Genomic DNA, 72,089 nt, shown 5'->3' on the forward strand with positions numbered 1-72,089 from the left:
CACACAGACAAAAAAAAAAGCTGACAGGGGTTTTAACCTTTTTTTCTACACTACAATAAAGAAAAATCAGTTTTATTGATGTGTTGCAATTGGAGAGTTCTAATCACTTCCTGTCTGATAAAATGTCCAATGGACAGGAAGTGAGGGTAAGGCCCTTTTCACACGGACGTTCTGATTGGTCCACCTGTCAGTTTTTCAGGTGAACCCCGTCGGAACCTACATTCTTCTCTATGGTGAAGTGGTTGTAAGTGGACATGTGTATGCTGACACCTGATCTGGTCTGCTAAAAACAGATGGAGGGGAATGGCGTTCCCCATAGAGAACAGCAGGTTGTGTCTGTGTCTGCTCTGCATCAGTGGAGCGGACACAGACCTATTATCTCTATTATCTGCCTGCTCAGAGGGGAATCAGTGGCGCGACCCCCTGCTAAACAAGAGGATCCGCTGCCAGCGTCCACCCCCTGTGATAGGGGTATAACATTTCTAAAGGAGCCCCAGATAACAGAAAAAACTGACAGGAGCTCTAACCCTCCCCCTCTCTATGCACAACAAATCAATACTCTGTGTGGACATACACTGCAGTACTGTAGGATATACACAGACTTATTGCTGCCCAACAGAAATGTGTGTCCTCAATTTTTGTTAGATACACTCCATCATATTTACACATCTTTCATTACACTGAACAGCACAGGCCTGACACTGAGGGGGGAGCATGCTGAGACAGTCATGTGACGCACAGCTGCGCTTTACGGCCGCCAGCGCCGCAAAACACCGGAAGTGAGTGTGCAGGTTGCTGAGGACGTTTCCGGTGGTGGCAATCCGGTGTTTCTTTCACATTTTCTGGGTAGCAGGTTTTGGACTCTCGGCAGACATGAGGGACGTGACCGCATTTCTACAGCAGCAGCAAAGCCAGAGCTCGTCACCCGAGGTGGCCGGAGTGTGGCACCGAATGGAGGAACTCTACAATAAGAAGTGAGAGGGGACACCGACATACATTGTGTATTATAGACTGTATACTACATAGACACTGCCATATACATACTGTACATTGATATACACTGCCATACATTGTGTACTATAGACTGTATACTACATGGACACTACCAAATACATACACCGTCATACATTGTGTATTATAGACACTGACATACATAGACTGTATACTACACAGACACTACCATATACATACTGCACAGTGATATACACTGCCATACAATACATACACTGTATACATGACTACACGTTCATATACTGCCCAATTTTATACACACACACACTATATTGCCAAAAGTATTGGGACGCCTGCCTTTATACACAAACTTGCATCCCAGTCTTAATCTGTAGGGTTCAATATTGAGTTAGCCCACCCTTTGCAGCTATAACAGCATCAACTCTTCTGGGAAGGCCGTCCACAAGGTTTAGGAGTGTGTCTATGGGAATGTTTGACCATTCTTCCAGAAGCCATTTGTGAGGTCAGGCACTGGTGTTGGATGAGAAGGCCTGGCTCGCAGTCTTTGCTCCATTTCATCCCAAAGGTGTTCTATCGGTTTGAGGTCAGGACTAGGGATGAGCTCCGGCGTGTTCGCAGTCCATGTGCAGAGCTCGCCAGGAAGTCTGCACGGCGCTGCGCTAACCACAGGCAGGGAGACATTGTCGCGATGCTCGGCTGCCGAGATCGGAAATGTCTCCCTGCCTGTGATTGGCGCAGCGCCGTGCAGACTTCCTGGCGGGCTCTGCACGTGGACTGCGAACACGCCGGAGCTCATCCCTAGTCAGGACCCTGTGCAGGCCAGTCAAGTTCCTCCACCCCAAACTCGCTCATCCATGTCTTTATGGACTTAGAATTTCCCAGACTTGCTTTGTACGCTGTTGCGCAGTCATGTTGGAACAGGAAGGGGCCATCCCCCAAACTGTATTCACAAAGTTGGGAGCATGAAATTGTCCAAAATTTCTTGGTATGCTGACACTTAAAGCGGTGGTTCACCCTAAAAAAACAAGTTTCTACCATGAAATCCAGCATACTAGCGTGAGCTACAGTATGCCTTTATTTTATTTTTTTGCGCCGCACTCACAGTTTAATCCCGTAGTCACATTTCAAAATCTCCGCGGGGAATGGGCGTTCCTATGCAGGGGGAATATGATTGACGGCCGGCTATGGCGCATCACGCTTCCCGAAAATAGCCGGAGTAGGACTCGGCTCTTCACGGCGCTATACGGCGCCTGCGCAGACTTGCAGCTGACTGCGCAGGCGCCGTGAAGAGCCAAGTCCTATTTCGGCTATTTTCGGGAAGTGTGACGCGCCATGCCGGCCGTCAATCATGTTCCCTCTGCATAGGAACGCCCATTCCCCGCGGGGAGTCTGAAACGTAACTACGGGATTAAACTGTGAGTACGGCGCCAAAAAATAAAATAAAGGCATACTGTAGCTCGCGCTAGTATGCTGGATGGTATGCTAGAAAAAAAATATTTTTTTAGGGTGAACCCCCGCTTTAAGGATTCCCTTCACTGGAACTAAGGGGCCAAGCCCAATCCCTGAAAAACAACCCCACACTATAATCCCCCCTCCACCAAATGATTCGGACCAGTGCACAAAGCAAGGTCCATAAATACATGGGTGAGCAAGTTTTGGGATGGAGGAACTTGATTGGCCTGACCTCAACCACGAAAGAACACTTTTGGAACACAAGACTGCAAGCCAGGCCTTCTCGTCCACGTTATTGCCTGACCTCACAAATGTGCTTCTGGAAGAATGGTCAAATATTCCCATAGACACTCCTAATCCTTTAATAGTTTTTTTCTTTAAATAACAAACATGTCATTCTTACCTCCACTGTGCAGCTTGTTTTGCACAGAGTGGCTCGAACCTGGTCTTCTGGAGTCCCTCGGCGGCTGTCTCGGCTTCTCTCCGCAGGAACTCAACACCTTCCTGCGAGCAAGCTTGCATGGTGTTGAGTTCTTGCGGGCGCGCTCCTGTGATATAGCCGCTCACTGTATCACTTGATCCCGCCCCCCTACACGCCGCGTCATTGGATGTGATTGACAGCAGTGCGAGCCAATGGCTGCGCTGCTTTCAATCCATCCACTGTAACCAATCAATGCCCAGGATGAGTGGCAAAGAGGATGTCGGGGGGCCTGCGCGGGACTTTCGAGGGGTCAGGTGAGTAAAACGGGGGGGGGGGGGTATTGTCGGATGTTTTTTCACCTTAATGCATAGAATGCATTAAGGTGAAAAAGCGTTTACCTTTACAATCTCTTTAAAGGCAGGCATCCCTATACTTTTAGAAATATACCGTGTCTTTAATATATATAATATAATCGACTGATATACACTGTCCCTATACTGCCATACAAATCCTACACATTTTCCCTGCCCATATATTGGCATACAAACCCCATTGTCACTGGGAGGAATAGTGCCCCATCACTGGTGGAAGGGGGCCCCATTGTTGGGTGTCAGTGAGAGGAATAGTGCTCAAAGGGCTGGATAAAGGTAAGCAGTGGTTTGGAGTAAAGGAATGAGCAGTACTTACCTTCTGGTCTCCTGAAGCAGCTCCCATCCATTGATCACAGGCTTTCCAGTTATACTTGCAAAAGAAGAGACCTTTCTCACTGCTGGTGCTGCCAAAACACTGCTTCAGTTTCTTCTCATGTACTGTTCTTTTCATGAAATGTGCAGTTGGAATTAAATTGACAGAATATTGCATGTAGTTCCGGCTATCTGATTTGTGACCGCAGCAAACACATTTTATTTTTAGGTTATGGCATCAACTGACTCTGCAACTGCTGGACTTTGTGCAAGATCCTGAGTGCGCTAAAGGAGATGGACTTATCAAGGTAAGGATGGTATCTCATACAAGACCAGTTAATTTTGGAGGAAAGCAAGCAATTCTTTCTCTTGTCAGTTCAGTCTGGTCATAAGAAAATCACTTGATTTCCCCTTCCACTCAAAGCAGCATGGATGGAGGAATCTCGACTGGTGGGTATTGTATTCAAGCAGCCACAGCAGTGGGTGGTGTCAGAGTGCAGCCAATGTTCAAGTACTCAATCTGTTATAGTCAATATTCAGCTGAGAACTTTCCATCCTACTCCTTCAGTTTTTACATTGGCTTTGTGTTGCCAACAGAGAAACCTGGATCTCAAATTTATCTGATTCAGCAGGAATCGGCTGAAATTTGTGCTGTGCATCCATCGTTAACATCAGTATTTTTCAAATTTACATCCCTGTAATGAGAAACCAAAATTGGGAATAGCACTGTACTATGGCAAATAAGTGACACTCAACCTTGGGTGTAAAAACAAGTATTTATTCCATTGGGGATGAACGTAAAAATTGAGGCACACAGCAGTCACGAAACAGCCAACCAGTTGACATAGAGAACCACAGCATGAGATTTGAGTACCTGGAGACTAAAGCCACATCGATGACCAGGTAGCTCCTGTGTATGGAGGAGGCCAACTGCGCTTGTTGGGGGGGGGGGGGTTTGAAAAAGGTGACCACTATCAGAAGGTACCAGGCTGAGGTGGTAATGTATTGCCTCGTACACACGATCAGAATTTCCGATGAAAAAGTCCGACTGACTTTTTCCATCGGAACTTCCGACCATGTGTATGCCCATCAGAGTTTTTCCATCGGAAATTCCGAGGAATTCCATTGGAGTTTACATAGAGAACATGTTCTCTTTTCCTTCGTCAGAATTCCGATGTGAGTTTGGTCGGGCAAAAGCCAATCGTGTGTACGAGGCATTACCCAGACTGTCGAGGGGGAGCAGGAATATCTCAGCCTGCATGGGTGACAGGCTGGAGACGGCAGGATGGATGAACAGTGACCTGGGGCACCATGAAGTGACGGTCTGCTGGGATCTGCATTCGTCGCCCAGAAATGAAATCATGGGTCGGCGGGAATAGATATTTACCAGAGTTGTCACGGAAGGAATACTGGCCATGAGTAATAAACTGGCATGTCAGGCAGCCCCGTTTCCTACACTGTCAAGTCAAATGACTTCTAATGTCTATTGTACTGTCTTTTTAGGTATGCTCGGGGCAATGCGATTTCTGAGGGTCTGCCCTCTTAAAAACAACCTGAGGAACTGGCAGTAAGTTTGGGGTCAGACCGAAGGATGGCCAATTTTTTTGATAATGTTAGTGATTGCCATTAAAACCCCTGATAAATCTAGCGTTGGGCCCAGAGGGAACAATTGTGGTTTTCGTGTTTGGATGCCCTGTTTGACGAGATTCAAAAGACTCCTGGAGAAGTGTGTTGGGATAGTCCATGCCAATGTGTGTTCTTTGAGCGCTTGTGATCAATGGGGTTTTAAATGGTTACATTTGTGGAGAGTGGAGCATCATGGATGACATAGGTGCCCGGTCCCTTCCCCCTCCTTTCCACCCCTTCCCAGTCCTATATATTTCTTTGGTATCCACTTCCGATGAGTTTTATGACCTGAAGAAGGGTCTATGCCCGAAACATGTAGTCACTGATGTCGGCATTCCTTTCCCCCCTTGCCTTTCAGGCTTCAGCGCCCCTGGACCGGCTCCCATGCCTGACTTTGTCTACAGTTGTTGGATCTTTTCAACTGTCTCCTGTTAGCCTGTGACATAATTTCTGGACGACGAATGCAGATCCCAGCAAACTGTCACTTCCTGGTGCCTCTGGCCACTGTTTATCCATCCTGGTATCTCCAGCCTGTCGCCTACACATGTTGAGATATCTCTCCATTCCCCCCCAATGGTCTGGGTTACAGTAACGCCTGGGAACTTCTGACTGTAGTCATCTTTTTCATCTTGCCCCCCAGCGCGGTTTGGCTTCTCTTCACACAGGAGCTCCCCTGTCATCTATGTGGCTTCAGCCTCCATGTCCTTGCATCTCATGCTGTGGTTCTCTATGTCCATTGGTTGGCTGTTCCATGACTGCTGTATGCCTTAATTTTTACCTTCATCCCCAATGGAATAAATGCTTTTGTTTCTACACCCAAGGTTGAGTGTCACTCATTTGCCATGGTACAGCTCTATTCCCAAAGTCTCATTGGTCTTTTAGTTTGGGACAGCTGCGTCCTCAGTTTGGCAGTCCTTATTCACTTGGGCAGTTGCCAATGCACCTGGATCGTTGTTTGTTTACATCCCTGTAGTGACTGTTCAGATTTAAATTGTTTTATAAATGGCTGTAATGTATGTAATTCTATTCTATTGTCTTTCCACAGCTTTACGAAAACTTTATCAGTGATTTTGAGCACAGGTAAGAGCACATCCTTTTACTAGGCAATGTCCAACAACTTTGTTGCTGCTTATCTGACCTGCACAGTCTCTCTTGAATGTAAAAGCATCTGCTGGAATAGCTAGCTAAGCTCAGGCTAAGTTATAGGAGAATTTCATTTTTTTTTTTTAGGAACTCGAGTCATTTTCAAAAAGCCTCTTTTACTATAAATATTAGTTCTATTAAGTGAAGGAGTCGTATTTTAGTTTGGCCATTATTGCAGTTATAAGGACTCATTATGCACCTACCTACGTATACGAATAGAGCAGATAGTACACAACTTACAGCCAATGTATGAATTACCCTGTATGGCCACTTTGAGGTACACCTGTCTAGTATAAATAATGTTGGACCCCCTTTAACCTTCATAACAGCTTACATTTCTGTTGCATAAACTCAAGAAGGTGCTACAAATGATCCTTATGGATTTTAGTCAATGCTCATGTTCCACCCAGGATTCATGTTGTGTTAGCCAAAATGTGTATACTTGCCTATTTTCAACACTATCCAGTCATGTGATCCCCTGTGTCATCCAGTGGGGGCTACAGGGGAGAGGAGAGGGCACTCAGCTGCTGGGAGTGGTGAAGTCATCCATAGAGTTCCATGTACCCACTGTTGTCAGTGCTCCCTACTTTCCTGCAGCCCCCGCTGACACAGATCACATGACTGGAGCAGGCTTAAAACCAGTAACTATACTCCTATTTTAACACAGGTTAATCAGCATAGGTAGCTGGATGGGGAGGGGGCATTTTAAGGCTAGATAGTGTTAGCCAGGAATTCTGCTTTAACCCTTTGCCAACCGTATAACATAGATATACGGTGGCAAGGTGGCTCTGCTGCACCAGATCACATGCCTAATATGAGATTTAGTACTTCCAGATAGGGGGCGTGCAACCGACCGGGCTCTGCTGTGACTTTACACAGTAGATGCCGATCAGTGGGTGCCTCCCAATAGATCAGCACCCACCGATCGTTCAGAGCACACAAGTAATGCATTTACTTTCCCTGCAAAGATGGGAATAAAATCAAATACTTCCCCTAGTAAAAACACCACACACTGTTCACATAAACACTGGCTAGGCACACATTTTAACCCTTTGAGCAAGTGTCATTAGTAAAGTGACAGTGTATATTTTTTGCACTGGAAGGGAAGAAGGCACCAAACCGGCATAGTGTAGCACAATTTATTAAGTAAAATACCATATAAAACAAATGGAACTCTCAAGGGGAGGGGGGGGGGGGGTGACAGTCTGCAGTGGATTTCAATGAGATGGGAGCTGTGTTGCTAGTCCTTGGTGGAGAAGAAAGCCGGCTGTGGTGGGGAGCAAGATGAACCTGGAGTCTGTGCAGGGAGACTGGTGTCAAGCTGCCCTATGTGGCTGTGATGGTATATCCAGAAATCGAAAGTCCGCCCAAAGACAATGTGTCCAGCTGTAGTAGTGAGAGGAGCTGTCAAGCAATCGGGCTGATGGAGGCGTGGTCAAGCTTCCGAGATGTGTCCCAATTGGCTCACACAGCATTTGGACTGACGGCTCCTCTCACTGCTTCAGCTGGACATTGACTGATGACCAATCCTATACTTCAATTCGTACATCAATATTCTTGGCACAATATTAAGTCCGTTAATGTTTATTTAAACCAATCATGTTCAAAAGTATAATTTTGCATCATTCACATTAAGCTCTAAATCCTTGTCAATTTTCCCACCACCTTCAGATTTTCACATACTCATTTATGTTCTTTCCTTCTCATTCATATTCATTTTTTTTTTTTCAGGATTAACCCATTGTCTCTGGTTGAAATAATCCTTCATGTAGTGAGACAAATGACAGGTGAGATTTTTTACACTAATATTGCAAATAACCTGGGTTAGAGCCGGTTCACACAGGGACGACCTGTCAGGCGCCTGACAAGTCACGGTCCGCTCTATTCAATGGAGCCGTTCTAATAGGAGCGACGCAAGTCTCTCCGATTTAGAAAAAGGTTCCTGTGCGACTCGGGGCGACTTGCATTGACTTCAATACAGAAGTCATTTTGCAAGTTGCCTTTCAAGTTGTCTTGAGATTGCCTTGCCAAGTCACCCCCAAAGTCATGCCGCCAGTGTGTGAACCAGCTCTAAGAGTGTTCTTTCAACCACTGGCTGGAAGACCAGGATTTTAAAACCTTCCCATCCACCTTGGCGTCACAAAAAGTTCTGACCACTGGGCGGGGGGTGGATATTAGCCAATCACCTGACCACTGTGATAGGCTCTCACAGTGGTCACATGATTGAGAGTTAGTCCCCGCCAGCTGCCGATCATTGGTGGTGACCAAGAGCTGTGATCTCAGTACAGACACATTAGCCACCCAGTGACTGATGTGTGCGGCCTGTGAGTGTTAAAGGCCACCCCATTGCCGCTGCACATATGCGTTGGGCATTCGTAAAGGGATTAAGCACGTTGCCGAATGCCATAGCTGTAAAGCGGTCACTTTGACAGCATGCCAAAAACATGTTGGCTATCTATTTATTTACTCGTTGCAGTCTCATTTTGTATATTTTACCAAAAACTGGGAATTGTTTGTGTTTACTAAAGCAACGTTTTTTTACTGACAAAACGTGCGCTAATGGTACTATCATCATTTTATTCTCCTACTTTGCTTTCAAAATATAATTTATTTATTTATTTTTGTGGGGGGCTAAGTAATCCTCAGGCTTAAAATGTGTATGTTAAAGTGGTTGTAAACCCTTACAGACCATGTTATGCTGTATGTCAGGCTTACCTGTAGCTACCCAGGATATCTCCTAAGCCTGTACGATTTCAGAGATATCCTCTGTCCCCTGCATGTGCCAAAGTCATTGGCACACGCGCACTGGGGAAAACTGAAGCAACGGCATGTATGTGCCGTTACCGGTGGCTACCGCGTGCATGCGTGGGAGTGATGTCATTGCGGCTTTGGCCAATCACTCCGGGAGAGATGTCGCCGCCGACACTTGTCAGTTTTTATTGCTGTCTGTGGCCCCCCCAAGGAGATTCACCCTATTTGTCCTGTTTAACATTATCATTGAAAGTGAAATAAAAAAAAAATTACCCAAGTTTTGGGCTGTCCCCAGAAAAGTAATAGAAGGGAAATCTTCTTATGGGTACACTAGTTCTGGTGTCCTGGAGGTCCCCAAGATATTCCCTTGATTTACAGGGATTTCCTCTCACTTCCTGTTTGGCTATGAGACTGAAAGTGAAGGGAAATCTTCGCAATGGGACATAGATGGGCGAAGAAAAAAAAAAAAACCTGACAAGGTTAATAACCTCCCTTTTTCTATCCAAAATGGGAAAAAAATTGTCTATAGTTCCATGTTAAGGACTTGTCAGGTATATGACATTTTAGAGACCATTATTCTGTACTGTATAAACTTTTTTTTTTTTTTTTTTTTCTTCCCTAGATCCCACAGTAGCACTTAGTTTTCTAGAAAAGACTCGGGAGAAGGTAAGCAGATTTTTGTAGTTTGTTTATATTTACTAAATGATGCTTAAAGTGGAAGTGCAGGCTAATCTGAAATCTGCTCCCACCCCAATTCTAAAGTTGGATACACACTATACAAGTTTTGTTCAATTTTCTTTTAGATTTTACCTTCAACTATATGTAGTGCAAGGGTCTGACTGATTGCATAAAAATGTAAAGTGTTTAGGTTTGATCTCCTATCATACGGTTTTGGTAAATTTTAAAGGAAAAAAAATCTAAAGAGAATTGTATAGTGTGTATCCAGCTTAAAGGGTCACTAAAGGAATTTTTTTTTTTTTTTAGCTAAATAGCTTCCTTTACCTTACTGCAGTACTGGTTTCATGTCCTCATTGCTAGTTTTTGCTTTGATGTTGCTGTAAAACTGCTCTGATCTCCACACTTTCTGCTTGTCTGTTTCCTTATAACCATCATACTGGGAGCTTTTCACAATGGTCTAAGCTGTACATTATATGATTGAATGTAATCTATTTTTAAAAGGAATCGGTTAACTTTTATGTCTCTATACCCTGTAAACAGTCATTTCAGCAAAATTTTTTTCCTTTAGTGATCCTTTAAGACCTATACTGACTAGTCTGTAGAGGAAATCCGTCTACTTACCTATTCTAAGGGCACTCTGGTCCAGTCACATGATCAGCTTCCAGGTTTCAGGGGAGAGGAGAGAGCAAGGGAAATGGCTGCAATGCCTGGGTGGTGATGACACCCATAGGCTACCTGTTTGTTGTCCCTCCTCTCTTCTAAAGCCGCTACTGCGAGCTGATCACATGACCGAACCAGAGCGCCGAGTAAATACAGTAAAGCTGTAGGGGGCAGCGATAATGCTATATGCATTTTTACTTCAGTTAAACTGAATACATAGTTTAAATGCGTGCATGTTATCTGTTTTTTTTACTTGTCCTAGAATCTGTAATTCTGTTCACCAGTCTTGTAAATCACAAATCTATGCCATACTGGACAGCTAGGCAGCTGACTGCTTTGCAGCTTCCCTTCACAGCTCTTGGCTTTATAGCCTGTCTAGACTAGTGTTTCTCACGTTCAGCCCTCAAGGCACACCAACAGGTCACGTTTTCAGGCTCTCCATTTTTTCTTTCCACCTCAGACTTAACCATTTGCAAAGGAAGGTCGCAAGATTTACCCGCCTTTCATTTGCCCGCCATATCTCCTTCCTGGTTTCGCATCATATGTGGAAATTTTTATATGTAGCTTTTTTTTTTTGTTTGTTTCCCTCTCCCTCCCCCTCTTTCCCCCTCTCGTATTTAAAAATAGCAAGTATGTATTTTATGTACTTTTCCATATTTTTAAACATTTCACCTTTAATTCTTGTAACCCTTATACCCCACCATTTCCCTCCTCCCCCCCCCCCCCACCCCATCCCCTGGGACTCCAGTTGCCTTTCTGTTTCTAACCTTTTTTTTTTTTCCCTCTCTTAATTTTGAGGCTTTCTTATATTGGGTCCATCCTTAAAAATCCGAGAAAGTCTTACCAAGTACTATACCCTATGCACCCATTAGCTCCGCAAATGTCATGGAATTTTTGAACTCCGTCCACTTAGACCAGGTCTTTTCAAATTCCTCTAAACTATCTGAATCACTTAACCTTAGAAATTCTAAGTTTTGAATATAATTCATTTTATTGCACCATTCTTTAATGGGGGGACTTTCCCTTTCTTGCCAGTGACTGGCTATCAGGCTTTTAGCAGCGGTTAACAGGTGGGGTAAAAGACTTTTCTGATATTGTTTCATAGGTAATCTTATCCTCTGATGCAAACATCCCCAGGGATCATCTGGAATCTCTGTGTTCGTTATTTTAGTAATTAATTGTCTAATTCTTCTCCAATACACTTTAATTTTTGGACACTGCCACCATATATGGGCCATGTTTCCGATCTGCCCACATCCGCGCCAGCACATCTCTGAGGCTTCTGCACAGGTGATTTGATCAGTTTCACTGCCTTGGTACTTCCACAACCATTTCATCTGAGGGAAATCCTAAAAACATGACCTGTTGGTGCACCTTGAGGACTGGAATGGAGAAACGATAGTGTAGATAGACCAATGTTCCTCAACTTCAGTCCTCAAGACGCCCCAACAGGTCATGTTTTCAGGATTTTCCTCAGATGAAATGGCTGTGGTAGTTACTAAGGCAGTGAAACTGATCAAATCGCCTGTGCAAAATAATGGAAAGCCTGAAAACATGAATTGTTGGGGCGCCTTGCGGACTGGAGTTGAGAAACATTGGTCTAGACCAGGGACCTCCAACCTAATGGCCTCCAGCTGTTGCGGAACTACACATCCCATGAGGCATTGTAAAACTCTAACATTCACAGACATGGCTAGGCATGATGGGAATTGTAGTTCCTGAACAACTGGAGGGCCATAAATTGGAGACCCCTGGTCTAGACAATGGGGATGATTTAATAAAACTGGAGAGTGAAGAGAATCTGGTGCTGCTGTGTATTGTAGCCAATTGGCTTCTAACTTCAGCTTGCTCAATTAAGCTTTGACAAAAAACAACAACCTGGAAGCTGATTGGTTTCTATGCAGAGCTACAGCAGATTTTTCACTCTTTGGTTTTAGTAAACCCCAAATGAATCCGAATCCTTGGTGCTGGCTCCTTTTACAAAAGAGCAGAAGGAAGGCTGTAATGCTGAACTCACAAATATTAAAGTCCTCTTACTGAGTGTATTTAGTGTCATAGATATGTGTGAGTACAAATGCTTTTGGCATGTTAAAACAGTTTACATATGTGTGTAATAAAGCGTAACACTGGGCAAAATCAAAAGTGGCATATGTGATGCAATATGTCAGTAACCTTAACACTGCAGTTTAGTTCCCTCTGTACGTGTGTTTTTTTTTTTTTTTTTTTTTTACCTTTTGATCCCGCCAGTAGATCCATTATTGTTTCTCTTGCTGTAATAGAATGACAGTGGTGTTGCCTCTGAAACTAAAGGCAAAAAACTAAAACGATATGCAGTACAGGCAGGTTTCTTCACAATATATCCCACCAACGTAAAGCAGCCGGAGTATTTACACATACCTTGCACTCATGTACACTTGTAAAGCCACCCAAACACTACCATAGCCACCAGAATGTCAGCATTCATGATTGACCTTAAACTGATGTCCTGTAAAGGCTTATAATGCATCACCCATGGACCGTTTTGGGTACAAAAGTTTAGCATCTATTTACTCAATGCAACCTCATCTTTTTTCAAAACAATTCAGTAATCTTATAGTATTTGTGTGCAGTAAAATGAACTTTAATATACTTTTTTATTTGTGTTTGAGCCTTTGTGCTAATATCGTGTGAGAAAAAAAATGGAACTACCACCATTTTATTTTCCAGAGTCTCTGCTTTCAGAAAATAGATAATGGGGCTTTAATAGAATTAACAAGCCTAGAATATGCATGTTAACATTTTTTTGTTGTTGTTATTATTTATAATAATTATTATTATTATTATTATTAATAATAAAAAAAGCAAATGCAGAATAATATCTGAAATTCACTCAATTCCCTAGACCTGTTGTAGGCTAAAAATACACAGGGGGGAATTTAACAAAGACTGGATCAGCTGTGTATAGTAACTAATTGGCATCCATCTAGCCTCTTTTTTTCTCCAATCATAACTGAACAAGCTGATTGGTTGCCATGCTAAACTTCTCCAGATTGTCTACTGATGTTTTAGTAAACCTCTTGACACCCCCTCCCACAGCATTTTGAAGGCTGAGTTTGTCAGGCCTGCCCAATGTCTTTTGCTAAATTTGTCAACCATTTCACTCTCGGATCTCCACAGTGTAAAGGCTAATTATTCTGTATTCCAAGATGAGAACTGGGACTTAAAAAAGACAAACAAATTAAAGCTTAAAGTGGTTGATAAGGCTGGACATTTTATACCCAATACCTGTATCTCCCCCGATATACTTGCCTTTCTTCATCCAGAGCGCTGCCTGTCTGCAGTGGCTCTCTCCTCTCTCTGCTTACAGAGGCAGCAGCAGAAGCCATTGGCTCCTGTTGCTGTCAGTCAAATTCGAATCGGAAGTAAGGGGGGGTGGGGGCTATCAGTGAGACACGATGTCTGTGTCAATAGATGCAATCAACATAGCTCGGGAGCGAGCCAGTAGGTGAGCCCTTTAAAGGAAGCTGCTTCTCGGGGCTCACCAGGAAGAGGAACCGCAGAGGAAAAAAGGTTTAGGCCACATAAATAAAGCTGACACTGTAATGACCCCCCGCCACTTGAAATATGTCTCTTCTCAACCCTTGTTGCTTAGACCCCTTTCCCATTGCTAGCATGTCTGCGTTGGCTTTACCGCAGTTATATCGGTGCTTTTAACCCTGCTAGTGATCGAGGAAGGGGGTTAAAACCGCCGCTGCCCATTGATTTCACTGTTCCTGCACTGCCCCAAAGACACTACTTGCAGGACTTTTTTTTTTTTTTTCGATCCTGCAAGCGCAGTGCCCCAGTGTGAAAGCACGTGGCATTTCACACTGGGGAGGCTTGAGAGGTGCTTTACGGGCGCCATTTTTAGCACTAAAATGCCTAAAAAGCACCTTCAGTGTAAAAGGGGTCTTACACTTTCTCTGGACAGAAAAAGTGTAATTCTGTTCCCTGCCTTAGAGGGCCATCACTTGACCAGTTTTCTGTCTGAATATTGATTTATGCAGCCACTGTAATCTCATTTAAACTGTGAACTGCAGATCTAACAGTTGTTGGACTCTATTTCTTAGATTCACTTCAAACATTTATGCCGAAAAAAAAACAAATACTAAGCCTTTTGAAATGTAAGTTCAAATGCAGGACAGTAACTCTGTATGATAAGGCCTAACTGCAAATCTTTTGGGTGTTACTTTTTCCCCCATCCAAGGCAGTGTGACTATGCCCCGGATAGCCTCCTGCTCTTCCTCTTCCAAGGTATGCTGACCCACCTGTGCTCCTTTACCACCCCATTAGGCCCCTTTCACACTGGGGTGGGAGCCACGGTGGCGTTATAGCGGCGCTAAAAATAGCGACGCTATACCGTCGGATTTGCCGCATTATTCGGCCGATAGCGGGGCGGTATTAACCCCCGCTAGCGGCCGATAAAGGGTTTAATACTGCCCGTAATGCGCCTCTGCAGAGGCGCATTGCGGGCGGTATTGCCGCAGTTTCCCATTGTTTTAAATGGGAAGGAGTGGTATACAATACCGCTCCTCTCACCGCTCCAAAGATGCTGCTGACAGATTTTTTTTCTCTCCTGCCAGTGCATCGCCTTAGTGTGAAAGCCCTCCGGCTTTCACATTGAGGTTGCTGGGCAGACATTTTCAGGCGGTATAGCAGCGCTATTTTTAGCGCTGTACCGCCTGAAAAACTCCTCAGTGTGAAAGGGGTCTTACTCTGTTGGAGGCCTCCCTTAGTTGCTGTAATGGAGCAGGGCTTCTGGATATGAAGGGGCATGTGACATCCCCGTGTTCAAACGCTCAGGTCTGAGCTTCAAAACGCCAGGTCCTAACATTGTCAAGTGAGTGTAACGGATAACATTGCACCTTTAATCTTTATCTCAAAGTGCAAGTCTTCTTAATACCTTTTTATTTTATTCAATTTTTCAAATACATAGAAATAACTTTTATAAATGATGTAAGATTACAGTCTTTTTTGATTTTTGATTTTTTTTTTTCTTTACCCCCCCCCCCCAGGTGAAAAGTAGTGATGAGGCAGTGATACTGTGTAGAACCGCAATTGGAGCTCTGAAATTGAACATTGGAGATTTGCAAGCTACCAAGGTATGTGACAGTAATTATTTTACTGCCTGTTTAAAATAATATAACATGTTATTTACTTTACATCCTGCCATCTTCCCACTTCCTCAATGCAAGGGTGACCTCATTGGGCCTATTTTTTCAGGATCCTGGGAACACTAAGGCCCCGTACACACGATAGAATCCATCCGCAGATAAATCCCAGCAAATGGGTTTCTGCGGATAGATCCTATGGTGTGTACACGCCAGCGGATCTGTTTCCGCGGAGAAATCTCCTCTGGGATGGATTCCAGCAGATCGGATATTTGCTGTGATGCACAACAAATCCATCTGCTGGAATCCATTCCAACGGATGGATCCGCTCGTCTGTACAGACTTACCGGATCCATTCGTCCAAAGGGATTCCCCGCACGCGTCGTAATGATTTGACGCATGCGTGGAATTCCTTATATGACAGCGTCGCACCCGTCGCCGCGTCATAATAGCGGCGACGGCGCGACACGTCATCGGCAGAGGATTTCAGCGCGGATTTCAATGCGATGGTGTGTACACGCCATTGCATAGCAATCCTCTGAAATCCTCGAGAGGATTTATCCGCGGATACGGTCCGCTGGACCGTATCTGCGGATAAATCCTCTCGTGTGTATGGGGCCTAAGAAGCTTAAATCTCATAAGATTTACTCCAGCAGTGTGTAGGAGAGACTTTCTGTGAGATTTTGTCCCCTCTGCTTTCATGGGAAAAGGATCAAAGAAGTCATCCTGACCTAACTTAAGCCTCATACACGATCGGACTTCCATCTGACTTTTCCGTGGATTTTTGTCCGAAGGGGCGTTCGCCGTGAATTTGTTCTGCATACACACGGCAGAACTTTTTCAGCCAACAATCACTAAATTACGTGTTTTCAGCTCTTTACCGCCACCCTTTGGGTAACTTCTGCTATTGTCTGATGTTAAGGCTGCATTCACACCTCCGCGACAAGTAACGCCGCGTACGTGGCGTATTTTGCCGCGAATAGTGTAACTTTTTTTTTTTTTTTTTTACAAATCCTTCCCATTGCTTTGTATGGCCGAACGCCAATGCCGCCTGAAAAAAAGGGTCCGGGACTTTTTTTCAGGCGTACGGCGTCTATGAGATGTGAACCATCTCATAGACAGCAATGGGAATTCTCCCCTTCAGCGGCACGAGCGTCCGGCGTCGGGCGTTTTGTCGCGAAGGTGTGAATGGGGCCTAAGCGTTGGTTTGAAGCATGCGTGTTTGTACTTTGGTACACACGATCGGATGATCCTCTATCGGACATTTGTTGGAAAGTTCGAGAGCATTCACAGCGATCATTTGTCTGTTGAAAAACCAACAACAATTGTCCGATGGAGCATACAGACGGTTGGATTGTCCGCTAAAACATGTCTGTCGGACCATTGTTGTCGAAAGTCCGATCGTGTGTATGGGCCTTTAATTTGCCAGACGCCAGGTGCATTTTTTAATGGCAGGGTTTACAACAGACATTTTCATGCAAGGTTTGCTTTAAGCTTGTTTAAAAAAACAAAACAAAAAAAATAAAACCTACATAATCAACTATATGACTTATATTTTCCAATGTATATTTTAATGATGTTATGGTCAAGCATCATTCGTGTATCGCAATGTCATCATGAAAAAACCTAACTGTACTAATAAACATAACGTACAGTGGTTCAGTTGCTTGTGGTGCTCATAAGCCTATCGATCGTATGGTTTACCCCCCAAAAAAAAATATGTTTCTGCTTTTTAAATAACTCTGCAATGATTAGAAGATGTGGGTTTGACCAAATTCTGTGTAGTCTTAATATGTCAACGTATTTATTTTTAGGAAACCATTGAAGGTGTAGAGGAGATGCTTGGAGGACTTGCTGGTGTAACGTCTGTGCACAGCCGCTTTTATGACCTGTCTAGCAAATATTACCAGACCATAGGAAACCATGCTTCCTATTACAAAGATGCTCTGAGATTTCTAGGCTGCACAGAACTTAAAGACCTACCAAGTAAGTTCCCACATTTGTGTTTCATGCATAATATGTAACCTTACAATAAATAAATGTACATGTGTGCTGCTGGTTTTCTACCCAGAAAAAATTGCATGGCAAATAAGAAAATTTCTGTTTGCTGGTAATGTATTTTCTCTAAGGGCCCATTAACTCCTTTCCAGTATGGTTATCATAGTTATATGTGTGTGTGTGTGTGTGTGTGTGTTAACACAATGCAAGTAGTGTTGGTGTTTAGAAATGCAATTTATTTTGAGTGACACCCCTGCACACTAAGGCAGTGCAGCATACATGTTGCAGTAGACTACAATGCATAGTAAAGCTTTACTGCATGTTGTGCGCTGCATTGAGAAAATTATGCATGCCCCCTTTTTGGTGCATTACCCCTCCATTCATTTTCATGTGCTGCCTTAAGGTAACTTGCAAAAAGAGAGAACACACATTAACACAACACAGTTCAGAAATAGAATTTTACCCTATTGCCCTCGGCTAGTTTGGGACACTGTATAATAGGATAATTACTGTCTAGCTCTGAGATCAGCACAACATGAATACTTGGCTACCTGGACATTATTTGGAGGGATTGTGTTTCCATTGGTCTAAGAAGAGAGAATTTCGTAGATGTCTCCCTGTTTGTCCTCACCGAACAAAATAGCAACAGTTTGAGGTGCACAGATGGGATACAATTTTTGCAGAGCCCTCTGTATTTATACCAATTGGAGGGAGAACGTTGTGGCAATTTAGGTCTGCTCAGCCTTGCGGACTTTGGTGTGGTATCAACCAGAACTTTTTTAATTTCTGAATTGTAAAAAATGAGGTCTCCTGCCCTGCCAAAGAGGGCTATGCTAATGCTGTTTGTTTAGCAGTTTTTTGCAGCACAGCTTTATTATGCTGTATATGTATTGAACTGCAGGTCATTTCATGTGTATTTTTTATGCTTCAGTTAGGCAACACTTGCGGGTCTTGTCCCTTCCTCATTATGGGCTTTAAAAGAAGAAGCAGCACAATAATATGCCCTTCTCTGTGTCACTCTGCTCCCTCTCCTATCAGCATGCTTCTTGACCTGCCTCTATCAGTCAGAGTTTTCCTTTTATAGTGGATTGCAAGTGGCTGATATGAGGTCAGATTCATGTACCTATACTGCAGTGCATACATTAAAGAATACATTTAGTGACGTGAATTATTACAGAATACAGAGCCAAGTTGAAAGGAAAACAAAAACGAAGCACAGACAGGCCTCAAAACATTTACGGCCCCTTTCACACATGCGGACTGCTTGTTCTTTTTTCATCCATTCGTTGACAGATAAAAAACAGACTTCTGTGCGTCTGTATGGAAAAATGGATGATTATCCGCTTCTGTCAACATCTATTTTTTTTATTTTTTTTTGGAACGGATTAAAAAAAAAAAAAGATTGGGGGGAATAAAAGGATGTAAACAAACGGTCCACTTTTTCCATGGCACTTGAGTGGTTAAGCATTCTAGCTGGAGGATGTTAAAAACTGGTGTTTTTTCTTAGAAAAAATGTGACTAAACTGATGAAATGAACGGCATGTGTGAAAGGGGACTTGCATTCCAACCTTCTGGCTTTAAGAAACACTTAAAAAAATAAAAAATAATGTAGTCCAGGAAAAAAAATATGAAATCGCTTAAAGGGGTAACGGTTCACCCTAAAAACTACTTTTTCTTATTACACTGGCCCCCCACATTACAATACGATTAAGGCTATTAGTTTTTTTTTTATGCTGTACATACCTTTGTACAGCATATTCACCCGTGGCTTCCGGGTTGCGAGTCCCGCGGGAGTGGGCGTTCCTAACATGTCTGTGATTGACGTTTTGACCAAAAACGAGCTCCCCCCGTCACGTAAGCCGCGTCACGGTTGGCGAAAGGAGCCGAACGGCGATGCGCATGCGCAGTATAGCGCCGACTCGCCGTTCGGCTCCTTTCGCCAACCGTGACGCGGCTTACGCGACGGGGGGAGCTCGTTTTTGGTCAAAACGTCAATCACAGACATGTTAGGAACTCCCACTCCCGCGGGACTCGCAACCCGGAAGCCACGGGTGAATATGCTGTACAAAGGTATGTACAGCATAAAAAAAAAAAATAATAGCCTTAATCGTATTGTAATGTGGGGGGCCAGTGTAATAAGAAAAAGTAGTTTTTAGGGTGAACCACCCCTTTAATTCTGAGGTAAATATTACCATGTACTTTGCAGCAAAGAAATCATCATGGACTGCCAATTTATTAAAAAAAAAAAATGACAAAAAAAAAAGTGTAAAATCCAAACAATGCAATGCAAAAGTTAGCCAAAAGTGGACATGCAGGGGAACAGACTGACGCGTTTCACATCATGGTTAGACGCTTACTCATGGCTATGGTCAGAGGGCGGGAGCGTTCTATTGGTGGTGCAGGGCTTAGAGCGGTACACTTTTTATCATGTGCTTTGCAGTTCTAAAACCTCTGCACCAGATTACATCCTGGAAAATTATGTCGTCATCACCAAACATCCTTTCAATTAATGGAATAAGAAAAGTGTCCAAAATCTCAATATAAACTTGTACAGTCATTGAAGATTCAATGACTGTCATCTCCCCCGTACGTTTACCTGACACCTAAACGGGGAAAAAACAAGGTTACAGCGGGCTAAAGAAATGTTATCATGGGCTATGAATGACTGGATGGAAGTGTTATTCGGTGATGAAGCCCCAATCTGAATTGGGCAGGGTGATGATGCTGGAACTTTTGTTTGGTGCCTTTCCAATGAAATGTGTGAGGATGACTGCCTGTAGAAAACATGCAAATTTCCACAATCATTGATATGGGGGGTTGCATGTCAGGTAAAGGTTATGGAGGAGATGAGTCATTAAATATTCAATAAATGCTCAAGTTTTTATATTGAGATTTTTCCATCAATTGAAAGGATGTTTGGTGATGACATTTTTTCAGGATGTAATCTGATGCAGATGTTTGTTTTACAACTGCAAAGTACATGGTGATTCCATAATATTTTCCTCAGAATTGAGTGAGTCCATATTTTTCTTTCTCTGCATAAACAGACTAGACTAGTGTTGTTTTTGTGTATGTTTTGTTTTTTAAGTGTTTGTTTCTTAAAGCCAGAAGGTTGGAATGTTGGAAAATACTTTTGTGGCTTGTCTAATTCTTTTTTATTTTACACAATTAAACAATTGAATGAACACTTTCCCAGAGTGGTGATTCCATACTTTTTGCCAGGGGTTGTAGTTTCTACTTCATTGAGAGTCTGATGTAACTTGTTGCTATATTTTGGTTGCAGTATCAGAACAGCAAGATAGAGCCTTTACACTTGGCCTAGCTGGATTACTTGGTGATGGGGTCTATAACTTTGGAGAACTGGTAAGTTCCTTCTGATGGTATGGTAATTGGTACATGTTGATGTATTGATGTGTGTGTTGCTTCCTAAACTGTAAACTAAGTAGGGCAGATGACTTTATTAACAGTTTTAATAAATTCACACATTAAGACATTTTGATCTTATCTGCAGTTGATGCATCCAGTCTTGGAGTCGCTGCGTACCTCTGATCGTAAATGGCTGATAGACACACTCTATGCCTTCAACAGCGGTAATGTGGAGACATTCCGAGCCCTGAAAACGGCATGGGGACAGCAGGTGAGAATCAACTTTGTAGAAAAAAATAGCTTATTTTTTGCTTCACTATGTATGTCTTAATAAATATAAATAAATATATATAATATAATTTATTATTATTATTTATTCCCCCTGTTAGCCCGACCTTGCTGCCAATGAAACACTTTTGCTTAAGAAGATTCAGCTGCTATGTTTAATGGAGGTGAGATGTTTGTTAAATATTACTTTTGATGTGTTGTAGGAAGTGTGTACGGTTTGTGTTTATGTTGATGTTGCATTTTCTTTTGTTTCATCTTTAGATGACGTTTACACGACCTGCGAATCACCGCCAGCTAACCTTTGAAGAGATCGCAAAGAGTGCGCAAGTCAACGTTAATGACGTGAGTTCAGACTGTTTTAGTGTATGGTAGTCCTATATTTGCTTATTTTATGATAAAGTGATCTACACTAAAGAACGTGTATAAATATATAAACCTTGTAAGAGATTTGGAGATGTACATGTAAATGTTGTTGGCTTCATACGTCTGTGTATAGTTTGTAAAAGAATGTGTAAATGAGGGTGGCTAGCTTTGCTCTTCACACATTTCACTAGCTTCCTGCTTTGTTGTGCTGCACGGTGACTGTGCTTCACTGTTATTCTCTCAGTAAAAATTTGGGGTTCATATCTGACCTGACTGGTAACTCTCAATCAGTTTAAGGCCCTGTTCACACTTATGGATGGGCCTAATAGTGATTGGATGTGGGAGACCCAACGGGGGCTTCAAGCAATTTGCTGTGGGCAGAAGCCCCATTGACAGCAATAGAATCCTGAGAGCTCCCTCAACTGTTTGCAACCTTTCACATGTAATCGCTTTCACAGCGAATTATCTGCGAGTGATTGGCCCTGGACCATGTGTGTCCGCTCCATAGGGCAAGGGTAGGGGGGGGGGGATTGCCCCCTCCCTGGAATAGAGAAGCAATGCCACACACTGCAGGGGTGTCAGGCCAGCACCCCCACAAGTGAATCGGGGCGGCTCAGGCAGTGCAAAGGCGTGGTGACAGGGCAGCCAGGAGAGCCGATCTGTGAGTGTGCGGGGGTGCCCAGGCCAGGTGGAACGTACCACTACACGGAGTGACATCCAGAGCCGGCCGAGCGGTGCGGAAGAAAGACTCTCCTCCTATACCGGGGAAGGAGAGAGAGAGACAGTGAGCAGCGCTGAACGGAGGAAGGAACTGCTGGAGTTAACCAGCAGGTGATAGGTTGCTAGGTGGTCTTGCCCAACCAATCATTATCTTTGGTAATATGAAAAATAACTCCATCAGTTCCCGCGCTGCCGTGTCTCTGGCTGCATAATTAAGGTAGGAAGGGGGCTGCCACAGTCTGTGTAACGAGCAGGGGGTCCAGAGGTGCTGTGTAATGTAAAGGGGGCTAGAGCAGCGGGGTGCTGTGTAATGTAAAGGGGTCCAGAGGTGCCGTTGTGGAGAGTGGGTACACAGTAGTGACAAAGATATTGAAAGATGCAGGGGGGGGGCGCTTTTAACCCCCGCTAGCGGTCGAAGAAAGGGTAAAATGTGACTGTATCACCGCTGCCGAATCGCTCCCCCTTGAAAAATTTCAGCGGACGCCCATGCCCTGGACACAGTCTGATTATCTTTCAATGATTGGATGCAATCTATTAACAGTTACATGCAAGTGAAGGCAAATAGCTGAGGGAGCTGTAATCCTCTCATTGTTTTCAGTGGGACTTCCTCTTGCAACTAGTTGCCAGGAACCCCCCTGGGTCTTCTGCATCTAATCGCTAATGGCCCCATTCACAGGTGTAAATAGGTCTTTGCAGCACTTGTATCGACAGGAAAACATCATATTACCAGATATACAAATGACCACTAGAGGGAGTATTTTCAATTCTGACATACCATTATCAAAATGGGGAACAACAGTCAAGTGAACATTGTTTAAAAAGTATCTTTACAAAATCATTCTGTGTGGGTTTCCTCTTACTACCCGTGTAAAAACTATAATGTATCCAGAACTAGAATACACATTGAAAGATTGAAGCAAAATAAGAGTCTAATACTGAAAATACATTTTTCCTTGGTCTTTTCAAATGGTACTGAACTGAACACCATCTCTTTGCTTCTGAAAGGTGGAGATGCTGGTTATGAAAGCACTGTCTGTTGGTTTGCTGCGGGGCAGCATCGATGAAGTAGACAAGCGAGTACACATCACATGGGTCCAGCCTCGGGTTCTTGATCTCCAACAGGTAATGTGATAGCTTGTAAAGGTTTCAGTTTGCCAATGATCTGCATTCACAGCCAAATTTTTTTGGACTTCTGGTAAATGACTTGTGGACTTCAGGAAAATGAAAAACTTGCATTTATACTGTACTTGTGGACAAAGCCTGACTACTTTCCCTGGCTGCTGTACGTACTAAATCTACATATTTGCCATGAATATTTTCCTAATGAATATAACGCTGTAAAAATGCAGGTCAAAGGCTCTCCGCTTTTAAACGGCACTATCGGAGGTAGATTGCACACAATCAGCTTCACCTAAAATAGGGGGGATAGCTTAATGAATATGGCTATAGTGGAGTAGTTGGTAAAGCTTGCAGTAAGTTGCATTATTGGTCATTTGGAGGATTTTCTTTGCACAGTCGTCGTTCCCTTGTCAGTGGTAGCAATTCACTAATGAGTGGTGTTTTTGTTGGGGGATGTGCATTCACCCCCTAAATCTTATCTAGTTCTAATGACTTGCGTTTCCCTAAGCTTTTTTCCTGATATGCCTCTTTTTTTTTTTTTGTCTCCTAGATCAAGGGTATGAAAGACCGTCTAGAGTTTTGGTGCACAGACGTGAAGAGCATGGAGATGTTGGTAGAACACCAAGCCCACGACATCCTGACGTAGAATCCATCCAATCCAGGACCAGAGATTGCAACAATCATTTCTCTGCCACAGGAATCTGCTGTATTGTCAGCACAATTTGAGAATTAAATCAGGACTCATTTGGGAGCAGTACAGTCCAGTACCTCCGATATCTGAGGCGTCTGACAAGCTTCCTGACTCTATGTAAAGGATTCAGCCTCTGTTACGTTTTAGGGTTTGTGTCTGCACTGAGATGGCAAATAAACTAATTTCTGTAAAATTCTTTACTGTTGTCATCACATAATATATCAGATCGCAGCATGCACTACAGTAATCTGCAAGATGAATATAAACTTATGCAGTTGTCATTTTATGCCACTAACATGCTCATTCCTTTTTAAGAGTTGTATGTTTCTTTTCTTTTTTTTGCTAGCTTTAGTTAAATTACTTTCTGTGCCTTTTTTATTAGAGTAAAACAAAAAAGGGAAAAGGTGTATAATGAAAAAATCTTATTTGTGAAAACGGTTACAAAAAGGTGAACTTATTCTTTAATATGTTACAGATGCACTGGCCTCCGCCCAGTCCCGGTTTTGACAGTGAGCGGGGGATCTTCACCCCCGGCTCACTGTCGCAATCTAAAAAAATAAAAACTGGTTTCCGCTTGCGTCATTAACAGGTTATGCCCCGGACCTTTAGGCAGCTAAATGCCCAAGCCAGGTTTTGCGATTCGGCGCTGCGTCGCTTTAACAGACAATTGCGCGGTCGTGCGACGTGGCTCCCAAACAAAATTGGCGTCCTTTTTTCCCCACAAATAGAGCTTTCTTTTGGTGGTATTTGATCACCTCTGTGGTCTATATTTTTTGCGCTATAAACAAAAATAGAGCGACAATTTTGAAAAAAATTCAATATTTTTTACTTTTTGCTGTAATAAATATCCCCCAAAAACTATATATATATATATATATATATATATATATATATATATATATATATATATATATATATATATATATATATATATATATATATATATATAAAAAATTTCCTCAGTTTAGGCCGATACGTATTCTACATAAGCGTTTATCGATTGGTTTGCGCAAAATTTATAGCGTTTACAAAATAGGGGATATTTTTATTAATTATTTTTTTCTTTTTACTACTAATGGCGGCGATTTTTTTCGTGACTGCGACATTATGGCGGACAATTTTGACACATTTTTGACACATTTTTGGGACCATTGTCATTTTCACAGCAAAAAATGCATTAAAATGGATTCTTTATTGTGAAAATGACAGTTGCAGTTTGGGAGTTAACCACAGGGGGCGCTGAAAGTGTTAGGCTTCACCTAGTGTGTGTTTACAACTGTAGGGGGGTGTGGCTGTAGGTCTGACATCATCGATTGTGTCTCCCTATAAAGGGGATCACACGATCGATGCGCCGCCACAGTGAAGCACGGGGAAGCCGTGTTTACATACGTCTCTCCCCGTTCTTCAGCTCCGGGGAGCGATCGCGAGGGGGCGGCTATAAATGAATAGCTGCACCCTCGTCCGGGATCGGACCCGCGGGAACGTACATGTACGTGCCATTCTGTGGACGTACATGCGGCGGTCGGCAAGCGGTTAATTTGTTGTGTTCTGTGAATGTGAAAACTACAAGTACCGACAGCCTTTGTGGGTGTCAACTTGTTCTCGATGAAGCTACACAAACAGTCTGCAGGACCGTGGGTGCAATGCTTTATAGCAGTGGTCATCAACCCTGTCTTCAGGGCCCACTAACAGGCCAGGTTTGCAAGATAACTGAAATGCATCACAGGTGATCTCATTTGCTGCTCAGTGATTGCAGTATTCTAGTCTGCATCTCCCCAAAGTACCGTAATACATAAAATCTGGCCTGTTGGTGGGCTCTGAGGACAGGATTGATGACCACTGCTTTTATAGGTCCCAAACACAAAAACATATGCTTATTTTACCTACAAAAAAAATGTGAATTTATTTTTTGTAAAGGAAAACATCCTTTACCCTGGCCCTAACAATCATTTTATAAGACTGTTACCTTCACTCAAAGGATAAATTTGGGTTTGAATAGATGATTATCTGCCCAGTGTGAGCAGTAATACAGACCTATGAAGTTCCAGTGTGAACACCTGTCCATGTTCTATTACTCCACTGATGGACTCCCTTTGCAGCACGGCCTGGGTTAAAGGTGGAAGTAAACCCTTTTCTTTTTTTTTTCTTTTTTCTCTCTAAGCACCCTGCAAGACGAAGGCCCAATGAGCTAGTAGAGAAGAAAGAGAGCGGAGGGCGCACCGACCTCGTGTGATACTGATAAAAAATATTTATTCCAATAGTAAAATCAATGGTTATACTCACAAAATTGGAGTTAAAAACAGGCTTTAAAAGTGAGTACAGCAGATGTCCAGCACCGTCTGTGGAACACGAATAATCGTTTGAACCAATCGATAGATGTAAAAGCTGACGCGTTTCGGGGGCGTACCCCTTTCCTCAGAGCTAACGTGGTCTGCAGTGCTCAGCATTTAGGGAAAACATATATTTTTTTTTTTCCCCTTTAAAGTGGTCTGTTAGCTTCATCTCATTAGATCTGTAGGGAATATGCTGACTGGAGAAGCAATACAGAAGGCACTTCCTGCAAGAGCTCTATTGAGATAAAATAAATGTGGTACGGCTTAAATCCTAGGTGTTTGGCTGTACGCCAGAAGACAGGAAATCTCTTTATTTTTTTATATCCCTGTGTAAACTATTGCTAAAAACAGCGGCAAAGAGAGATAATTATATGAAGTTGTTTCCCACAGCAGCTAATTAGGTTGCACCTGATATTCTTTGGGATAATAAACAAGGAATCGTATTGCTCACTGCGGGTAACAACTCAAGCGTTTGTCCCCATGTTCTCTCTTCTACCTTTCTCCTACTTTTGTCTCTGTTCTTTCCTCCTTCCCTTCTCTTTTTACGCCTAGGTTCACACTGCTGCGAATTCAAAAATTTACCGCGATTTAATGTAAATCGCGGCCCAAAATCGCAAAAAGTAGTACAGGAACTACTTTTTGAAATCGCAGATGCGGCGTCGCACTGATTAGAACAGTGCCATTGCCGACAATTGCCGCCGATTTGAGATGCGATTTGACATGTCAAATCGCATCTCAAATCGTTCCAAATCGTACCCAGTGTGAACCAGGGCTGAAACATCGAGAAATTCTCTTGCACGGGTTAGTTATGAAACTTTTGGTTTTATTATAGAGGATGATGGGTAGCGTGAACTGTGACTTAAAGGGGTTGTAAAGGTTCGGCTTTTATTTTCTAAATTGGTTCCTTTAAGTTAGTGCATTGTTGGTTCACTTACCTTTTCCTTCGATTTCCCTTATACCGTAAATGTTTTTTTTTTTTCTTTGTTTGAATTTCTCACTTCCTGTTTCTCTTCAGTAAGCTTTCCACCGTCATCTGAGCAGTGGAAAGTCAATAGAACAGCTTACTGAGGAGGAACAGGAAGTGAGAAATTGAAACAAAGAAAGAAAAAACATTTAGAAGGGAAGGAAAGGGTAAGTGAACATACAATGCACTAGCTTAAAGGAACCTATTTAGAAAATAAAAAACAAACCTTTACAACCCCTTTAAGAATAATGAAAGTGTTCACCTTCTTGGTTCTGTTCTTCATAACACTTGTTACTCTTTACGGGCCAGTTCACACCAGACACAGTTTTTCTGCACTAAAAATGCATGCACAGTGTTTTCCATGTATTCCAATGGCTCTAGTTCACACCATGCATGGTGTGAACTAGAGCCATTGGAATACATGGAAAACACACTGCATGCATTTTACCCTGAGGCTAGGTGTTGTTATCCTGCTCCTGTCACAGTTTGCCCCCATATGGGGAGAGTGGGTGACACCATTGGCTTAAAGAGGAAGTAAACCCACTTTTACAAAAAAAAAAAAACACCACCTGCAAGACAAAGGCATAATGAGCTAGTATGCATAGCATACTAGCTCAGTGTGTAATACTCACCTGAGATCAAAACCAAAGCCCCCGCCCCCCCCCCCCCCGCAGCCGTCCTTTTACACCACTCGGGCGGCCGACATCTCACGGCTCCAGCGATGTGATTGGTCGAAGCCGCAATGACGAAGTCACAGGATGGCCTCCTTAAGTAGTGGCGTTGCTAAAGTGCACCCGCGCAGTAGACATTGGCGCACGTCATTTTCGTAAATATCTCCTAAACCGAGGAGGTTTGGGAGATATTTCAAGCACCTACAGGTAAGCCTTAATCTAGGCTTACCTGTAGGTAAAATTCGTTGTAAGGCTTTACTTAAGCTTCAGAGCAGTTTAAGGCCCCTTTCACATGGGCACCCTCTCCTTGGTGAGAGGGATCTTAGACTGATCCCTGCTGGGTCAGGTCAGAACAATTGTCTTGTAATGGAAGGAGAAGGTAGCCGTCTAATTCTTAGGAGTGGCCGGATGTAAGTGTACATGTGTTCACCTATATCTGCCCATATAATGGTCGGTAAAACCTATTGCACTCGCTCTGATAAACATGAAGGTGGAAGGATATAGACCAGGGGTGGGGAACCTGCGGCCTGCAAAATCATTCCATCCGAAATCCCCCCCCCCCCCCCGTGCCGCTGAGTGTGTGTCTGCGGAGCTGTCAGAAGGAGCCGATGTTTACCTTGTAGTTCTGGCTCCTTCTGACTAGGGGTGCAACGGATCGTCACCGATCCATGGTCCGAACGGGTCACACCGTTTGGATCGGCACACCCCGTGATCTGCTCCAAAGCCTCGGCCTAGGAAAGTCCCCGGCTTCGGCCTAGCTCCGGAGCGGCGGCCATCTTGGTATACCCGGCAGCGGCCCTCCTCTCTGTTCACACCCACAGAGGAGGAGGAGCCCGCGCTCAAGGGAAACACACGCCGCTGTCTGAGGTCTGCACCATTGGGGGGGTTGCTGTCTGAGGTCTGCACTATTGGGGGGGGGGGGGGGGGGGGGGGGTTGCTGTCTGAGGTCTGCACTACTGTGGGTGTTGCTGTCTGAGGTCTGCACTACTGTGGGTGTTGCTGTCTGAGGTCTGCACTACTGTGGGGGGTTACTGTGTGAGGTCTGCACTATTAAATGTTTGACCAAATATAACAGGCTAATTTTTAAGTTGATCATTTTGTACGGCTCCCGAATGATGTTACAAAAATCCAAATGGCCCTTGGCAGTAAAAAGGTTCCCCCCCCCCCCCCCCCTGATATAGACAGACAGACATCTACTTGCAGGGATATAGTACTATCCGTTTTTGATCTTTTAATCACAAGTCAAAAACAGATTCCTGGAACACCCATTTGAAATGGTCCAGCATTCCTGTGTGGCTACCTTTCCTTGTCAGCATCCTACAGCAAGCTACTCAAAAAATCATACAAAAATATGAGACCAGTCTACCCTGCATCGCATCCATTGCTGATGGCCACTAGGTGGTGCTGTGTTATATATATATATATATATATATATATATATATATAAATATATATTTTTGCTGGTTGTGTATAAATAGCTAGCGGAGTATAACCAATCACATGAAGATCCCTGCATATAAATCTCTTCTTCCCACACAACACACACACTTTTATACAAAAGAAACAGGTTTAAAATAGTTTTATTAAGTATAAAAATAAGCAGTAAAGACAGCACACTCCATGGAGTAGTTCCACCAACTCAGCAGGTGACACAACTTTGTGCTGATATCTGGTCCACCTTCAGTCCATAGCCTTGTCCAAAGAGTTCAGGCAAACTGTTTACTGTTCCGGTCTGCCTTTGTAGTGGTCCATGTTTGCCAGGACCCATCCAGATGGAATCAAGAATACTGAGAAAAATGCAACCAGTCCAATGGCTTGGTCCTAAAAAAAGATACAAGGTAGACAGATGGTTTAGTTCTACAGTTTTCACTGTCAATCAGAGATTTGCACGTGTAATCAAGAAATACAGTGTATTGGGAATGCAAGTATAATTGGATAGTGGCGATTAACTGTACCTGCGCACCACAAACCAAAAATTATATTTAATTAATTTTTATTATTCAAGGAGAACTCATCCATCCATGCTTTATTTTGTTGAGGAATCACTTTGAAAAACACCCGTTTTATGGCATTTTTATTAATATTTTTTTTTTTTTACTAGTAATGGCGGTGATCAGCGATTTTTCAGCGGCGAACTACAACATTATGGCGGATACTTTTGACACATTTTTGGGACAATTGTCATTTTCACAGCGAAAAGTTCTATAAAAATTCACTGATTACTGTGAAAATGACAATGGTAGTGGCAGTGATGGGGTTAACCACTAGGAGGTGCTGTAGGGATTAAGTGTGACCTTGTGTATTTCTTACTGTAGGGGGGCGTGGCTGGATGTGTGACGTCACTGATCGTCGTTCCCTATGACAGGGAACAGACGATCACTGCCACAGAGAAGAACGGGGAAGGTTTTTTTACACTCACCTCTCTCCGTTCTTCAGCTCCTGTGACCCGATCGCGGGACACCGGCGGCGATCGGGTCCGTGGGTCCTGCAGCCGCGGTCACGGAGCTTCGGACTGAATCGCGAGCGTGCTAGCGTCGGTGCACTCATGACCCATGGCTGGGTTCTTAAAGGGGACGTACATGTACGCCCCCTTGTGCCCAGCCGTGCCATTCTGCCGACCTATATCGTTGTGCGGCGGTCCTTAAGTGGTTAAGTACAACTACCTTAAGCAAGCCTTTGATTATGCAGTTTTCTTCCCTTCAACCACGAGTCAAAATAAAATAAGCAATCTATTAGTTACTATGGGCAACATACACCAAGTGTATAGGGGGTGTAGAAATGTCTCCCTCTACCAAAGACATTAAAAACGGGGGCCCGGATTCAGAAAGGAGATACGATGGCGTATCTCCGGATACGCCGTCGTATCTCTGAGTGCGGGCCATCGTATCTATGCGACTGATTCAGAAAATCAGTTACGCATAGATTTCCCTAAGATCCGACCGGCGTAAGTGTCTTACACCGTCGTATCTTAGGCTGCATATTTACGCTGGCCGCTAGGTGGCGCTTCCGTATAGTTACGCGATGAATATGCTATTGAGGTAGATACGACGATTCAGAAACGTACGTCCGGCCGGCGCATTTTTTTACGTCGTTTACGTTAGGCTTTTTTTGGCGTAAAGTTACCCCTGCTATATGAGGCGTATACTATGTTAAGTATGGACATCGGGCCAGCTTCGAGTTTTGAAAATTGTACGTTTGTTTGTGTAAGTCATTTGCGAATAGGGCTGTACGTAAGTTACGCACACGTCTAAAGTAATGACGACTTGCGGCGTAATTTCGAGCATGCGCACTGGGATTTTTTCACGAAGGGCGCATGCGCCGTTCGTAAAAAACGTCAAATACGCGGGGTCACAGTTAATATACATAAAACACGCCCACATCATCCCCATTTGAATTAGGCGGGCTTACGCCGACACACATACGTTACGCCGCCGCAACTAAGGGCGCAAGTTGTTTCTGCATACTGTCTTTGGTAGAGGCAGACAATTCTACACCTCTTATATACTTTTTTTTATATGTTACCTATTACAATGTTTCTCAACTCCAGTCCTCAAGGCGCCCCAACAGGTCATGTTTTCAGGATTTCCCTCAGATTAAACGGCTTTGGCAATTACTAAGGCAGTGAAACTGATCAAATCACCTGTGCAAAATACTGGAGAAACAGAAAACATGACCTGTTGGGGCGCCTTGAGGACTGGAGTTGAGAAGCACCGACCTATAGTAAATAATGGATTGCTTCTTTCCTTTTCCAACGCACATTAGATTTACTAGTGAGCAATGTAGCTAAAAAACATCTTCGGTTTTACAAGTGGTTTGAGCAGGAAACGCATCATTTCTTTCCTGTTCAGTGAATATGGTCATATCTCTGAGGAAATCCGTTCTCCATCATTGATTTATGGCTACAAGTACGGTATATGTTCTGTACTCTAAACACAAACTGCTGGTCTAAAGAGAAAATCAGACAAATATATGCAAAAAAAACGAAATATAATATAGAAAGGTATGTGCAGGTCTGCCATGAGGGGGGTACAGGCAGTACACCTGTGAGGGGCCCGCATGGCAACCCCCTTTAAAAAATATATTTTTTTTATTAAAGGGCTCAGAGGTCCCCAGGGCCCCATGTGGCAAACCCCCTTTTTTTTATTTTTTTATAATTTTTTTTTTTTGTTTATATATTTTTTTATTATTATTATTAAAGGGCCCTGGATGGCAACTCCCCTTTTTTTTTATAAATATTTTTTTTATTTTTATATATATATATATATATATATATATATATATATATATATATATTTTTTTTCCTTAAAGGGCCCAGAGGTTTCTTTATTTTTTTATAAAAATTTTTTGTAATTTATTTTTATAAAAAAAATATATATAATTTGTGTGTGTGTATATATATATATATATATATATATATTTTTTTTTTTTTTATTAAAGGGCCCAGAGATCTCCAGGGCCCCAGATAGCAACCCCCCCCCCCCCTTTTAAAAAAAATATATATATATATTTTTTATTTCTTTTTTTCTTTTTATTAAAGGGCCCATAGGTCCCCATGGCCCCGGATGGCTACCCACCCTTTTTTATATATATTTTTCTTTATTTCTTCTTTTTTTTGTAAAGGGGCCCCCCCCCGCTTCTCAATTTGCGGCAGCCCCCCTCCCCCCCTTAATTTTCAGGCAGCTGCTCCAGGACAGCCCATGCCTGAAGCTGTGTAAGGGGCCCCATAATTCCCGATAGCGGCCCTGGGTATGTGGTGTAAATCTTCCAGAGGTCAAGTGGTTAACAAAACGAGCTGTCCAGATAAAGTGAGATTAGAGGGATGAGACAAACTGTTTACCACTGACAGGGGTGCTTACAATGACCAGTTTATAGTCCTGTAATGTAACCTTCCTGAAAGGAAAAATGCAGTTGCTGTAAATGCCTGGAGCTCAGCTTTCATGTGTTAGTCAAGTCGCTCTAAATCTGCAAGTTCATCTAAAAATGGTCACACACTGATCAGTATGTGGTTTGATCAAACCAGTGGTCTCCAACGGCGGCCCTTCGCTTGCATCTGGCTCTTGGGGCACTGTTTTATTCACTGACACCGAGGAAGGCCACAATTCCCCTCTAATGATGGGGCACAATTCCTACCAATGATGGGGCACAATTCCTACCAATGATGGGGTACAATTCCTCCCAATTATGGTAATGATGGGGCACAATTCCTACCAATGATGGGGCACAATTCCTCGTAATGATGGGGTACAATTCCTACCAATGATGGGGCACAATTCCTACCAATGATGGGGCACAATTCCTACCAATGATGGGGCACAATTCCTACCAATGATGGGGCACAATTCCTACCAATGATGGGGCACAATTCCTACCAATGATGGGGCACAATTCCTACCAATGATGGGGTACAATTCCTACCAATGATGGGGCACAATTCCTCCCAATGATGGTAATGATGGGGCACAATTCCTACCAATGATGGGGCACAATTCCTCGTAATGATGGGGTACAATTCCTACCAATGATGGGGCACAATTCCTACCAATGATGGGGCACAATTCCTACCAATGATGGGGTACAATTCCTACCAATGATGGGGTACAATTCCTCCCAATGATGGTAATGATGGGGCACAATTCCTACCAATGATGGGGTACAATTCCTCCCAATTATGGTAATGATGGGGCACAATTCCTACCAATGATGGGGCACAATTCCTCGTAATGATGGGGTACAATTCCTACCAATGATGGGGCACAATTCCTACCAATGATGGGGCACAATTCCTACCAATGATGGGGTACAATTCCTACCAATGATGGGGTACAATTCCTCCCAATGATGGTAATGATGGGGCACAATTCCTACCAATGATGGGGCACAATTCCTCCCAATGATGGTAATGATGGGGCACAATTCCTACCAATGATGGGGCACAATTCCTACCAATGATGGGGTACAATTCCTCCCAATTATGGTAATGATGGGGCACAATTCCTACCAATGATGGGGCACAATTCCTCGTAATGATGGGGTACAATTCCTACCAATGATGGGGCACAATTCCTACCAATGATGGGGCACAATTCCTACCAATGATGGGGTACAATTCCTACCAATGATGGGGTACAATTCCTCCCAATGATGGTAATGATGGGGCACAATTCCTACCAATGATGGGGCACAATTCCTCCCAATGATGGTAATGATGGGGCACAATTCCTACCAATGATGGGGCACAATTCCTACCAATGATGGGGTACAATTCCTCCCAATTATGGTAATGATGGGGCACAATTCCTACCAATGATGGGGCACAATTCCTCGTAATGATGGGGTACAATTCCTACCAATGATGGGGCACAATTCCTACCAATGATGGGGCACAATTCCTCCCAAAGATGGTAATGATGGGGCACAATTCCTATCAATGATGGCAACGACGGGGCACAATGCCTCCCAATGACGGGGCACAATTCCTACCAATGATGGGGCACAATTCCTACCAATGATGGGGCACAATTCCTACCAATGATGGTAATGATGGGGCACAATTCCTACCAATGATGACAATGATGGGGCACAATTTCTACCATTGACGGTAATGATCCGGCACAATTCCAACCAATGATGGTAATGATGGGGCACAATTCCAACCAATGATGGTAATGATGGGGCACAATTCCAACCAATGATGGTAATGATGGGGCATAATTCCTACCAATGATGGCAATGATGGGGCACAATTCCTACCAATGATGGGGCACAATTCCTACCAATGATGGTAATGATAGGGCACAATTCCTACCAATGATGGGGCACAATTCCTACCAATGATGGGGCACAATTCCTACCAATGATGGTAATGATAGGGCACAATTCCTACCAATGATGGGGCACAATTCCTACCAATGATGGGGCACAATTCCTACCAATAATGGTAATGATGGGGCACAATTCCTCCCAATGGCATCAACAATGATCAATTCCCAATGGCCACAGTCTGGCCCCTTTCATAGTCTGAAGAACAGTAAACTGACCATTTGTTTAGAAGGTTTGGAGACCCCTGATTGCGAACCTAGCACATTCGGCGCCGTTCTTTTAAAGCGGTTGTACACCCTGTACAACCACTTTTACCTACAGGTAAGCCTAGATCACAGGTGTCAAACCCAAGGCCCGTGGGCCAAATCCGGCCCTCCAGGCCATTTCATGTGGCCCTCGCACCTCTCCTGCAGCTGCGTGAGAGCTCCAGCCCTCCTCTGGTCCTCCTCCAGACCCTGTACTTTCTGCTTTCAAGCAATGCATCCAGCTTCTTCACAGCAGCAGCATAAGGAAAGGGGGGTGCACTGTGATGTAAGGGAGAGTGGGGGACTCAACTTCTGATGGTGGGGAGGTTCTTCACATCTAATGTAAAGGGGGGGGGGGGATGTGCTGCACATCTAATCTTACAGATCCAACCGCCCCTTTTGAGAACAATCCTAATGCTGGCATTTTTGCTACTTTATGGGGGTTATTTACGAAAGGCAAATCCACTTTGCACTACAAGTGCAAACTACAAATGCAAAATGCACTTGAAATTGCACTGAAAGTGCACATGGAAGTGCAGTTGCTGTAAATCTGAGTTGTAGAGCTGAAATGAGGGGAAGCTCTGCTGATTTTATCATCTAACCATGTGCAAGCTAAAATGCTGTTTTTTATTTTTCTTGTATGCCCCCCTCAGATCTACAGCTACTGCACTTCCAAGTGCACTTTTAGTGCAATTTCAAGTGCACTTTGCACTTGCAGTGCAAAGTGGATTTGCCTTTCGTAAATAATTCCCATCTGCTTTTACAAGTGAAGCAAGGAGAGGGTGGTAAAAATGTGTCTCAACTGCCTATTTGTACCCCCGCCCCCCAACCACAATCCTTATATGAGACTGCAGCATACTACACACTGCATCGTTTAACCACTTAAGGACCCCTTCACGCCGATATACGTTGGCAGAATGGCATGGCTGGGCACATCCACGTACATGTACGTGGCTCTTTAAGCCCAGCCGTGGCCGCGGGACTGGCAGACCCGATCACCGCTGGAGTCCCACGATCGGTCCCCGGAGCTGAAGCACGTGGAGAGCTGTGTGTAAACACAGCTTCCCCGTTCTTCACTGTGGCGCTGTCATCGATCGTGTGTTCCCTTTTATAGGGAAACACAATCGATGATGTCACACCTACAGCCCCACCCCCCTACAGTTGTAAACACAAATGAGGTCACACATAACCCCATCAGCGCCCCCTTGTGGTGAACTCCCAAACTGCAATTGTCATTTTCACAGTAAACAATGCATTTTTGATGCATTTTTTGCTGTGAAAATGACAATGGTCCCAAAAATGTGTCAAAATTGTCCGAAGTGTCCGCCATAATGTCGCAGTCACGAAAAAAATCGCTGATCGCCGCCATTAGTAGTAAAAATTTTTTTTTTTATAAAAATGCAATAAAACTATCCCCTTTTTTGTAAACGCTATAAATCGTGCGCAAACCAATCTATACGCGCTTATTGTGATTTTTTTTTTACCAAAAATAGGTAGAAGAATACATATCGGCCTAAACTGAGGAAAAAAAATAATGTTTTATATATTTTTGGGGGATATTTATTATAGAAAAAAAGTAAAAAATATTGCATTTTTTTCAAAATTGTCGCTCTATTTTTGTTTATAGTGCAAAAAATAAAAACCGCAGAGGTGATCAAATACCACCAAAAGAAAGCTCTATTTGTGGGGAAAAAAGGACGCCAATTTTGTTTGGGAGCCACGTCGCACGACCGCGCAATTGTCAGTTCACACCTAGGCGTATATACGCCTTTAGTGCGACACCGCTGCAGCCCCGAGACGCCAGAGGGATGATTTAACATGCACCTCTATGGAGATGGTTCACATCTCCACGCCGAACGCCGTACGCCTGCCGCCTGAAAAAAAGTCTCGGACCTTTTTTTCAGGCGACTTTCGGCGTTCGGCATAGGAGATGTGAACCATCTCCATAGAGGGGGTGAAGGCTGCATTCACAATCGCGGCGTTTTTTCGCCGCAAATCGCGGTACAAAACGCTGCTATTTGTCGCCGCAATTCGCGGGACAAAACGCTGCGATTTTGTACGCCGAGGTGTGAATGCAGCCTTAAAGCGACGCAGTGCCAAATCGCAAAAACTGGCCGGGTCCTTTAGCTGCCTAAAGGTCCGGGTCCTAAGTGGTTAAATAAAGACCATTATAATCTGAACTTTCCTTATAACTCGGGGTAAGTAGATTGTATTGCTCTTTCCATCATGAATACAGATTACATGGATTTTGCTATTAAAGTGAATTGATTTTATTTTATATTTCTCTAAGAGCGCACACGCCAAGTCGGATCTAAGTGACCGCTGTGTCCTCTGGGAGTTGCAGGCCTCTGTCTAGTGACCGGGGACATTTCCCAAGGTCGCTAGCCTCGTGCCGCTTCCGCCCCCTTTCAGTGGAATATTAACAGAACCCTTGATGAGGGAGGGGTAAGGGGGCTGCATGCTGCGAGTATTAGAATGAGGATGTATGATGAATGAATGCCTGCCAAGCTCACCAGTAAATTATAACATATGTGAAGGGGAGCCCTGTGGGTGGGGGGTGTGGGTGGGGGGGCAAGGGGGGGGGATTGAGGGGGTGAGTATGAACAGATGTATGGATAATACGATTCTCTTTCACACTCTATAAAATGCAGTTGTGCACTGACTGCGGACGTATTCGTAGACAGCTGTAGCTTAGTCCTATGGGATAATCGTGACTCAGCCTTTCCAGGAAACAGGTGTGCGACTTATAGCGCCTTCGTGTACGCCCGCGGCCAAGTCGTATTTTTTGCCTTCGTCTTGTGAACTTCGTCTCGTTTTGCAACCGCCCTTCTTATCATAATTGTGCAATGAGGAAATAAATAAAAAAAACGTATTTCGAAGCCCATAGAACTTTTTTTTAGATTGGTTGAATTAGGCGACGTGCGTTTATTTTCAACCCGACAGACTTCGCTTAGTATTGACGCGCGACGTGATACCCAAAGGCTTATTTTCTACAAAGCATCGGAAACCTGATACCCTGGAAAGGGCATGTTTGCTTTATTGTATCCTATTTGCATTGTGCTGCGTTTTGCTGTGAAATTCGTACGGGTACGTAAAAGATAAATCAACTACAAATACGTGATTATGTTACCAAAGAAATTATTATTATTATTATTATTATTTTAATACCTTTTTCGTAAACATAAAACATTATTATTTTTTTGGAAAGTGAGTTATGCCGCGTACACACGATCATTTTTCGGCGTGAAAAAAACGTAGTTCTTCAAAAACGTCATTTAAAATGATCGTGTGCATTAGGTATCATTTTTTAAGCATGCTTCCCCCGTTAATTAAGCTTTAGCGTCCCACTGTTTGACTTACCATTGCCGAAAGTGAATTATTGCTCGTCTTCCGGGACGCCCATGCCTTGTTGGTGATGCGAGGGTTCACTGTTTGGCGCAGGAGGCCGATCGTCCTTGTGAATAGTGCCATGGCTGTAGTCTCAGCAAGTGTCAGGTGCTGCTCTCTATGTCAGAGTCAGGTGTAAAGTCCACTATGCTTCGACGAGGGAGGGGCTTCCTGCCTCTTTCCTATTGGTGATCTGTACACCGGTACTGTAATGGTTAAAATGGAGCGTTCAGATAAGCACGTACATTGATCTATATATATAGACTGGGGCGGGGATAAAAAAAAAAAGGGTGGGGATCTGGATCAGCCCTTTAAATATGTGTCACCTCCTGTAATGTCATTAGTACATACAGTAGAGGGAAACTTTCTGTACTCACCCCAATCCTCTGCTGATATTTAGGAGGGGCTCTCTGGGCACCCTGATGTAAGGGGGGCTCTCTGGGGACCCTGATGTAAGGGGGTCTCTCTGGGGACCCTGATGTAAGGGGGGCTCTCTGGGGACACTGATGTAAGGGGGTCTCTCTGGGGACCCTGATGTAAGGGGGGCTCTCTGGGGACACTGATGTAAGGGGGTCTCTCTGAGGACCCTGATGTAAGGGGGGCTCTCTGGGGACACTGATGTAAGGGGGTCTCTCTGGGGACCCTGATGTAAGGGGGGCTCTCTGGGGACCCTGATGTAAGGGGGTCTCTCTGAGGACTCTGATGTAAGAGGGGCTCTCTGGGGACTTCTGATCTGGCACATGAAGTCTTCTTCTTCCTCAGGTTCCCTTGCTGCGCAGTTTGTGCGGCGCTGGCGTAGTGTGACAGCTGTGACAATCCATCAACCTGTCACTCCCCTGATCAGGATGCCACAGCATTTCTTCCACTTTTTCTTCTTTCTGATTTTTGTTGCATTTTGTCACGTACTCTTTTCTACTATCTGTTCCTGTTCTTGTCTCTTGTCTCTGTGTCATTGTGGTTTCTTATTCTGAGCTTCATGTGCCTGGGCTTGCTGGATCCCTCCTCCTCCTCCTCATACCAGCACTCAGAGGGGTCTGGTTATTGCCAAGCTTTGTTGATAGGAGCTTCTTCTTCTTCCGCAGCAATCTGTTTCAGCCTGAAAATGCTTCCGAAGCCGCCTGTAGGAAGTATGGTGACAGTAATTATTACCACGCATGCTGCAATCTGGTCACTCTAAAATTGGTAAATCTTTCCATTTGTTTTTTATTTAGTCAGAAAAATAATAAACTGGAACTTCAGTCATTTTTTTTTCAACTTTCCATCTATTAGATCTTCTTGTCCTTTCATGGGTTTACACAGAGGTTAACCTCCAGCCCTGCTGCCCTCATTGGCCCTCTTATGACTCATCCCCCCCTCTCTTCCTGGCAAACTCTCACAAGAGAGAGAGAGAGCGGTGCATGTTGTCAGAAGCCTAGGCTAATGACCAAACAAACACGAAGTGGGCTGTATAAGGTATTTACTGGCAGACCGTATGACCAGCTGTATTCTGCGTTCACAACTAGTGTATTTTAAACATGCGTTTTTTTTTTCACATTACATGCTTAGGACAGCCTATTGATTTTAACAGGCTGCTCTACACACAAGATAAAGTAGCTCTTTTTGCCATGTTCCGGTTTGCGTGTTTTTTACTGTGCGTTTTACTGTGTTTGTTGCCTGTTTTTGTGCGTGGCAAAATGTGCATCTGCTTGCCATGTTTGGGGTGCCATTACCAATAAATAGGGCTGCAAATGCAACATGCGTTTTTAGCGCGTTTTTAGCACGTTTTGTAAATGTGCACAAAAACATGCAGTTTTGTGTGAGTTTAGAAAGAGTGCAGGTATGAATGGCGTCTAAGGCAGCCCGTAGAAGATTGGATCTTCTTTTCTTCCACCACAGGTGGAAGAAAGAAAATTACTTGATTTCCCCGATCAACACATTCAGGGTTAATGGAGGAATGTCTCTGCAAAACGGAGGGGCGTGGGCAGCCTGGCAGAATACAATGATTACTGCTAGCGAGTCTGTAGCTACCGGCAGTAATTGCCCAAAATCTGACAGGCTGGTTGGACCCAAGTCGATTAATGGATCGATTTGGGTACAATCAGCTTGCCCATAGATGGATCGAAATGCAACTGGTCGCTGCTGAACATGTACAGTATGGCCAGTTTAAAGTGGTTCTAAAGCCTTAAGGTTTTTCACCTTAATGTATTCAATGCATTAAGGTGAAAAATCTTCTGTGCTGCAGCACCCTCCCCTTTTTACCCTTCGAGCCCGATTCGATCCAGCAATGTGCATGAGAGCAGCTGTCTCCCTCCTCATTGGGCAGATAGCAGCCAATCAAATGATGTGAAACAGTCTGTGTCAATGGATGTAGCAGCAGGGTTCAGGAGAAAGCAAGCACAGGTCCCTCCAGGAAAGTGGCTTTCCGCAAGGGCACCCATCTAAGAAGAGGGGACTGGAGCACCGGCAGGGGACCCCAAAAGAGGAAGATCGGGGCTGCTCTGTGCAAAACCATTGCACAGAGCAGGCAGTTATGGAAATGTTTGTCATTTTATTTAACCGCTTGCCGCACTTATACATCGTCAGAATGGCACGGCTGTGCAAACCAACATATATATACGTTGCTTTGAATTTCGCACCATGCAGGCACGCGCATGCCCCTGCCACGAGCTCCATGATCGTGCCCGTGGGACCGGCGGACTCGATGTCTGCCAGTGTCCCGCGATCGTGTCACGGAGCGACAGAATGGGGAGAGGCCAGTGTAAACAATGCATCTCCCTGTTCAACCTTGTGACAGGACACTGATCTTCTGCTCCCTGTCATCGGTGCAGTGATCAGTATCGTTTCACTTGTAGCCCTGCCCCCACACAGTTAGAATCACTCCCTAGGACACACTTAACTCCTTCCTCACCCCCTAGTGGTAAACCCCTTCCCTGCCAGTGTCATTTACACAGTAATCAGTGCATTGTTATAGCACTAATCGCTGTATAAATGACAATGGTCCAAAAATAGCGTCAAAAGTGTCCGATGTGTCCGCCATGTCGCAGTCACGATAAAAATCGCTGATCGCCGTCATCACTAGTAAACAAAACAAAATATTAATAGACATGCCATAAAACTATCCTCTATTTTCTAGATGTTATAACTTTTGTGCAAACCAATCAATAAATGCTTATTGCGATTTTTTTTACCAAAAATATGTAGAAGAATACGTATCAGCCTGAGGAAACATTTTTTTTTTTATATTTATATTTTTTGGGGATATTTATTATAGCAAAAAGTAAAAAATTGCTTTTTTTTTTAAAAAAAACGCTCTATTTTTGTTTAGAGCGCAAAAAAAAAAAAAAAAAACGCAGAGGTGATCAAATACCACCAAAAGAAAGCTCTATTTGTGGGAAAAAAAGGACGTCAATTTTGTTCGGGAGCCACGTCGCACGACATAAATTTTTTATAAAATATAGATTTAGAAATGTGTAAAATCTGGAAAATAAATAAAACTGACAAAACCGTCACAGACTCTCTAAACCAAGAGATTGTGTGACCTTTACCTTTATTAGGCTAATCTAAATAGGTCAGCTATGGTGGCTTGTGTGCCTTTTATAGGTCACCAGCATTCACCTAGTTTCAGGCCTTGTAATAAGGTCAGCTGGTGGAGAGGGAAAGAAAATCAAAGCATGATTTGTACATTACCCCAGGCTGTGTATGCTATCAACACAGATGATGGCTCTGAAAAAAAAAAAATGTATATACTGCATCATATTGCTTCTTAGCTCTTCCACCTACAATTGTATATATATATATATATATATATATATATATATATATATATATATATATATATATATATATATATATATATATATACACACACAGTATCTCAAAGTGAGTACACCCCTCACATTTTTGAAAATATTTTATCTTTTTCTATCTTTTCATGTGACAACAACACTGAAGAAATGACACTTTGCTACAATGTAATGTAGTGAGTGTACAGCTTGTATAACAGTGTCAATTTGCTGTCCCCTCAAAATAACTCAACACACAGCCATTAATGTCTAAACTTTTGGCAACAAACAGGAATACGCCCCTAAATGAAAATGTCCAAATTTGAGGGGTGTACTCGCTCTTGTAAGATACTGTATATATATATACACACACACACACTTTTTTATTTTTCTATTTTTCAGGGTGGGCGATCTTGGGTGGGTTCCCTTACTTTTTTCCAGGACTTGACCCCTGCACTGATCCCATTCCCCCACCACTGCTGCCCCTAATTCTATTCCATCCCATCCCACCACCACTGATCCCATTCCCCCACCACTACTGCCACTCATCCTATACATCCTATCCCACTCCACCACCACTGATCCCATTCCCCCACCACTACTGCCACTCATCCTATCACATCCTATCCCACTCCACCACCACTGATCCCATTCCCCACCACTACTGCCACTCATCCTATCACATCCTATCCCACTCCACCACCACTGGTCCCATTCCCCCACCACTACTGCCACTCATCCTATCACATCCTATCCCACTCCACCACTGATCCCATTCCCCCACCACTACTGCCACTCATCCTTTCACATCCTATCCCACTCCACCACCACTGATCCTTTTTCCCCACCACTACTGCCACTCATCCTATACATCCTATCCCACTCCACCACCACTGATCCTATTCCCCCACCACTACTGCAACTCATCCTATCACATCCTATCCCACTCCACCACCACTGATCCCATTCCCCCACCACTACTGCAACTCATCCTATCACATCCCATACCACTCCACCACCACTGATCCCATTCCCCCACCACTACTGCCACTCATCCTATCACATCCCATACCACTCCACCACCACTGATCCCATTCCCCCACCACTACTGCAACTCATCCTATCACATCCCATACCACTCCACCACCACTGATCCCATTCCCCCACCACTACTGCCACTCATCCTATCACATCCTATCCCACTCCACCACCACTGATCCCATTCCCCCACCACTACTGCAACTCATCCTATCACATCCCATACCACTCCACCACCACTGATCCCATTCCCCCACCACTACTGCCACTCATCCTATCACATCCTATCCCACTCCACCACCACTGATCCCATTCCCCCACCACTGCTGCCACTCATTCTACCACCACTGATCCCATTCCATATTTAGGCAGAGGACCTAAGGTTTCAGAGCAATATTATAAAATAACATAAAATACAAGTATTTAGAGGTCTCCAACTAACCTTACAACAGTTGTGGTGCACCCCTCACCATTGCAGCTCCCCTTTTATTTTATGATAATATGGATTTAGATAAATCATTGGTTCTGTGAAGACAAACATACTCATTGTGTGAGAGATTACATATAGATAGATATATAGGGCCAGATTCACAAAAGAGATACAACGGCGTATCTCCTGATACGCCGTCGTATCTCTGTTTCTATCTATGCGACTGATTCATAGAATCAGTTACGCATAGATATCCCTAAGATCCGACAGGTGTAATTGTTTTACACTGTCGGATCTTAGAATGCAGTACCGCGGCCGCTGCTGGGGGGAGTTTGCGTCGTAAACCAGCGTCGGATATGCAAATTAGGAGTTACGGCGATCCACAACGGATTTTCGCGTTCGCTACCTCGCCGCTAGTCTAGTTTCCCGTCGCAAAGTTAGTCGTCGTTTTAGGTGCCCTAACTTTACACAGCAATCGTATTGCTGTATAAAGTATGGCCGTCGTTCCCGCGTCAAAATTTAAAAATGAACGTCGTTTGGGTAAGCTGTCCGGGAATACGGAATTACGCTACGCGTGTCGCCGTTCGAAAAAATTACGTCACTGCGCGCAAAGCACAACGGGAATTGCGAAACGGAGCATGCGCAGTAGGTCCGGCGCGGGAGCGCGCCTAATTTAAATGGCACACGCCCATTTGAATTGGCCCACCTTGCGCCGAACGTCTTTACGATACACCGCCGCAAGTTTCCAGGTAAGTGCTTTGTGGATCGGGCACTAAAACTGGAAACTTGCGGCGGTGTATCGTAAACGGGTTACGTTACACCGGCGCTCTTGTACATGAATCTTGCCCATTGTTCTTTTGCAGCACTTCATTCTCCTATAGATCACTATGAATATTCTGCAAGCAATGTGTTATCTAGACACAATTCCAAAAAACTACACAGTTCCAAAAAATCGGACTGCATCCTTTAGATACCAAACTCTATGGGATTCCTTGTGATGTGTTAATGAGCTCTACATATCACATTAAAGTTGAACTAAACCCTTTTGATCCTTTTGATCTGCAGTTGCCATGGTGCTGTACAAGTGATCAGTGATAAGTGATCAGATACCAGCCATTGGTTTTAGTTTCATTTTACCATGCAATGCAGCAGCCCATTCATTATAAATGAGTGGCTGCCAACACACCACAATGGAATAAATAATGTACATTTTGTGTTGCTCTCTACAGTGCGTTGGGGTGCCATTCATTGTGAATCATAGAGCTCCACACACAGAATAGGCTCAGTGCTTTGCCGCAAAACAAAAGGGTCTAAAGGTGGCCCACATGTTAAATTTCATTGTACAAGTATATCATAGTTGAGGAGAAAATTGTGGACAGCCGCACTCAAAATCGATGCCTTTATTAAAAAGAGGTAATAATCCAAAAAATAGCTAAAAATAAGCACTTTTGAAAGTGTGAAACGCGTTAACTCCTGTATTCCGTTGTTTGCTGTGCCTTGTATTTTTTGGATTTTTACCTCTTTTTAATAAAGGCATTGATATTGAGTGCGGCTGCCCAGAATTTTCTCCTCACCCAATTGCCTATGCTGAGCCTGCACCTGCTGTTCCTATTCTGAGGAGAGTTACATTTCCAGACACCCTTCCTAGAGCGGCATCCCTCTTCCCTTTGCTCCTGGACTTATTGCATATAAATCCAAAAAGTTTTGCTTTAGTTTGCTTTAGTTTTGAATAGTTTCGAGGGGTAAGGACCTCTATTGGGTTTTGTTTTGCTGACTGTGCCCTGTTAGGGAATTTCACCCTCTCTGTTTGTCCTCACAACTGTTGTCACTGCGCCTAAAAATGAGAGAGAAACCAAAACTTGTTGTCACCAAAACAAGAATAGGAGGAAAATCCTCAAAAATGTATGTCTACAGTACAGGAAGTGAAGGGAAATGTCCCCAATAGGATGCAGATGGCAAGACCTTACAAGGGTTTATAATAATTTCCCACCAGAAAAAAAAGTTTTGGGCAGAGGGCAGCACAGTGGCTTTATGGTTAGAACTTATGCCTTGCAGCACTAAGGTCCTTGGTTCACATCCTGGCCAGAACACTGTCTGCAGGGAGTTTGTACATTCTTTTCACATACTCCAAAGATGTGATGGTAGGTTCCTGCCTAAATTGATGCTTGAACCTACAGGAGCAAGTGCTGTATTCCCCAAACACTTGCTCCGTAGTTTGGGGCGGCGGAGTGTATTTGGCCCGGCGTATCCCCGCGTATCTTCAAGGGGGCGGCTTCTATTTAAATTAAGCGCGCCCCCGATTCTAACGAACTGCGCATGCGCCGGGCTTAAAATAGCCCAGTGCGCATGCTCCAGTTCTCGGCATAAAACGTCAATGACGCCGACGTGTGCGTCATTGACGTAAAGTCGTATTCAAGAACGACTTAGTAAAACGACGTACCCGACGGGAAAACACGACGCGGTCCCGACGCCATACTTAACATTGCCTACATGGGACTGGCGTAAGGTTACCCCTCATATAGCAGGGGTAACCTTACGCCTACGCAAACGACGTTAGCGACGGTTACGCGACGCAAATTCATTCGGGAATCGCGTATCAGGCTCATTTGCATAAACAAATGAGACCTGAACGTAAACGCCACCTAGCGGCCGGCGGAGTAATTACATTTAAGATCCGACAGTGTAAGTGACTTACACATGTCGGATCTTCAGTGTATCTATTCGAAAATGATTCTAAGAATCACTCGCATAGATACACGGGCCAAAAAAGAGAGATACGATGGAGTATCCTGAGATACTCCATCGTAACTTTACTCAGAATATGGCCCAGTGTGTTTATACGAATAGGATAATACAGCCTCTTTCAACCAGGGTGCCCAGGCACCCTGGGGTGCCTGGAGGTTTCTTTTGGTAAAATGCCAAAAAATTGCCCCAAAGTTGTATACAAGCTGGTGGGTGGGTGACACCTGCCTTTTAGTTACACGTAGCCCTAGTTTTTCATTGTACAACCTTATAGCTGCCAACCTCCTAACGACCAATGACATCATCACTTGATAAGGAGGATGCATATCGTCCTTGTTTGACCCTCTCTTGCCTCTCTACATGAACTTCGGGATCTCATTAGGTAAGTAATGGAGATAGATGTCCAGGGAGAAGAGAAACATTGGAATCCTAGTCAGTACCAGTCTGCAGTGTATTTGTTTTGCATGAATAAATCACCTCTAACGTTGGGTGTCCTACGTGTATTAATGTATTTATGTAAAACTATTATGCCCCTTACACATGAGCGGAATTTCCGCCAGCAAAAGTCTGATGTGAGCTTTTAAAGCGGGGGTTCACCCGAAAAACTAATTTTTAACATTAGATTGAGGCTAATTATGGGAAGCACAATCGGGTGTTTTTTTTTTAAAGCAATGCAGTACTTACCGTTTTAGAGATAGATGTTCTCCGCGGCTTCCGGGTATGGGCTGCGGGACTGGGCGTTCCTATTTGATTGACAGCTCTTCCGACCGTCGCATACAGCACGTCACGAGTTCCCGAAAGTAGCCAAACGTCAGTGCACATGGGCCGTATAGAGCCGCACCGACGTTCGGCTTCTTTCGGCAATTGATGACGCACTGTTTGCGATGGTCGGAAGGCTGTCAATCAAATAGGAACGCCCAGTCCCGAAGACCATACCCGGAAGCCGCGGAGAACATCTATCTCTAAAACGGTAAGTACTGCATTGATTTTTAAAAAAACACCCGATTGTGCTTCCCATAATTAGCCTCAATCTGATGTTACGGTAATTATTATTTTTTTTTTTTCGGGTGAACCCCTGCTTTAATCGGAAAAAACTTTCCATCAGACTTTTGCCTTTGGAATTTCCACCAGCAAAAGTTTGAGAGCAGGTTCTCAATTTTTCTGACGGAAAAAAAATCCTATTGGAAAATCCATTCGTCTGTATGCAATTCCGACTGGAAAAAAACATGCATTTTTGGAAACAATTCGAGGCATGCTCGAAAGCATTGAACTCCTTTTTCTTGCCTCGTCGTAGTGTTGTACATCACCGCGTTCTTAATGCTCGAAAGTTCAGAGAACTTTTGTGTGACCGTGTGTATGCAAGCCAAGCTTGAGTGGAATTCCGTCGTAAAAAAACATCCAACTTTTTTCCGAGGGAAATTCTGCTCGTGTGCACAGGGCATTAGAATAATTTTTACATTTTAGAATGGGGCACCTCAAGACCGTCCATCATTTTGGAGGGTGCCTTCGAGATTGTCCATCATTTTGGAGGGTGCCACGAGATTGTCCATCATTTTGGAGGGTGCCTTGACTGAAAAAAGGTTGAGAAACACTGGGATAATAGATAGGGATCTTACATTGAAAGCTCCTTAAAGGGGTTTTCCACCTTTTTTTTTAGTTTATTAAAAGTCAGCAGCTACAAAAAGTGTAGCTGCTGGCTTTTAATAAACAGACACTTACCTGCTCCACGGCTCCAGCGATGTGCCGGCCGGGGCTCCGCTCCTTGCCCCCCCTCGCCGGCCGGCGTCTTCATTCTTAGTGTGGGCACCCGGCAGTGACAGCTTTCGGCTTCACGGCCGGGCACCCACTGCGCATGCGCGAGCGGCAGTGCGCATGTGCGTGAGGCGCCGTCCAATTGGACAGGCGCTCGCCTACAGGGAGGGGCTGTGAAAAGGCGATTAAGCTAATGGCCTTTCCAGCCCCTCGGCGGAAGGAGGAAGTGGAACAGGAAGTCCCCTTCTCCTGAAGCCCCCACTCCCCCCCCCAAAAAAATGACATGCCAAATGTGGCATGTAAGGGGGCGAGGAGTGGGTTAAGCGGAAGTTCCATTTTTAGGTGGAACTCCGCTTTAAGCACAGGGACTGATATAATTGTGCAGTATGTAAAGCTTTCTAGAAATTGTGGGTGCTCTATAGATGGATGCCTATAAAAACAACAAAATAAAACAGTGAAGCTTTATCAGTTACATTGTTGTTCCAGGAATACATTGTATTGCAAGGAATCATTGTCTCTGTTCACTCTGTGTAACGATGTAACATGACTCTACGACAGCTGGGAGCCTGTAACCCATCCAAAGGTCTGTCTGGTAAATTAGCCATTTCCAAACAAATGTGGTGACACGGTGCTTGTTTAGTCAAGCTGTTTAAAAGCTGTCATTATAAAAGACACACATTGTCTGTATATGTCAGCATCTGAACAATGTATTACCAGCACCTGGGGGTATAAGGTTTACATGAACGGCTCATTGGTTACATACAGATAAATAGAAAACGAGTATCTTACAAGTATTGTATATTCGGTGCACAAACTATAATGTGCATGGCATATTTCAAGGGGCACAACTACAGATCAGGGGTCCTGTAGCAAAATCCTAATGGGGCCCCCAGCTAAAAAAACAATTGTGGCACCTAGCACCATCAACTGAAGATACTGCCATTGATCTTAAAGTGTTACTAAACCCAGGACCCTGCATTTACTATACCCGGTCTTGTTGTTCTGAACTTGTCTGAATGTGTTTCCCAATTTACAATGAATGGGCATCCACATATATTTGGAGTATTTGTGTTACTGAACCCAGGACCCTGAATTCATTATATCCGGTCTCCCACAGTACACAGAACATGAAATACAATTATTTTAGTAAGTATAAACTGCTAAATATTGTTTCTCATCAGCAGTCTTGTGACTTCTATCAGTGTCCAGCCGAGCACTGGTTAGAACTTTTAAGAGGAGTTTTCATTCTACTCTAACTGATTTTTTTTTTTTACCAAAAATATGTAGAAGAATACATATTGACCTAAACTAAGAAAAAAAAAATTGGGATATTTGTTATAACAAAAAGTAAAAAATACTGGGCCAGATTCACATAGAGATACGACGGCGTATCTCCTGATCTCCTGAGTTGTGCCAGTCGTATCTATGCGACTGATTCATAAAATCAGTTACGCATAGATATCCCTAAGATCCGACAGGTGTAACTGTGTTACACCGTCGTATCTTAGGCTGCAATTCCAGGCCGGCCGCTAGGTGGCGCTTCCCTATCTTTTACGCGACGATTATGCTAATGAGCAGTTACGCCGATTCCGAAACGAACGACCGCCCGTCGCTTTTTTTTTACGTCGTTTGCGTTCGGCTTTTTCCGGCGTATACTTACCCCTGCATCTATGAGGCGCAGCCAATGTTAAGTATGGCTGTCGTTCCTGCGTCAAATTTTTTTTTTTTTTACGTCGTTTGCGTACGTCGATTCACAAAAGTGCTGGACGCAAGTTACGCTCACGCCAAAATCAATGACGTCCTAGCGACGTCATTGGGAGCAATGCACGCCGGGAAAATTCGCAGATGGCGCATGCGCATTTAAATCGGCGCGGGGACGCGCCTGATTTAAATACTACACTCCCCCTAGCCGTAGAATTTGAATTCCGCCGGGGGATTTACGATACACCGCCGCAAGTTTTGAAAAAACTTGCAGCGGCGGATCTTAAATCACATAGGTTACGCGGATCTAAAGATCCGCTAACCTATGTGAATCTGGCCCATAGTGTTTTTTTTTCAAAATTGTCGCTCTTTTTTTGTTTATAGCGCAAAAAATAAAAACCGCAGAGGTGATCAAATACCACCAAAAGAAAGCTCTATTTGTGGGGAAAAAAGGACGTCAATTTTGTTTGGGAGCCACGTCGCATGACCGCGCAATTGTCAGTTAAAGCGACGCAGTGCCAAAAGCTGAAATTTCGCCTGGGCAGGAAGGGGGTATATGTGCCCAGTAAGCAAGTGGTTTATATGATTTACCAATTGTTGAGGCCCCTGGACAAACTAACGCTATAACCCAAATACAATTATTTTTTCTGATATAGAAACCTCAGCTGTCTTTACTGTCTAGAAAGGCTGCAATAGGCTTAGAGGGTTAATTTCAGAGTAGCTGGACTGTAGTGGCAGATCTGAAGGTAATAAATCTACATTGCTAAGGCAGCTAAACAAATGCTGAGATCTGTAACTAGGGAGGCTGATCAGTTCTTCTAGACTACAAACTTAACAATTGAATTTGCCTCCAGAACCTTCCTAACGGCACCTCCGACTCTAACCCCCAGGCCCATAGCAGCTGCTTGGTTGGCGTGGGCTGCTATGGTTATTGTTACCCGCCACTTCACATTTTTAGCAAATATCTGCAATAGCCTCCAGGTAGGAATGTGCAGGCCTGGACTTCCATTGCACAAGACAATTGCAATCCACCACAGACATGGAATAACAGATATGTGGTGTAGTGACATTATAGGGCTTTGTCTCCAGTGTACTAAGATAGATCACGGCAACATTCTTCAACCGACATTCTTAAAGGGTTAGTTCATCCTTACCAAAAAACTGCCTATGCAAATAAGGGGCTCCTGTAGATGAAAACAAAGGGCCGGATTCAGAGAGATCGGCGTATCTTTAGAGCGGCGTAGCACATTGGATATGCGCTACGCCAACGTAAAATAGAGAGGCTTGTACTGTATTCACAAAGCACTTGCTCCCTTTTCTGCACCGGCGTAACGTAAAATGGCCGGCGTAAGCCCGCCTAATTCAAAGTAGCAAGGCAGTGGGCGTGTTGTATTAAAATTAACTGTGACCCCATGTAAATGCTAAAGCAGCGCTCATTTTAGCGGTGCTTTTGCTCTGTTTATGCGGCATTTATCGGCTGCTTGTTGGGACGCTTTAACTCCATTCATTGCAATGGGCAGGGGTGTTTCAGGAGCGGTGTATACTGCTCTCCCAAACCATCTCAAATATGATGCTTGCAGATCTTTTTCTAATATCCCGCAAGCACACCGCCCAGTGTGAAAAGCTGATTCCACTGATTCCTCCCTAGTTCTGGACTTGCTGCACCTTCTCTCCTTTGTCTCTGGTGGTGTTATGCTGGTGACATTAGATAGACAAAGGCTTAGCAAGGTCAGGTTATGAATGGATGGGGTGTCTCAGCCAATTGGCGGGGGTTTCTTTAGTCCCTTGGCCGGCATGCTGGGAGAGACTATTTATTTGGGTGGAGTCAGGTGATCGGGGTTCTGTACCACCTGGACAGCTGTCTGGGTGGACGTGTGTTGTGCCGCCCCCCCCCCCCAAGGTGCTAGGTTGAAAGCCTGAGGCCTATCCCGGGGACATCTGACTGCTAGGCTGTCTGAGGGCCTATCCAGAAACAGTGCAGGGTTGAAACTGCAGGATTGGAGTCCCGCCGAGAGTAACGGCTCAGCCGGACAGGGAACCAGTTGAGGTCGGAGGTACAGTGGAAGCTGTTTCGCCACTAAGGGACCATGTTACCGGAGACCATTGTGAGTAAGCTGAAGCCAGTATCAGAGCAATTTTCTCATCATCCGGGGATGGTGAAGAAGTGGGAAAACTTCAACAAGTGCTAAGCCAGGGACCAAGCATGACAGCAGAGGTGGCGCTTGAGGAGCATCAGTGGGTGCCAAGCCAGGGACCTAGCGGGTCAGCAGGGGTGATGCTTGAGGAGTATCTGTGAGTCCCAAGCCAGGGACCCAGCAGGGTAGCGGGGGTGATGCTTGAGGAAGATGCTAAGTAATGGAAGGGGAAGAGCTCAAGGGATCCAGTGGCAATTGGGTCTGAGAGTCTAATGAGAGACTTGGAGCTCAGTGAGTGAAGACCTACAGTGAGAGAATGTAGTGTGCGAGGAGAACTATTCTGTTTTACCAATAGTTAAGTACAATAACCGTTAGTGGCTGTTACAAGATTTGTTACAAGGAAAAAGCGGTCCTACCTATACAGACGTGGTATCCGGCTGGAGACCTTCCACTGTATAGCTGTCTACGGAGTCTACCAATCATAATTGCATCTACTTAAGGGTGTCCTGGCCCTAACCCCCTTCTCCCACAGTTCTTATTCAAGAGACAATAAATCTCTTTGCATTCCAAAAGTGACTGACGCCCATCACTTGAGCTTGTATTACACCAACCATGCTTTGTAACCCACTCTACCAAGAAAGATGTCAGCTGTCCCTGACTCTGGAGGTCACAATTAGACCTCTAGAGGTCCGGGACCTCACTACATAAAAATAAATAGAAAAATAAAATGAATAGGGAAAGAAAAAAAAGAAAAGAAAAAAAAAAAAATAATAATAATAATATAATTTAACCCCTAAGGACCCCTTCACGCCGATATACGTCGGCAAAATGGCACGGCTGGTCACATCAACGTATAGGTACGTTGCTCTTTTAGCTCAGCCATGGGGTCGTGGGCGCGATCGCCGCTGGAGTCCCGCGATCGGTCCCCGGAGCTGAAGAACGGGGAGAGCCGTGTGTAAACACGGCTTCCCCATTCTTCACTGTGGCGGCAGCATCGATCCTGTCATCTCTTTTATAGGGGGACACAATCAATGACGTCACACATACAGCCACACCCCCCTACAGTTGTAAACACACTTCAGGTCACACATAACCCCATCAGCGCCCCCTGTGGTTAACTCCCAAACTGCAACTGTCATTTTCACAATAAACAATGCATTTTAAATGCATTTTTTGCTGTGAAAATGACAATTGTCCCAAAAATGTGTCAAAATTGTCCGAAGTGTCCACCATAATGTTGCAGTCACGAAAAAAATCGATGATCGTCGCCATTAGTAGTAAAAAAAATAATAATTAATAAAAATGCAATAAAACTATCCCCTATTTTGTAAACGCTATAAATTTTGCGCAAACCAACCGATAAACGCTTATTGCAATTTTTTTTTACCAAAAATAGGTAGAAGAATATCGGCCTAAACTGAGGAAAATTTTTATTTTTTTATTTTTTTTGGGGGGATATTTATTTTAGCAAAAGTAAAAAATATTGCATTTTTTTCAAAATTGTCGCTCTATTTTTGTTTATAGCGCAAAAAATAAAAACCGCAGAGGTGATCAAATACCACCAAAAAACAGCTCTATTTGTAGGAAAAAAAGGACGGCAATTTTGTTTGGGAGCCACGTCGCACAACCGCGCAATTGTCACTTAAAGTGACGCAGTGCCGAATCGCAAAAAGGGACAAGGTCCTTTTGCTGCATTTTGGTCCGGGTCTTAAGTGGTTAACCACTTGCTTACTGGGCACATATACCCCCTTCCTGCCCAGGCGAAATTTCAGTTTCCGGCACTGCGTCGCTTTAACTGACATTTGCGCGGTCGTGCGGCGTGGCTCCCAAACAAAATTGACGTCCTTTTTTTCCCACAAATAGAGCTTTTTTTTGTGGTATTTGATCACCTCTGCGATTTTTATTTTTTGTGCTATAGACAAAAAAAAGAACGTAAATTTTGGAAAAAAAAACACAATATTTTTTACTTTTTGCTATAATAAATATCCCAATTTTTTTTTTACAAAACTATTTTTTTTCTCAGTTTAGGCCGATACGTATTCTTCTACGTATATTTGTTAAAAAAAAAATCGGAACTTCAGTGATGCGGTGGGGGTGCGCGCCCACTTGGCTGATATGTACCTAAGGTCCAGTATGCTGCACGATGAAGGAGAAGACGGTCACCGTCTCCCCCCCTCACTGGTCGTGATTCCTGTTCGATGACCATGCCCCTTAATTTGGCTACCAAAGGTTCCCAAGGAAACCCCGCTTTTGAAGTTTAGGCCCATAGTCTCAGGAACAGGATAGATTACACAGCCTTTGGCCCAACTTCATCTTCAGCCTTTGCTTAAAAATGTGTCATCATGTCAGGGATACGAGTGACTTTCTGGATAAATTGGGGATATTTTTGACATGTAAATTAAAAATTGGCCACCATAGACATTTCGTCCTTGTACACAAGCATACCAAATGAGGACGGTCTGATGGCGGTGAGATATTATTTATCCAAATTGATGGTTCACAAGCCCCCTGATGAATTTGTCATTGAATGTTTGCAGTTGGTACTTGAAAGTAATTTGTTCTAGTTTGAAGGAACAAAGTATGCTCAAATTCATGGTATAGCCATGGGCAGTTCAGCAGCCCCTTCATTTGCCAATTTGTTTGTTAGATACATTGAGGAACACCACATTTACTATATGACTCTTTTCTCGGAACACATTAAGTGTTGGCTAAGATATATTGATGATATCTTTTTGATTTGGGAGAGCGAGATATCTATCTTTCATGAGTTTGTGGGATACTTGAATAATATATTCCCTGGTATCATATTTAACCCTGAAATTTCCCTGGACAGCATCACCTACCTAGATATAGGGATCACAAATGAGCAGGGCATATTACACACAACTGATGGCCATGTATGGGAAATGTTTGGATCATGGGTATCCTACCATGGTACTTGACAAGGCACTTGCTAGAGCCACCTTGAATCATGTTAAAGCTAATAAAACAGCTGACAGGCCTCTGTTCATACATAGTTCAATCAGGAATAAGACCACATAAAACAGGCAACTACGCGTAATATTACGATTTTAAGAGCCAATGATACACTGGCAGCCAACCGTCACCTTCTCTTCCTTCATGGTTGGGGTTCCTTCATGAGGCTTACTAGACCTTGGGTACAGTTCAGCCAGGTGGTCTCAACACCAATCTATCCTACCTGGGTTTCCTTGACAACAGATGATTTAGATTGGGAAGTTGTTCATTATTGATATGTACATAGTAATTTTAACTTCTATTCTTTATTCTGTCTTCATGATATCTTGTTTCTTCCTAATCAAGCATGACAGCTGCCATGGGCAGTTTATTCTTGCACTTTGACAATCATTTTTCCCTTGATTATTTTTGGTTTGTTATTTCATTTAATTTACATTTGTTTTTTTTATATAGATTTTTATAATGATTCCTATTTGTATTTTCATATTATTATTATTATTATTATTATTATTATTATTATTATTATTATATTTATTTGAATTTAATAATTCGTTTTGTTCTCTTTCTGTGTATTTTAATTTTATTATTATTTTTTCTTTTCTTTTTGCATTTTTATTTTATTTATTTTTGTTTTATTTTATTTCCCTATTCATTTTTTCATTTTATTTTTATATTTATTTAATTTTTTATTGGATTTTCTCTATTTCTTTAGTTTCTTCATCCTTTTGTCACCCTTTTTATTTTTTCATTTCTATTTTTCTTTGTCACTTTTTGTCTTCCTTTCTTTTGTCCTTTTTCTTCTTTTTTTCTTCCTTTCTTTCTTTCTCTGCTGTTTCATTTACTATCCTTTTTCTGTATTTTTTTCCGTCCCCTTTAATGTATCTTGCACCTTTTACAGGGAGTGCAGAATTATTAGGCAAATAAGTATTTTGACCACATCATCCTCTTTATGCATGTTGTCTTACTCCAAGCTGTATAGGCTCGAAAGCCTACTACCAATTAAGCATATTAGGTAATGTGCATCTCTGTAATGAGAAGGTGTGTGGTCTAATGACATCAACACCCTATATCAGGTGTGCAGAATTATTAGTCAACTTCCTTTCCTTTTTGCAAAATGGGTCAAAAGAAGGACTTGACAGGCTCAGAAAAGTCAAAAATAGTGAGATATCTTGCAGAGGGATGCAGCACTCTTAAAATTGCAAAGCTTCTGAAGCGTGATCATCGAACAATCAAGCGTTTCATTCAAAATAGTCAACAGGGTTGCAAGAACCTTTTAGAAAAACCAAGGCGCAAAATAACTGCCCATGAACTGAGAAAAGTCAAGCGTGCAGCTGCCAAGATGCCACTTGCCACCAGTTTGGCCATATTTCAGAGCTGCAACATCACTGGAGTGCCCAAAAGCACAAGTTGTGCAATACTCAGAGTCATGGCCAAGGTAAGAAAGGCTGAAAGACGACCACCACTGAACAAGACACACAAGCTGTAACGTCAAGACTGGGCCAAGAAATATCTCAAGACTGATTTTTCTAAGGTTTTATGGACTGCTGAAATGAGAGTGAGTCTTGATGGGCCAGATGAATGGGCCCGTGGCTGGATTGGTAAAGGGCAGGGAGCTCCAGTCCGACTCAGACGCCAGCAAGGTGGAGGTGGAGTACTGGTTTGGGCTGGTATCATCAAAGATGAGCTTGTGGGGCCTTTTCGGGTTGAGGATGGAGTCAAGCTCAACTCCCAGTCCTACTGCCAGTTTCTGGAAGACACCTTCTTCAAGCAGTGGTACAGGAAGAAGTCTGCATCCTTCAAGAAAAACATGATTTTCATGCAGGACAATGCTCCATCACACACGTCCAAGTACTCCACAGCGTGGCTGGCAAGAAAGGGTATAAAAGAAGAAAAACTAATGACATGGCCTCCTTGTTCACCTGATCTGAACCGCATTGAGAACCTGTGGTCCATCATCAAATGTGAGATTTACAAGGAGGGAAAACAGTACACCTCTCTGAACAGTGTCTGGGAGGCTGTGGTTGCTGCTGCACGCAATGTTGATGGTGAACAGATCAAAACACTGACAGAATCCATGGATGGCAGGCTTTTGAGTGTCCTTGCAAAGAAAGGTGGCTATATTGGTCACTGATTTGTTTTTGTTTTGTTTTTGAATGTCAGAAATGTATATTTGAGAATGTTTAGATGTTATATTGGTTTCACTGGTAAAAATAATTAATTGAAATGGGTATATATTTTTTTTTTGTTAAGTTGCCTAATAATTATGCACAGTAATAGTCACCTGCACACACAGATATCCCCCTAAAATAGCTAAAACTAAAAACAAACTAAAAACTACTTCCAAAAATATTCAGCTTTGATATTAATGAGTTTTTTGGGTTCATTGAGAACATGGTTGTTGTTCAATAATAAAATGAATCCTCAAAAATACAACTTGCCTAATATTTCTGCACTACCTGTATATGTTTCCAGGTGCAGCTGCCCTGACTCACCCTTTCACTTGGTTACACCCTATTCTCCTCACCCAGCCCACTCTCCGTTCTCCTAGTATGCCGCCGCCGGCGTCATGCAGTGGCATGGCAACAGTGAAGGCTGTATTGACATGTTGATCCCCCAGGGAGGATGCCCGCAGTGGGATATCAAAATTGGAGGAAGGAGACAAGTCTCCAATATTTCCTAGCAATGCCAGTAAACTTGAACAGTTTCAAGCTCAGATGATGTGGATAACCCAGGCTGCTGTCCCTTTTTAAATGGTAGGATTCATTTTTAGATGAACCAATAACTAGTATATGGAAATAGTTATGACAGTCTGATGGTCGTTTTCTGAATTGGTACACAGCTGGGAATGTTTTTATGGTAATTTGTTCAATGTCTATAGCGGGAATAAGATGTCATTGGATGTCAAGGGGCGTGTCTGGGGTAATGTCTTCTGTGCACGGATTGGTGGACAGTTATTTAAATAGTGCTTGTATCACAATTTGTCACATGCCTGATGAAGGGGTCCTGTGTGGCTCCTAAACGTCGCCTTTTATTGTAACTATGTGATCGCGGATTAAAGTTTTGAACCCATGTTTGGAAATCCTGGTGTGCTGGTGACATTACTCTCTATGACCTGGATTAAAGGGATGATGTGGCAACCCTAGTTTGGGGTCGTTATCATGTTGGAATACTGCCCTGCGGCCCAGTCTCTGAGGGGAGGGGATCATACTCTGCTTCAGTATGTCACAGTACATGTTGGCATTCATGGTTCCGTCAATGAACTATAGCTCCCCAGTGCCGGCAGCACCCATGCAGCCCCAGACCATGACACTCCAAACACCATGCTTGACTGTAGGAAAGACACACTTGTCAGTGCATGACCTCACAAATGCGCTTCTGGAAGAATAGTTAAACATTCTCATAGACACTCCTAAACCTTGTGGACGGCCTTCCCAGAAGAGTTGAAGCTGTTATAGCTGCAAAGGGTGGGCCAACTCAATATTGAACCCTACGGACTAAGACTGGGATGCCATTAAAGTTGATCACAAAGAGTTAGGCCGGCTTATCATTAGATAAGCCGACCTAACTCAGAATCTACGCCGACTTATGTTTTTTTTTTTTTTAACAAACAGGTTGGTCTTTATTGAGAAGACATCAAAATACAAATAACATGTGTACATAGCTCAGACAGAATAGTACATACATTGTCACTAAAGCAAGCAGGGGTTTAGTGTTGACCACAGTCCAGTAGCAGGCCGTACTCCGACTTATGTTTAAGTGTATTCTCAAACAGATACGCTTAAACATATCTAAGATAGGACGGCTTGCGCCGTCCTATCTTAGGTTGCAATATTGAGGCTGGCCGCTAGGTGGCGCTTCCATTGCGGTCGGCGTAGAATATGTAAATTAGTAGATACGCCGATTCACGAACGTACGCCCGGCCGCCGCAGTACATTTACGCCGTTTCCGTAAGGCAATATCAGGCCTAAAGTTATTCCATCTTGTAGATGGAATAGTAATGTTAAAGTATGGCCGCCGTTCCCGCTTCGAAATTCGAAATTTTTACGTCGTTTGCGTAAGTCGTCCGTGAATAGGGATTTACGTAGTTTACGTCCAGGTCGAAATCAATAGGCCCGTGCGGCGTACTTAGCCGCAATGCACACTGGGAAATGTAGGCGCCCGGCGCATGCACAGTTTAAAAAAAACGTCAAAAACGTAAGGTCAAGCTCCATTAACATAAAACACGCCCCCTTAGACACATTTGAATTAGGCGCCCTTATGCCCGCCCGCTTTAGGCTACGCCGCCATAACTTAGCAGGCAAGTACTTTGAGAATCAAGTACTTGCCTAGCTAACTTACGGCGGCGTAGCCTAAACACGCTAAGCTACGCCGCCGCAAGTTTAATCCACTCTACCTGAATCTACCTAATACGTGCTTAAAATTGGGATTAGGTAAAAAGGTTTTAACTATATTATGTTTTGGGGGGGGGGGGTTTGATTTGATTCCATCTCATTCCATTTTAGTTTGCTTTGTCAGTATCTGATGCATGTATATAATTTTTTTTGTTTTTGTTTTTTGTCTTGTTTTTTTTTCTGTTTCGCCCGGTAATCGTTGGTCACGTCTTGTGGCCTGTTGTTGTATTTATGTTTTGAAAATTGAATACAAATAATTTTACAAAAAAGTTCATGTGCGTGTAGAGGCAGCTGTCCCAATACTTTTGGTTATATACAGTAGTGTATTTTGCAAGGGCCAGTAACAGAAAGCATGGTTCCTGTGTGATTCGAGTGCAGTATGTTTTCAGCCTATTAATCTCAATGGGCTGAAATCACACTGCATTGCACCAAAAGTTGTACACATACTACTTTAGGGCTGGGCTCACACTAGTGCGAATTGGATGTGAGTTTTCCCGCATGCAATTCACATGACAGAAGAGTGTGCCAGCCATAGGTGTGCGCAGCCTATTGTATTAGGGTGTGCACTCCAAAGCTCAAACACACACTACCAATCACTCACAATCTTCATTCAGAAAGGGAAGGGGCCAGTAAAGGAGGAGAGGCAGGAGAGGAGAGGAGGGAATCTGGAAGCGCTGTGACGCGGGAAGGGGAGGAGCTAGGGCAGTAGGGGGAATTTGTGCTGCAAAGGATGATTAGGGTGTACCTGGGCACACCTGGCACACCCTGTACGCACGCCTATGGTGCCAGCTCTCAATGGAGCCTGTTCACACATCTCCTGTGCAGCTGCGGAGCGAATTGCACAGGGGTTCTGTGCGTCTTTGGCTCTGTTTCAGGTCCAAATTCTGCCAAAAATTCAGACCTCTGCTGTGAGCCGCATGCAAATTAATTGTGGACCCAGCTTTAAAAACACACTGCCACTGGATTGTAAGGCACATTGGTACCATGTGATCCAGTGCAGGCAAACACACTGTACTGGTGTTACTTTTTTATTATGTAATCCTAAATTCATTGGGGTAGATTCAGGTAGCAATTATGCCTGCGTAGCCATAGATACGCAGCGTAATTGCTAAGTAGCGCCAGCGTATCGAGTTTCTCTATTCAGAAAGCTCGATACGCCGACTGTAGCCTAAGATATGACTGGCATAAGGCTCTTATGCCGTCGTATCGTAGGCTGCATTCTTACGCTGGCCGCTAGGTGGCGTTCCCGTAGTGGTCAGCGTAGAGTATGCAAATTGCATACTCACGCCGATTCACAATCGTACACGCGCCCGGCGTTTGAATTTTACGTAGTTTGCGTTAGACGGTTTCTGCGTAAGGCTGCTTCTGCTATTAGCAGGCGCAGCCAATGCTAAGTATACCCGTCGTTCCCGCGTCGCGATTTTTGAAAATTACGTCGTTTGCGTAAGTGAATCGTGAATGGCGCTGGACACCATTTACGTTCACGTTGAAGCAAATGACGTCCTTGCGACGTCATTTACCGCAATGCACGTCGGGAAAGTTTCCCGACGGAGCATGCGCACTACGTTCGGCGCGGGAACGCGCCTAATTTAAATGATCCACGCCCCTACGGGATCATTTAAATTACGCGCGCTTACGCCGGGCAGTTTTACGGAGCGCACACGCAAATTACGGAGCTACTGCTTCGTGAATGAAGCGTAGCGCACGTAATTTACGGAGGCGTAGCTTAAAAACGGTACGCTGCGCCTCCGTAGTAGTGCGCGCCCCTACCTGAATCTACCCCACTGTTTACAGCAATCTAGTGAATGGTAAATGCAAAAGTAAGTCAGCTTTTTTTTCTACAACACTGCAATCTTCCTTTAAAATACAATTGCCTTAGCATAGCTCATTCAGACTCTGATGGTCATCATGGGTTAAAATACACTTGAGCGTTTTTATGATGGATGACGTTACAGAGGGAGGAACAATTCTATTAGGAGTGGGGGTAGGAAGACAATGTCACATGAAGGACCATACATAGATAATGTATGTAGATGCTCCCAAGCTAAGGTCATTGTTAGATCATCCATTTACTATGAACACCAGTGACGTAGTAAGCCCATAGGACTGCAGTGCGGTTGGCTCACAGGATATCTGCAGACATGCGATAAAAGAATGTCCTTGCAACATGAAGTCAGCTGGTTCACATACAATTGTGCGTTGTGTATAATGGCCCGGATTCAAAGAGAATTGGGCTTTTTTTGCGGAGGCGCAGGGCAACGATTTTGCCCTGCGCCCCCGCAAATTTGCTCCGCTGCCCTCGATTCACGGAGCAGTAGCTCCGTAAATTGCGAGGGCGCGCCGGCAAAATTGCCTGGCGCTAGAGCATTTAGCATTTAAATGATCCCGTAGGGGGCGGGAATCATTTAAATTAGGCGCGCTCCCGCGCCGAGCGTAGAGCGCATGCTCCGTCGGGAAACTTTCCCGACGTGCATTGCGGCAAATGACGTCGCAAGGACGTCATTTGCTTCAGAGTGAACGTGAATGGCGTCCAGTGCCATTCACGAATCACTTACGCAAACGACGTAACATTCAAATATCGCGACGCGGGAACGACGGGCATGCTTTAGCATTGGCTGCCCCTACTATTAGAAGGGGCAGCCTTACGCTAAACACGCCGTACGGAAACAACGTAACTTGCGTACGCAGGGCTCGCGCAACATTGTGAATCGGTGTTAGTATGCAATTTGCATACTATACACTGAGCACAATGGGAGCGCCCCCTAGCGGGCATCGCAAGAATGCAGCCTAAAATATGCGTGGCATAAGAGCCTTATGCCACGCAGATTTTAGGCGGCAGTCGGCGTTACGATGTTCCTGAATCAGGAGCATTCGTAACGCCGGAGCAAGTAAGCAATTGCGCTGTGTAACCTATGGTTACACAGGCGCAATTGCTACTTGAATCTGGGCCAATATAATTATCTAGTTTGGAAAATGCATTTGCTAAAAGCAGGCCCATGCTTTGCTCAAGTAGAATAGATGTGAAGATGTGTATAAAAAAGACAAAAAGGTTACTTAACCACTTCAGCCCCGGAAGATTTTACCCCCTTCCTGACCAGAGCACTTTTTACAATTTGGCACTGTGTCGCTTTAACTGACAATTGCGCCGTCATGCAACGCTGTACCCAAACAAAATTTGCGTCCTTTTTTTCTCACAATGAGAGCGTTCTTTTGGTGGTATTTGATTACCTCTGTAATTTTTAGTTTTTGCGCTATAAACAAATAAGGAGCGACAATTTAAAAAAATATATATATATTTTTTACTATTTGCTATAATAAATATCCACAAAAATGTTTTTAAAAAACACATTTCTTCATCAATTTAGGCCAATATATATTCTTATAGCATTTACAATCTATGGGAAAGATTTATGGCATTTTTTTCCTACTTGTAATGGCAGTGATCTGCAATTTTTATCAGTACTGCAACATTGCGCTGGACGGATCGGACACTTTTGCCAAATTTTTTGGGCCATTGACATATATAGAGTGATCAGTGCTATAAAAATGCACTGATTACTTTGTAAATATCACTGGTAAGAAAGGGGTTAACACTAGGGGGCCATAAAGGAGTTAAATGTGTGTTCCCTGGAAGTGTTCTAATTGTATGGGGATAGGACTGACTGGGGGAGGAGACAGATCGTTGTTCGTACTTGGTAGGAACAAACGATCTGTCTCCTCTTCCCTGACAAAACAGGGATTTGTGTGTTTACACACACAAATCCCCATGCTGCCTCTCGTGCCCGTGATCGCGGGTGGCCATTGGCCACACGCATTGGGTCCCCCCCCCAGCGGCTCTTAAAAGAACAACATACCCATACTTTGTTTTGCCCAGCCGTGCCATTCTGCCCACCTATATCAGCGTGAGACTGAGACTTTAAAATTGTGCAGGCTCGTGGAATGGCAACAAACTACGGTACACAAAAATCTCCATAGGCGATGCTTTAAAAAAATAATTCACTGTTTTTTAGGTCTAGTGCTAGAATTATTGTTCTTGCCCGAACGATCAAAGCGATACCTCACATGTGTGGTTTGAACACCAATTACATTTGCGGGCGTGACTTACGTATGCATTCGCTTCTGTGCACGATTATTTATTTTATTTTTTATTTATTATTTTTATGCAAACATTTTTTCTGCCTGAAATCCGCTCAAAGGGAAACCATGTCTAAAGAGATGTAGACCCTGCAAGTTTCATCATTAGAGCCCTGCAGGTGCAGCAGCTGACTGATAATTATAAAACTACTTCCATTCAGATTAACTCTACACACGGACTCAGACAGAACTAACAGCTATTCCTTCAGAATAACAAAAGTTATGAATCTGCAGGAAAGTTTGTTACAATCCCTGCAATGTACACGGATCACCCAGAGGGGAATGTTTTTTTCGCAACAAAATTGGAGTTACTCCTTAGGCCACCGTCAAGTGATTATCCAGCACTGGGTCCTTCTCTACTCTACTTATCTTCATTGGTAAAAAACAAAAGCGTATTTTAGCTTTTTATCACAGACATGGGCAAAAAAAAAATAAAAAAAATAATGGAAAACATAGTAAAAGCAATGCAGGGGTCAGGACTATGTAAGATGCAGCACTGTATACAGAATGTCAATATTCTAAGTTAAGTAGTAGACTCCTCCAAGGTTTGGTTAGCCCCCCCCCCCCCATAGAAAACCTTAAAGGGGTTGTAAATGTACAATTTCCCCCCCCTAAATAGCTTCCTTTACCTTAGTGCAGTCCTCCTTCACTTACCTCATCCTTCGATTTTGCTTTTAAATATCCTTATTTCTTCTGAGAAATCCTCACTTCCTGTTCTTCTGTCTGTAACTCCACACAGTACTGCAAGGCTTTCTCCCTGGTGTGGAGTGTCATGCTTGCCCCCTCCCTTGGACTACAGGAGAGTCAGGACGCTCTCTACGTTGCAGATAGAGAAAGGAGCTGTGTGTTAGTGGGCGTCCTGACTCCCCTGGTGGCAATTGATGGGGCACACTGGCGGCAATTGATGGGGCACACTGGCGGCAATTGATAGGGCACACTGGCAGCAATTGATGGGGCACACTGGCAGAAATTGATGGGGCAAAATGAAAAGATGAGGTAAGTGAAGGAGGACTGCACTAAGGTAAAGGAAGCTATTTAAGAAAGAAATTGTACCTTTACAACTCCTTTAAGTTCACAGATGTCCTGCACCCCGATTTCCTTTTTTCCTCCACTACACACAAGCACAGTCTGTGCTGAATTGCCTTGGAGTTGGGGACCATTCATTTACATGCATTATTTACAGTTCAGCCATGGGGCATTGCTCCAGCAGCCGTTAGGAGTTCATTGTGAATACCTCTATTAGGACATATGAGTTGTACCCGCCTGTATCCGCCTACAGTGCGGTCCAGTGTCCATCAGACGTTATCCTAAGTTCTGGCACTATGGACTGTTGTGTGTCGACAGGATCTCCTCCTGCACTGGCAGCAACATTATATAGCCTAATTATGGTGAATTGGATGCATATTGAGTTTCCCTGAAGAAGTGGGGGTACAACTCTGCGAAACGTGTCAGATTACTCTATGCACCTGAACTCATATACATATCTGCTGTAAATAACAAGTATTGGCTTATATTAGCCAAGCATATTATGCACATCTACATGTTTGTATGATATTTTTTATGTTTTATATAATAAATCAATTTTTAAATGTATTTGTTATCTGTGTTCACCTCAGTGACAATCTCACACCCTTTAAAGTCCTACTTATCCTTGGGTAGGGAGCAGTGGCGGTGCGTTCATGAAGGGCGCAGGAGCGCCGCCCCCTCTCTCCTGCACGCACCTATCATCACCAATTAATTGATTAATGCATTGGTAAACAGCAGGCGCAATGCTCTCCGTTCGCTGTTTACATAGTGTTGTGTTAGGGAAGCGAGTAAATCGCTTCCCTAACACTGACCCGCCTCTCAGCCAATCAGGTGCACTGGGTCTGGTTACCTGTCACCTGATGGGCTGAAGCGGCAGGCGCTGTGATTGGACGCCTATTGTATAGCATAGCAGAAGATGGGAAGAGACCGGGAGAAGGCATCGAGGACTCGGAGCGTGGAGGACAGCGCCGTGACCCGAGACAGGTAAGTCTCGGGCGGGAGGGGGGGGCACACTGGCAGCATTTGATGGGGCACACTCGCGGCAATTGATGGGGCAAACTGGCGGCAATTGATGAGGCACACTGGCGGCAATTGATGAGGCACACTGGCGGCAATTGATGGGGCACACTGGCGGCAATTGATAGGGCACACTGGCGGCAATTGATAGGGCACACTGGCAGCAATTGATGGGCACACTGGCAGCAATTAATGGGGCACACTGGCAGCAATTGATGGGAACACTGGCAGAAATTCATGGGGCACACTGGCAGCAATTGATGGGCACACTGGCATTAATTGTTGGTTACAGTAGCTGCGTTTGATGACACAGTGGTGGCAATTTATGGGTACAGTGGCTGTGTTTGATGAGCACAGTGGCTGTGCTTGATAGGCACAGTGGCTGCAATTTATGTTTTTTTATTAGTTTGTTTGCGCCCCCCCCCCAAATTTTGAGCACCAGCCGCCACTGGTAGGGAGTTTCTCCCATCTATTCCCAAATCTTTCTTTCTCTATTTGTATCTAACACAGGATGTGGGTGTGAGATACATCCTTGGAACTGGTTACATTTTATTCTAGTTATGCTGGTTGTGCCCAAGTCAATTGATGGATGGAGCTTTTGTTTTCTGACAGGGGGGAGATTTCCCCGTCCTCAGAACACATTGATCAGCACCACCGGCTATAGTCAGCGGCGCTGATCGAGCAAGGAAAATCCAACAGAGCGGTTGTACACTAAATCGACTTCTGTACAACCTCCCCACCCATACATGGATTGAAATTAAACCAATCCCAGATGAGCCGGATGAATTTCCATCCACGTGTGACCAGCTTAGCTCCTATTAATGTGGGCACAGTACCACCAAGAAAAGGAATATATTGAAAACTTGCTGCATCACAAACTCCGCTGGAAAACCGAACTCAACCTTTGCTAGGAATGGAAGGAATTCTGACACTGGGGTTCCGGAGAGATAGAAGGACCCGGCAGGGGACTGAGCCTGGCTTCATTCCACCTAGAACAGAAAAATCTGCTTTGAGTGCAGTTTGTATTCCAAGATCTCCAACAGCCAATGAACACAAGCTTGATCTTATTCCATCTTATTACACGCAGTGCTGTTTGTTTTCTGGTATTAGAAGACTAGCAGATGGAAGCGAGAGTTCCAGGCTGAGATTGCTTATCCCTAAATGACAATACCGGGTTATAGTCCGGTGATGAGTAAGTTCAAGGGCCAGCGCTTGGGTCAATCCCCCAAAAATAAATATAATAGACTCCAGCAGCTGGAGTCACCCTATCACCCCAAACATACAAGGCATGGATGGGTACAAGGCAGGATGGACCCATGCTTTCATGTTGTCTACACTAAATTCTGACTCTACAGTATAATCTGAATGTTGCAGCTGAAATCGAGACTCATCAGACCAGGCAACGTTTTTCCAATCTTCTATTGTTCAATTTTGGTAAGCCTGTGTGAATTGTAGCCTCAGGCCTAGATTCACGTAGGGCGGCGTATGTTTGAGCCGGCGTAGCGTATCGTATTTATGCTACGCCGCCGCAAGTTAGAGAGGCAAGTGCTGTATTCACAAAGCACTTGTGTCCTAAGTTTCGGCGGCGTAGCGTAAATCGGCCGGCGTAAGCGCGCCTAATTCAAATTGTGAAGAGGTGGGCGTGTTTTATGCTAATGAATCGAATTGTGACCCGACATGATTGACGTTTTGAACGAACGGCGCATGCGCCGTCCGTAGACGTATGCCAGTGCGCATGCGTCGGATAGAATGCCTAAGATACGTCGAACACTGCCTACGACATGAACGTAACTTATGCACCGCCCTATTCGCGTACGACTTACGCAAACTACGTAAAAAGATACGCTTGTTCCGACGTCCATACTTTGCATGGGCTGCGCCACCTAGAGACCAGCTTTATCTTTACGCCGGCGTATGTCTTACGTAAACGGCGTAACTAAATGCGACGGGCGTACGTACGTACGTACGTTTGTGAATCGGCGTATCTTGCTCATTTGCATATTCGACGTGGAAAACAACGGAAGCGCCACCTAGCGGCCAGCGTAAATATGCACCCTAAGATACGACGGCGTAGGAGACTTACGCCGCTCGTATCTTAGCCAAATTTAAGCGTATCTGGTTTCCAGAATACGCTTAAAGATACGACGGCGCAGATTCGGTCTTACGACGGCGTATCTACTGATAGGCCAACGTAACTCTTTGTGAATCTGGCCCTCAGTTTCCTGTTCTTAGCCAACAGGAGTGGCACCCGGTCTGGTCTTCTGCTGCTGTAGCCCATCTTCTTCAAGGTTCGATGTGTTATGCCTTCAGAGACGGTATTCTGCATACCTTGGTTGTACCGAGTGGTTATTTGAGTTAGGCCCCTTTCACATTGAGGAGTTTTTCAGGCGGTACAGCGCTAAAAATAGCGCTGCTATCCCGCCTGAAAAACTCCTTCACTGCATACTCAATGTGAAAGCCCGAGGGCTTTCACACTGAGGCGATGCACTGGCGGGAGACCAAAAAATCTCCTGCCTGCAGCATCTTTGGAGCGGTGAAAGGAGCGGCGTGTATACTGCTCCTTCACCGCTCCTCCCCATTGAAAACAATGGGAAACCGCGGCAATACCGCCCGCAATGCGCCTCTATAGAGGCGCATTGCGGGCGGTATTAACCCTTTATCGGCCGCTAGCGGGGGTTAATACCGCACCGCTAGCGGCCGATTTCCGCGGCAATCTCGGCGGAATAGCGCCGCTATTTTTAGCGGCGATATACCGCCACCGCGGCTACAGGTCCAATGTGAAAGGGGCCTTACTGTTGCTTTTCTATTATCTCAAATCAGTCTGCCCAGTCTCTTCTGACCTCTGACATCAACAAGGCATTTTTTTCCACACAACTGCTGCTCACTGGATCTTTTCTCTTTTTCAGACCATTCTCTGTAAACCCCAGTAGATCAGCAGTTTTTGAAATACTCAGACCTGCCTGTCAGCCACCAACGACCATGCCACTTTTAAAGTCACTTAAATCCCCTTTCTTCCCCATTCTAAAGCTTGGTTTGAACTTCAGCAAGTCATCTTCACCACGTCTAGATGCCTAAATGCACTGAGTTGCTGCCATGTAATTGACTGATTAGCAATTTGTATTACCAAGCAATTGAACAGGTGTATCTAATAAAGTGGCCGGTGTGTATGTAATAAATACAGAATATATAAATAATCTTCAATATATCGTCCGTACTGTACAGTATTAAAAGATTATAAACACTCACCAGATAAATGGGTCATATCAAGCATGTGCAACTATACAAAGAGTCACCAGGTGTCACTCTCCCTCTTCTCCACCAGTACATCCAGACTCCATTTATTTATTTCCTCCTGTAAATGTATAGGAACCAAAAAAAAAAAGATCGTAGTCGTATATTCCAAAAAAAAATACATAACAAAAGCAATTGTGAAAAGTGCAATCCTTATATTAACCACTTCAGGCCCAGGCCAATTCTGACACTTTGTTTCTACATGTAATAATAATATTTTTTTGCTATTTTTTGCTAGAAAATTACATAGAACCCCCAAACACTATATATGTTTTTTTTAGCAGAGACCCTAGAGAATACAATGGCGGTCATTGCAACTTTTTATCTCGCACAGTATTTGCGCAGCAATTTTTCAAACGCGTTAAAAAAAACTGTTTCATGCTTTAAAAGAAAAAAACAGTAAAGTTAGCCCAATTTTTTGTATAATGTGAAAGATGAAGTTACGCCGAGTAAATAGATTCCTAACATGTCACGCTTCAAAATTGCACACGTTCGTGGAATGACGCCAAACTTCGGTACTTAAAAATCTCCATAGGCGACCCCTATTTTTTTTTACTGGTTACATGTTTTGAGTTACAGAGGAGGTCTAGGGCTAGAATTATTGCTCTCGCTCTAACGTTCGCGGCGACACCTCACATGTGTGGTTTGAACACCATTTTCATATGTGGGCGGGTCTTACGTATGCGTTCGCTTCTGCATGCAAGCACACGGGGACAGGGGCACTTTAAAAAAATATATATATATTATTATTGTTAATTTTACTATTTGTTTATTTATTTTGACACTTTTATTTATTTTTTTTATCGCTTTTATTCCTATTACAAGGAATGTAAACATCCCTTGTAATAGGAAAATGGCATGACAGGACCTCTAGGCTGGGAAGGCGAAAAAAAAAAACGATCACCGCTTCCGGCGCCGTTCTTTTTTAAATGCAGAGGCCGGGCGTGACGTCATACCATCGTGCCCGGCCTCCGACGATCATAGAGACTTAGGCGACCATCTGGTCCGCCGGAAATCTCTGTGATCACCATCCGGGGCCGGCGGATCCTGTCACCGACTCACCGATCGCACAGGTGATTCATAGAAGCACCGGAGGCCGGCGTGGGGGGGGGGGTGACGTCCCTTTTCGCCGCCCGTAGGAACGATCAAGCGGTGGAATGATCACTCCTATGGTGTAGGGAATCGTCGTATGACAATGCCGATATCTGAATGATGCCTTCAGGCATCATAATTTAGTTATAGCCCCACAAAGTCCCACAAAGCACAGGACGTCATATGACATCCTCTGGGCGTCAAGTGGTTAACCAAATGTGCACCCAATTTTCCACTCCAAACACCGTACTCAGTAGATGAAACGACCCCTAGATCTTATTGGGTCACGTATAGCATGTCATGGTGATCTCCTTTGGTCACAGAACCGGCTCCTTTTCCACACCTCATATACCTGGTTCTCCTCTGAAGGAATAACCGTTTGTCCTTTCTGCGTCTCCTTTATGACAATGGCCCCCGTTAGGGAGATTCACCCTCTCTATTTGTAAGTAAAGAAAACACCAAATTTTGGGGTGTGCCCAGAAAGATAATAGAAGGAAAATTTTCCAAAGGAGACACTAGTTCTGTGACCTGGGGGTACCCAAGGAATTCAAGGGATTATGTCTCGCTTCCTGTTTTAGCTATGGGACAGGAAGTGAAGGGAAATCTCCCCAATGGGCCACAGATGGCAAAAAATTAATTGACATGGCATATAACCCTGCCTATAGTTCTACTTTAAGGCTTGCTAAATGCTATTCGATTATCCAATGAGAGTCCATTGGTGTCCATCAAGGGCATTAATTGCTTCCCACCAGTGTTACGCATATATGCAATGGCAGGACAGGTGAGATTTAATTTGTCCATGGGTAACTGTTTGTGAAGTGGAGCCAGCGGGGCAGGGTTTCAATCTTATGACCACTCTGACAGCCAATCACAGAGGTGATGTCACGTTTTTGGGAAACCACCTTCACCTCTGCCATGGTGGCAGTGGCAAGGGGTTAACACTGAGGAGGGGATCACGACTGGTGCATCTAAAGTCCAATACACACTATTAGATTTTCTGCAGATTTTTGTCTTCAGATTTAGCAAAACCATGTAGTACAAGGGCCTGCCCAATTTTCATACAAATTGAAACGGTTTGACCTCATATTATATGGTTTTGGTAAATCTGTAGAAAATCGAATAGTGTGTATGGGGTCTTAGACTAAGGTGATCAGATTTTTTAAATGAAATCCGGGGACATATTATTTTTTTATTAGTAATGGCGGTGTAACGGACACCACCGTTTACGACCTTCCATCACATCCAAGACAGCTTATCGACACTCCAACCGACAGGACCCGATCCCATTTCATTTGCCCAGAATCAAGACGAGACACAGCTCTGTGCTTGTTCCAAATGTAATGATACTTTAATGGTTTCTTCTCAGCTTTTTATACAGTACCAGGCATTAAAGCAACAATGAGATCTCCACCCCCCCTAATCACACACTAAGGCTAATTACTAAACATTCCTTAATTAACAGCATAACAACAAAACACCTTCACACACTGAGTTCCCTAGGCAGACGTTTCGTCTCCTCATACAGCTTGACACCTATTCACACCTCTGAGCATCAATAGGCTGTAGACAGTGTTATCACACATAAACAGTATTTAGCATGCATAATTAGAGTTCTGGGAGCAGACCTGGGTTAACACCTTTACACAAGGACAATGGAATGTCTTCCAAGCCCTGACTCAATTAGCATGTCACTAGTCAGGGCTAAGCATAGAAACGAGTCATAGAATATTCTTTGCAGGCATTAAGGAATATACTGTAAATCACTGTCCACGCCAAAACAATCCAACATGTGTACCCCATCTCCTGGCTCAATCTGCGCCCAAAAGTGACTCCTGTTACAGGCGGCAATCAGCGACTCTCTGCCCATTGCCGCTCGCCTCACAGCCTGTCAAGTCTCACTCTCCGGGCCCCCGGCTACTACTGGTTGGGAGTAGAGGAAGATCACTCCGCCAGGGACGGCAAGTAGATAAGCAGGCAGGCCACTGGTTGGGACTTGAGCCAAGGCAGAAGAACATGCGAGCGGAGCTGAATGGGCATGCACCCAAAACTGAAGAAATATTCCCTCCGCTCCGACCAGCACATGATCTTTAGAAAGGGGCACATATAATGAAAAAAATACACCCC

The 72,089-nt window shown here is 43.9% G+C and overlaps 1 protein-coding gene and 2 long non-coding RNA genes across 4 annotated transcripts; 1 reads left to right on the forward strand and 2 right to left on the reverse strand.

Annotated features, from left to right (window-relative positions):
- Window positions 1-767: 767 nt before the first annotated feature.
- Window positions 768-24,257, forward strand: PSMD13 (proteasome 26S subunit, non-ATPase 13). Its single transcript, XM_040328439.1, has 13 exons — window positions 768-974; window positions 3,758-3,836; window positions 6,200-6,234; window positions 8,029-8,084; window positions 9,671-9,714; window positions 15,420-15,506; window positions 17,330-17,501; window positions 20,797-20,876; window positions 21,025-21,150; window positions 21,269-21,331; window positions 21,429-21,509; window positions 23,256-23,372; window positions 23,920-24,257. The coding sequence occupies exons 1-13, from the start codon at window positions 874-876 to the stop codon at window positions 24,013-24,015; spliced, it is 1,137 nt and encodes a 378-aa protein (XP_040184373.1). The 5' UTR covers window positions 768-873; the 3' UTR covers window positions 24,016-24,257.
- A 5,335-nt stretch (window positions 24,258-29,592) lies between these two features.
- LOC120917269 lies at window positions 29,593-38,871 on the reverse strand. Of its 2 annotated transcripts, XR_005744183.1 has the most exons (3): window positions 38,857-38,871; window positions 38,453-38,685; window positions 29,593-29,849 (listed from the first exon to the last, which is right to left on the reverse strand). It is a non-coding gene; the product is annotated as an uncharacterized LOC120917269 (long non-coding RNA). The 2 variants fall into 2 exon arrangements; XR_005744182.1 differs by lacking the exon at window positions 38,857-38,871 and having other exon boundaries at window positions 38,453-38,695.
- A 549-nt stretch (window positions 38,872-39,420) lies between these two features.
- On the reverse strand, window positions 39,421-43,842 carry LOC120916883. Its single transcript, XR_005744110.1, has 2 exons — window positions 43,721-43,842; window positions 39,421-39,597 (listed from the first exon to the last, which is right to left on the reverse strand). It is a non-coding gene; the product is annotated as an uncharacterized LOC120916883 (long non-coding RNA).
- Between the last annotated feature and the right edge of the window lie 28,247 nt (window positions 43,843-72,089).

The sequence above is a fragment of the Rana temporaria genome, chromosome 11 (genome assembly GCF_905171775.1).
Source record: "Rana temporaria chromosome 11, aRanTem1.1, whole genome shotgun sequence".
NCBI classification, from domain to species: Eukaryota; Metazoa; Chordata; class Amphibia; order Anura; family Ranidae; genus Rana; species Rana temporaria.

Excerpts from the sequence above, each read along its gene's own strand:
- PSMD13 (XM_040328439.1), top strand. The coding sequence starts at position 874 with ATGAGGGACGTGACCGCATTTCTACAGCAGCAGCAAAGCCAGAGCTCG. Across the intron at positions 15,507-17,329 it reads GAGATTTGCAAGCTACCAAG|GAAACCATTGAAGGTGTAGA; the intron begins GTATGTGACAGT and ends ATTTATTTTTAG. Across the intron at positions 21,151-21,268 it reads AAACGGCATGGGGACAGCAG|CCCGACCTTGCTGCCAATGA; the intron begins GTGAGAATCAAC and ends TCCCCCTGTTAG.